Here is a 72,089-nt window from a genome sequence, read left to right as displayed (position 1 = left end):
ACCGGAGCAATTGTCCACTGATTTTCGTATCTGATCAGGCCACCTGGGCTACTAGAAAGTTGATTTTCAGTTAGTTCGGTTCGAGTAGATGATTTTCCGTTTAGGCCTCGTCTTAATCCGAGTTACGTTTTAGGATTTATGGCCCTCCGAGAGTCACTACACCCTATTAACGATGTGCTGAAATTTCTGACCTACTCTCACTTAAACCATCGCCACGGTCAAACGAAGATGAGTTGGGTTCTGAAAATTGGTCAGATGTTAGGGAACTCATATACGGAGCCATATCCACTGACTATGCGTCTTTTCGATTTACGTAGAGGTCGCAGAAGCTGACCGAAGTCAGCCTATTGTTTCGATCTCTATTCTTGTCGAACTTACTTAGCTTTTATGATGATGAATGATGATGATGATGACACTTAAACTTATTTTATGCACTATTAGAACTTATAAGGACAACCTACTGACCTAGTAACCTTTGATTTAGGTTGACGACCTTTCGGACCGACTTACTACTTGCATACTTTCATTATCGACTTTACCGCTCTTATCACTGTGAGTTATAGCATCCCTTTTTACTTTAACTATTTTGGGACTGAGAATACATGCGCTTTTTAGGTTTTACATACTAGGCACGAGTACTTAAACTTTATATGTGTGTGGGTTATACAACGGCATAAACATTCCCCTTAGCACGGTAACGTTTAGTCATTGATTTTTGAACCGGTGAACGCGAATTTTAGATATGGATCCATAGGGTTTGACATCCCCACTCGGGCTAGTCGCGCTAGCATTTAACGGGTGTTTAATACTTCATGAACATACGCACTCTCCAAGTGTACTTTCAGGGGGTTATAAACGTTAAGTCTAGTTACCGGGTGCCCACGGTTATACATATACTTTTCATACTGTTTTGTTACACTGAAATCTCGTGGCCTACCTTACGATACTGTTACAACTTAAACTATAGCTCACCAAAATTCGTGTTGACTTTTAAGCGTGTATTTCTCAGGTGCCTAGAGGTTTCTTGCTTCACTGTTAGATTTGCTGTCTTGCTGTTAAGGACCTGCTGTATTAGTTATCCGCTGCATTACTAGAGATGTCTCAATCATGAAACTTTTATTTTGCATTCGCAACTTATGTTATTTGAATAATGGCTTTGTAATGACCTCAATGTCACGTTATCTTTTGTAAAATGCTATCTTTTTATGAATGCAAACTGGTTTTCAAACAGCATATAGTGTTTGACCGTGTGAAGATCCTGTTGTTGACGAATCATACACGATGGTTTTGTACGGGGCGTCACATTTCATGGCAATCAAAACATTAAATGTTCACATTTAAATCTATCAAACCCTAACCAACATCATCAAAACCACTAATCGAGTTTATGAAGTTTTCTAAAGCAACCTACACATCAAATTGAAGCTAGTGATGTTAGGAACACATTTAATACATGCATTTATAACATTTAACAACATTCAAGCAACAAAATCACCAAATCAAACACACCAAAGTTCATGTTCATGCTAGTTACTAAAATAACAATTTCGAACATATTGATGTGTGCGAGGTGTACTAGGAAATAGTTATATTTTTACTAGGAAATACTATTAAATACGATACAATTTTACACAAGTGATTTATTTATTTATAGAGTGGATATACCGAAACCTTGCTACAACACTTATAGGCAGTGTACCTAATCGTACAGTAGTGTAGTTTTTAGTAATTCCGGTTCGTTCCACATGGATCTTTAAACAAGCTTAACGCTATATTTTTAACTTATATTTGTAAAAATACAAAAATATATATAAGTAGTATTACTATTATAAAAAGGGGGTTTTTACCATTTAATGACCGGTTTGTCGATTTTAAAACTTTAGTCGCAGTTAAAACTTAATGCAAAATATTAAAAATAAATATAACTTAATTTAAAGCGTAAAGTAAATTACGATAATGAAATTGCGATAAATAAAAGTGCGATAAAATTAAATTGCGATAATTAAAGAGTACGATAATTAAAATTGCAATTAAATAAAATGACAATAAATAAAAGTGCGATAATTAAAAGTGCAGTTAAATATGAAATATAAAGAATTATGCTTATTTAAACTTCCGTAATCATGATGTTCAACGTGTTGTTTTTAGTTTATTCCCATGGGTTAATTGTCCTTTGTCCTGGATTATTCGATATGTTCATACGAATTTGTCCATAATAGTCCATCAGTCATAATCATAAAGTGCAAAAGTCTTCATCAAATTATTCTTATTCCCGAAGTCAAATATTCCAACTAATTGGAGATTCGAATTGTTACAAGGTCTTAATACTTTGTTTAATGAATACACCAGGTTATCGACTGCGTGTAAACCAAGGTTTTACTACTTTGTTAACAATTACACCAATTACCCTTGAATGTAATCCACCCCTGTTTCAACAAGTCTATTAACTATTAATCCAGTTCCGTGTCCGGTAAAATGAATAATTATTGGTATTTATAGATATCCCACCCACCGTACCCAATCAAGCGTATGTGGTTATATATAAATACGTCAAATTATAAGTCTATATATTAAATTAACGAGGTATCATTTAGTTAATATAAAGCCCATTAATAGCCTATAGTCTAATTTCTACAAGTGTCGTTCTTTTGTCCAAACCCCAATCATGGTACAAGGCCCAATTACCCAATTTTAATATTTAGTCTAACATCACGATTACTTCGGCTTAAATAAGCATAATAATAACTTAGCTACGAGACATTAATGAAAATAATTTAAACATAACTTACAGTGATTTATTAATAGCGTAGTGTTACACGGACAGAATTTCGACTTACACCCTTACAACATTCGCTAACATACCCTTATTATTAGAATTAAAATTAAAATTAAAATTAAAATTAAAATTATAATATATATATATATATATTTATATATATATATATATATATATATATATATATATATATATATATATATATATATATATCTTTACGTATGATGAAAAGAAAAAGAAGTGTAAAATATCGATCGAATGCGTTGCCTTTTATAGGCCCCATTTCAGTTTTGGTGTGCTCCACGATCTCGAAGGGTTTCTCCTTCACATCTCCGCGATCGCGGAGTAGTGGATTACAGCTCATCCAAGTTTGGCTCCTAGCTTGCCGACGGATTTTTTAATAAATAAATATAATATATATATAATTTTAAGAATTATTTATATATTATATTATATTTATATGCATAGTTAACTTGTAATTTTCGCTCCGTTGCGTCGTGCATTGAAAGTTGACTTAGGTCCCGGTTTCGGATTTTCGAACGTCCTTGCGTACAATTTAATATCTTGTACTTTTCGTTTTGTAACTTGTACTTTTGTCATTTCTAGACGCTTCTCATCAATAAATTGAACCTCTTGGATCGTACTTTGTACTTTTGAGCTTTTTGGTCGTTTGCGTCTTTAAATCGTCGAATCTGCCTTTTGTCTTCACCTTTTAATATTTAAACGAATATCACTTGTAAATAGAACAATTGCAACTAAAAGCTTGTCTTTCTTGAGGAATAATGCTATGAATTATGTGTTCGTTTTTAGCATTATCAAATATTCCCACACTTGAGCGTTGCTTGTCCTCAAGCAATATAGTCTTGAAATAAAAATACTAGAATCACTTCTTTATTCTTCACACTTTGTACATCAGTGATTTCTATACGGCGGTATGAACAATGATAGTAACGTTGTGGTTTACAGTCCCACATGACTATGAAAATTTAGATCCTTAAGTAAATTGGATCTTTATGAAAACATTTGATCTTTTTGAAAATTCAATCTAGCTTTTACCCTAGATAAGTTTTTCGAATAACACTTCACCGGTGTTTGTAAATTATTTTTGTGGGTTTGGTGGGTTTCAGATTTGAAAATTTTAGCTCAAAATTTGCGATTTTGTGTCACCCACTTGCTAACCTTGTATTGGGAAAGCAACACGTCCAGTATACTTGCTCTGTATATTATCTTTCGGTAAACTACCGTCCGGTTGTAAAGGAAAGCGTTGAACAAGCAACTGTTAAGGCAATGTCCCATGACATGCTTTTAATTATGGTCTATAACGTGTCGGATGCAATTACTATCCTTTGTAGGAGCAATAGTAAAGCTCACCCTATAGTTTTTCGGTCTGGCACAAGGTCCTGTCTTCGACCATACTATGCAACCACCGTTCTTACGGTTGACACCCGATTTGGTTCAGGTGACCTAATGAATTCCAGGTGAATTCTCAGGATTTTACGTTCAATGGTAATGAACGCATTGAAAATGAGTTTTCAGAAAACAAATCGGTTTTATTTTTGATCAAAATATTTTCTCGTTTGTAAGACCCTATTTCTGTTTCTGACATTTTAGTTACTCGGGACGCCGTCCAAACCTTCGGGACGCCGTCCAGCAAAGAAGGACGGGACGCCGTCCAAGAATTGGGACGCCGTCCCATGTGTCTGTCGGGCCAGCTGTGAGATTTCAAGATTTTTAGAGGGGTATGTTGGTCTTTTCACATGGAGATCGGTTTTAAGCCACAAATGGGCAAAGGTTGAGCTCATTCAACCCTATCTTCACCAACAAAACACTCTCAACCATTTTTAGTGAGAGAGCAAGGGTTTTAGAGAGAGAGAGGTTGATTTGGAGAAGAAGGAGTCGGATTCTCGCTGAAGCTCGGGTTCTAAAGTTGTTCATCTCGCTCCTAGCTACGTTGTGGTGGTATTGGTAAGCTCAAACTCCGAATTTCATTGTTTAGATTTGATATTCAATTTAGGGTTTTGAGCTAGTTTGTTGTAAAATCCTTTTAGATGATGAAATGGGTTTATAGTGACTTGTTATTCTTGTCACTTGGCGGGTTTTGGGTCGGTTGACGATTTGGCCTTGATTAGGCTTTGATTTGGAGTTTAATCACTTGGATTAGTGATTATGGAAGTGATGGAACCCTTTTTGGGTGAGTTTGGTTAACTAATTTTGAAATGGGTCAAAATTAGGGTTTTGGTGTCAAAATGGGTATGACACGTGTTTATCACTTGTGTTCGGGTTTAATTGGTGTGTTAGGACCATTTTCACTCGTGTTAGTGATTATTGGTTAGTTTTGGGCGTGGTTTGTACTTGGAAGTGCATTTGGGTCGAAATTGCACTAAGTGTCATATGGGTTGGTTTGTAAGTTAACCCTAATCATGTTATTGTATTTGTGATAATGGAATAGGTACTTTCCATTAGCGCGTTGCGGATTATTCGGAAGCATTCATCAAGACGACGAGGTGAGTGTTAATATCCTATGTGCATATGTATGTGTAGGATGGGTGCGGGTCGGGGTGAAGTGTTTCTTGGTTATAGAGCTCACTTCACATATAGGTGGATTTGATGGACTTGTGTATAGGTCCAATTGGCACGGTTGTGCATTTTGGTTGGCCACCTTTGGCGGGGTACACAATATGTGTGTACATTATCACACGCGGTATGATGTGGATTATATAACCCCAATGGCGAAGGGTTAATATTGTGATGCGGACTTAGATATAACCCCAATGGCGAAGGGTAGTATTGTGAGTGGAATAATTATACGTATGTGTATATGGCGTATTTATTTATGAATGTTATGGTATGAACCATCGAGCCGGCAGTGCCATAATGTGTGTGTGTGATAGGATATGAACCACGAGCCGGTAGCATCGAGTGTGAACCACGAGCCGGTAGCACTATAAAATAATTGATGTGAACCACGTGCCGGTAGCATCGAGTGTGAACCACGTGCCTGTAGCACTATAAAATAATTGATGTGAACCACGTGCCGGTAGCATCGAGTGTGAACCATGTGCCGGTAGCACTATAAAATAATTGATGTGAACCACGAGCCGGTAGCACTATAAAAGAGTATGACTCAATTGCGTATGGTGTGAACCACGAGCCGGTAGCACCATAGCGTTATGGTTAACCTTGGGAGTTTTACGCGTTGTTATATATATATTGTATACGTATAATGTTGTATTGACGTGATGTAGCTAACCTTCTGGTTGTAGCTTATTGGCATTGTTCACAACGTTGTTTGTGAACTTACTATATTGTTGGTGTTGTTAGCTTGTGCTTAGTGAACGTACGGTATGCTAGGTTTAGCTTGCCTTATACTTGGATGCTTCGGTATGCGCTATTTAATTATTATTGTGGCGTGTCCATTTTATACATATATATGTATGTAGTATATTTTCACTCACTAAGCGTTAGCTTACCCTCTCGTTGTTTACATTTTTATAGATTGCATGGATGCGGTGGCTCGGGTAAGCGCGGGGACTAGTGGACTTGCGTAGTTGCTTTAGAAGACTTGCTTTTGGATTTGTTTAGGATTGGGTAGCGTGTCCCCAATCCCATGCTCGGTCTATGTTTTGTATAAACTAATGGGTCGAAATAGTCACTTGTGGTATTTTGGGTCGATGTGGGCCCGGTGTCGTAAAACTCGGTTTTTATTATCAAAAACTCTTAGTTTAACCTATTGTAATATATTGTGAAAGTGTGTTGGTTTAAAAGTGTCGGGAAGCGGGTTTTCACCCGTGTGTAAAACGTAAAACTGATCAGAATCTGGCAGCACATCTGGATGCCGTCCCAGATGGCTGGACGCCGTCCTGGTTTTTACAACTGGACGCCGTCCAGATTACTGGACGCCGTCCAGATCAACTGGCTCTCAAAAAAAATTTTTATGGCACTTTTACGGATGGTTAACGGGTTGGGTTGTTACATCGTTCAAGCTTGAGTTTAGATATCATCGAATTCCATGAGTTTGTAATTCTCAATCTTTAAGGTCAATCTCAAGGATTGAGTAATATCGGGCTTAAAAGCTGATTTTTGATCTTTAAGGATATTATCCTTTCTGGGGATCTCATTTATTAGTCTTATCAAGCTAATTTGCACGGCGCCCTCCCCATTTTACGAGACAGATCCTCTCATGGTTAGGATAAGTCTGACCACCTGGCAACCCTGTTTGATACTGAGGTCCATAGATTTCCTGCTGATTTTAGAGATGACTTTTCTAGATTTTTCGTCAACCTACAGCTGGTCTGGACGACAACTTCATGACCTAAATCAAGAAGCGCGTGTCTTTTTCGGAAGCCTTTACTTCCTTTTAATGATGGAATTGATTCATCGTGTAGATCCATCTTTCTTTCAAATATATTACAATTTACCGGGTAAAACAGTTAATTTTGTCCAAAACAAAAGTATCTTCAATTATTTGTACAAAAATATGTGATATATGTTTTAAATAACTTGGTAAATTTTCTCACACTTGGCTTTTATTTTCTTTTATTTTCCTTTTTATTGTCCTCTATTCCATTTTAAATGAATTCTAACATTTTGGGTTGTTTCTCAATTTATGTCCTTTCCGAGGTAACAATAATTTCGGTGTTAACACCTAGTTTTATCGTTCATAAATATGTATAAACATGATTTTGAATTCATTTATTTGAAAATTTTGAAAACATTTACTAGAATTGGGTAGTCAGTATATAAGACTAAGGCTGTTCTTTATTATCAGAGAGCACTAGATTCTAATACAACTACTGTGTTACTAGTATTTTTAATGGTAACCAAGTGTATAAGTCAAAAACAAAAATTTTAAAAATTCGAAAGAATTTAACCCCTTCCCACACTTAAGATCTTGCAATGCCCTCATTTGCAAGAAATCAGTAACAATTTAAATTATTGAGGGTGATTAGCGTAGAAAAATAATTAAATTTTACCAAAGTTTCCAAATATATTGGCGTTTGTTTGTTGAATGATAAATGGTGCACATCATTTGTTCATTCCGTTTATTGTTTCATCACATTTATTTTGCATCTTGTCGTCAAAATTAGTAGCTTTTGCTGAACTTAATGCCAGTCTTTGAAAATGCATTGTTTTACCCTGTTGTGTACATAAGATAAACTGCAAACATATATACATATTTTTGAAGTTTGGTATATTACCCCACATTCAAAAATTATTAAAATATAATAATAAAAGTTAGAAAATTATAAAAACTAATACAATACCAACATAAGTATTAAATATAGCAACATTACAAATAAATAAGATAAATAAGGCTAAGTAAACTAGGGTTGATTCTGAAACCAGTAGGGGTTCCATGGTTCATTGTATCTATCTTGATATGCTTGAAATGGGTCATAGGTAGGAAAAGGTGGTCTCGTGTCCTCGGTCCACGGAGGAAAATGGACTGGCTCAGTAGGAATGTAGGTCCTACCTTGGGAGGCTAGATAGGCTTTGATATATTCTTGATGATATTGCCAAGCCTGATACTCTTGTTGCATAGCCCGTTGGTATTTAGTTTGGGACATTATTCTTTGTATATCGGTCATTTGGTTTCCTCCTCCCACATTACCTTGTTGTTGACCTCTTTCTACCTGTGGATGATTCCCTTGATATGGAAGTGCAACAATATTTCTTTTCAACAAAACCTTTGCACCAGCATATACCCGCATATCAATCCGATCACGAGGAATGGGTACTTGTACTAACTCCCTTCCCCGAGTAATATCCACACCGAGGTACTCGGCAATTAAAGTCACAAAAATACCACCTCCTATAATACTATTGTTTCGCATTCCCTTTATCATATCCGACAAATAATAGCCCACACAATAAGGAATATTTACAAAGCTCTGTGGGTCTCTAATACACATCAGATAAAATAAATCATCTTCAGTCACTTTATCTTTATTTCTACCCCTTTGTATAATAGAGTTGGAAATGAATCTATGGATTACCCTAAGCTCAACTCTATGTATATCAGTATAAGAATAATGACCTAGACGAAAACGATTATGGCTAGTCATTATACTCCACAATTCATTCTTATCAAAATCATAATCAACCCTTCTACCATTACTTATCAACTATCTACAATCATTAGTTAATAATTCTTCAGCCGTATAAATACACAAAGCTTCAGCCATATCTAATAAAGACATACGGCGCATCACACCTCCTAATAGAAATCTAATAAAACTTCTATCCGTTAAACTAGTTACTTCATCATTTAGTTCAATAGTACTTACTAACTCAACGCACCATTCCTTATACACATGTCTACGTATAGTGAATAGATTAATCCAATCATTGAAAGTAGAATTACCATACCTTTGTGTAAGTAATTCTCTTATTGGCTCGGCCAATCCTACTGTTTCTAATGGTGCCCAATCTATCACCCTGGACACTTCAACATCTTTGGGATAAAGAATGCTCAAGTTCCTCTGATATTTTGGATAGTCTATCCAAAATCTGTCAAATCGTAATTTAGGGTGTAGATTTGCTTCAACTGATCGCGACAATGAAATTAAAGGAAGCGGTTGATTCTGTTTGTATTGCTCACTGAGATCTTGATCCTCGTCACTTTCATTATAAGTATTCAAATTTTATGGCGCGGATGAAGATTCACCTCGTTCATTCTGCTAAACACATTAAACAAAAAGGAATTGTGCATCCAAAAATGCATTGGTATTAGCAAAATAACAATTAAAAATAACTAACATGACATGTTTAATCCATATTAAACTCATGCTCATTTTCATATTTTTAACAATTCTACACTTTTTCAAATAAGCATATATGAAAATGTTTACCAAGTTTATAAGCATTCTACTCAAATAACTTGTCAAAATAATCATTACTAGCAATTAAACAAGTTTCAAATGGCTTTTATATCAAATTAATCAAGTTCATGAATTTTAGACTTAAAAAGTCCACTTTAATTCTCAAAAATCATGTTTAGGATCAAAGTATTGATCATTTAGCTACCTAAACATGTTACACTACTTAATTTAGCAATAATTCATGATAAAAATCGGCCATAACCTGTTTATATCAAAAAGTCCCAAATTGCTCAAGAACATAAAAAAAAATTCCAATTTAAGAGTGTTAGGGGTGTAGAAATTACCATTCTTCTTGAAAGGGATCTAGGTAGGAATCTCCACATCAATTTTTAGCAACAAATTTGATGAAAAACGGTGCAAAATGGCGATTTTGGGGTGCTTTTTTCGTGGATTTTTCGCAGAATATGTGTGGTGTGTGTGTGAAGAAACTGGTCTGTCGACCAGTTTATCCTTTCTGGATTTCTGTTACTCCGCGATCTCGAAGGGGGATAGCCTCCTGGCTCCGCGATCTCGAAGTTCCCTTTTTTTTATAAAAAAAATCTTATACTAATAAAACATATAATTAATTAAAAATTAAAATTTTGTTTCTTTTTAGGATGAGGGCATTTCGGATCGTCGTCCTAGTCCGTCCCTCAACAAAATTTTAAAATTTGTCAATTCAAAGCTCAGTTTTAAAAACAAAGATTTTTGGGTTTTTTTAATATTTTTGGCATACTTTAATTCAACAAGATTAAAAATAATGATAATAAAAATTCTCGTCCCTCCCTTGGGTAGAGCAATTTCGGTTCAACGACCTAGTCTTCAACTCACGACGAATTTTTAGAAATCAATTTTTAACTTAGCCAAATAAAGTAAATTTTTGTTTTTAAATTCACACCAAACTTAAATTTAAAATGCATAAAATTAAAAATTCATATTATTAAAATTTTAAAAAAAAATTCACACCAAATTTAAATTATAATTTTGTTTTTATGCATACAAACCTATAAAAAATATTAATTTTTTCAAATATTTACAAACTTAAATCTATTAATTTTAAAAGTTTTACAATATTAATTTAATATTTATATATTAAATTTAAAAACATAGTAAAATTAAAAATAAAAAATCTTTTTGGATACGCCCCTCTTTTCGATAAAGTAATTTCGGCTATATTACCTAGTTTTACTTCTGACAAATTTTTGAAATATTTTGGGTTGATTGATTAAAGATATTTATACCTTAAGAATAAACGGTAAATTTCGCAGTGATGTAATAAATTTTTGTATGATATCAATAATTTCGGTCGCAAAACCTAATTTTATTGAATACCAATTTAATACTTTATAGTGAACAATTTAGCGTTTAATATCAAAAGGTTAAAAGCAATAAAATAAAAATAAAAACTGTACATACTTACCTGTGAAATGGAATTCTCAGTGACCTATTTTAGCCCACTCATAAGATAGTCGGACTAATTGGTTTTCCATAGCTACATAGGCATAACCTCGAGCATTCAACGTTTTTTCTTCGAAACATATGAACGGTCCATCTCTGCATAAAGTAACGAATTCGGTATTGGAATATATCTGATTCGTCGAACATTTTCCTTCGTGTGACCATTTTCCGCATTTGTGACATCTTTCAAGGTGTCGAGCTCTTCTTTTCGCTGCGGATTTTGATTTTCCTTTACCAAAATGTAACTTATTATTTTCGTTCCTGGATTCTTTTCTTACTCCGTCCAATTTACCTCTGATTAATGATACCAATTCACTTGGAAGGGTGTCATTATTACGTTTAGTGATCAAAGCGTGTAGCATTAGACCATGGTTTAATTCACAGGAAGTCTTCATCTCGTAAAACCTAAAAAAATAAAAATTCAGAATGGGGGGAGAAGACTAGTTCTTTAGGGTCTGCTAGGGAAAGACCATTCGGATTCCATTCTCGAGAACTACACGAAAACAGAAAATCTAACTCTAACAGAAATACATATTACCCTACCAAGATTCGAACCTCCCCACACTTAGTTGAAATTGTGATTAACGTTATTTTCAATTGGATCATCAATAACTTGAATATCTTTGACTTTTACTTCAATCCATTTATTAATTTTCTCCGTAACTTTCACAAATTCAACTAACATCGCCTTTTCTTTTGGTGATAAATTAGATATTAATCGGTTACATAACTTAAAGTTTCCCTTAATCTTAACATCGTGAATCCGTTTATAAAGTTTCTTCGTTGAACTGTTAAAAACGGGTTCATCTAATTTCTTATCATCAACGGGGTTCTTTGTGATCGGATCATCATTAAGTGTTTCTTCATCTTCCCCACACTTATGCGTTTTTATTGGTTTAACAGTTTTGGTTGGTGGAGATCTAAACTTTCGGTTCACAAAGGTGATTGATGTATCACCATCCCTAAGTGTCATTCTACCTTCTCTTACATCAATGAATGCCTCGGTTGTTGCTAAAAATGGGCGACCTAAAATTAGAGGAATATCAAGGTTTTCCTCCATATTAATCACTATGAAGTTTGCAACAAATGTCAAACTTCCCACGTTAACAAGTAAATTATTTGCTATTCTAACCGGGTGTTTAATGGTTAGGTCAAATGATTGAACACCTATTTTGGTTGGTTTTAATTTACCCATACCTAATCTTTTGTATAAGGAAAGAGGCATAATATTTGCACTTGCTCCTAAATCCGCGAGTCCATTATATACAGCACCATCATTAAGCAAGCAAGAAATGATAAATTCACCCGGGTCTCCTGCTTTAGTAAGTCGAGTTGGTTTGTAAACCTTTTTCGGGTGTTCTTTTCTTGGTTCTTTCACTTCTATTTGAACTTCTTGTTCACATTTTTCTTCGTTTCTTGGAATGGGAGGTTTGTATAAGAATTCTTCTTCATCACTCAAATTTGAATCCTCCCTATTTTCCAATTTTGATTTTTCATATGTTGTTGATAACATATTTATGTTTTCATTTTGAAGGTTTTCTTGGGTGGTGAAATTATGATTGACTTCATTGTCAACTTCCATCGAACCATGTATGTAATGTTTAACTCTGTGACCATTAACTTTAAATTCAATCCCATTTGAATTTATTAACTCTATTGTTCCGTATGGGAAAACTCTTTTGACTATGAATGGTCCAGACCATCTTGATTTCAATTTTCCAGGAAATAGCTTGAATCGTGAATTGAAAAGAAGAACTCTGTCTCCTTCTTTAAATTCTTTTGAACTTCTGATTCTTTTATCATGCCATTTCTTCGTTCTTTCTTTATAGATTAACGAATTTTCGTATGCCTCAAGTCTTAATTCTTCTAATTCAGTTAGTTGACTTAATCGTAGACGTCCGGCTTCATGTAAATCAAGATTACATGTCTTCAAAGCCCAAAATGCTTTGTGTTCAATTTCTACTGGAAGATGACATGCTTTTCCGTAAACGAGTTTAAAAGGTGTTGTTCCAATTGGAGTTTTGTAGGCTGTTCTAAAAGCCCAGAGTGCATCCTCCAATTTCATGGACCATTCCTTCAGATTTGATCCTACGGTTTTCTCTAGAATACGTTTTAAAGCTCGGTTGGTATTTTCAACTTGTCCACTTGTTTGTGGATGATAAGCGGTGGAGATTTTATGAGTTACTCCATATCTTTTAAGAACTTTCTCAAGTTGATTGTTACAAAAATGAGTACCCCGATCACTTATTAAAGCTTTCGGTGTTCCAAACCTAGCAAAAAGACGTTTTAAAAAGTTGACTACAACTCGTGCATCGTTAGTCGGGAGAGCTTGTGCTTCCGCCCATTTAGATACATAATCAATGGCAACGAGAATATAGAGATTATTATGAGATTTTGGAAATGGACCCATAAAGTCAATACCCCAAATGTCAAATACTTCACACATACTTGAATGACATTTTGTGGCATTTCATCACGTTGACTTATTTTTCCGGCCCTTTGACAAGCATCACAAGATTTGAAAAGAAGGTGTGCGTCTTTGAAAATTGTAGGCCAATAGAATCCAGTATCGTAAACTTTTCTTGCTGTTAGTTGAGGCCCATAATGCCCTCCTGTTGGTCCTGTGTGACAATGGTTTAAGATTTGACTAGCTTCATCTCCGAATACACATCGACGTATTATTCCATCGGGACAACTTTTAAACAAATGTGGATCTTCCCAGAAATAGTGTTTTATATCACTAAAGAATTTCTTTCGGTTTTGGTACGACAATCCTTTTTCAAGGATTCCACATACTAAATAGTTTGCATAGTTTGCAAACCATGGAATTTTATTATAATCTATCTTCAATAGATATTCATCAGAAAAGTTGTCTTGTATGGCCGATTCATTTAGAACTTCTAATTCAGGATTTTCAAGACGAGAAAGATGATCATCGGCGAGATTTTCTGCTCCCTTTTTGTCTCGGATTTCAATATCGAACTCTTGTAAGAGTAAGATCCAACGGATTAATCTTGGTTTGGCATCTTGTTTCGAAAATAGGTATCTAAGAGCAGAATGGTCGGTATAGACCACCGTTTTAGCTAGAACGAGATATGAACGAAATTTGTCAAAAGCAAAGACAATAGCAAGGAGTTCTTTTTCAGTAGTTGTGTAATTTGTTTGTGCTCCTTGTAACGTCTTACTAGCATAATAAATAGGTTGAAATCGTTTTTCAATCCTTTGTCCTAAAACTGCTCCCATTGCAAAATCACTTGCATCGCACATTAGTTCAAACGGTAGATTCCAATTTGGAGTTATCATGATCGGCGCATTAGTGAGTTTCTCTTTAAGAATATTAAAAGATTTGATGCATTCATCCGAAAAGATGAATGGAGCATCCTTTTCTAGGAGTTTATTCATAGGAGTGGCAATTTTAGAAAAATCTTTTATGAAACGTCGGTAAAAACCGACATGCCCTAGAAAACTCCTAACTCCTCTAACATTGGTGGGATGTGGAAGTTTAGCAATTACATCTACTTTAGCTCTATCCACTTCAATTCCTTCCTTTGAAATTTTATGACCAAGAACGATGCCTTATTTAACCATGAAATGACATTTCTCCCAATTAAGTACTAGATTTGATTGTTCGCATCTAATAAGCATTCGTTCAAGATTAACTAGACATGATTCAAATGTATCACCGAAGACTGAAAAGTCATCCATGAAAACTTCCATGCATTCTTCTATGATGTCGTGAAAAATCGCCATCATGCACCTTTGAAAGGTTGCAGGGGCGTTGCAAAGTCCAAATGGCATGTGTGTGTAAGTAAAAGTACCATAAGGGCACGTAAATGTGGTTTTCTCTTGGTCCTCGGGTGCTATTGGAATTTGAAAATATCCGGAAAAACCATCAAGAAAACAATAGTAACTATTTCCGGCTAATCTTTCCAACATTTGATCAATGAAAGGTAAGGGAAAGTGATCTTTTCTGGTGGCGTCATTTAATTTTCTATAATCAATACAAACACGTCATCCTGTTACAGTCCTAGTAGGAATAAGCTCATTTTTCTCATTTGTGATGACAGTCATGCCACCCTTCTTAGGTACGCATTGAACTGGGCTTACCCATGGACTATCAAAAATTGGATAAATTAAACCTGCATCTAGCAGTTTAATAATTTCTTTCTTAACAACATCTTGCATATTAGGATTTAGTCTTCATTGGCGTTGCACATACATTTTATGACCTTTTTCCATAAGGATTTTATGTGTGTAATACGAAGGGCTTATTCCTTTAATATCATGAATTTTCCATGCAATAACTGGTTTATGAGCTTTTAGCACAGAAATGAGTTGAGATTTTTCATTTTCAGTAAGAGAAGATGATATTATTACAGGTAATTCAGATTCACCATGTAAATAAGCATATTCCAAATGGTTTGGAAGTGGCTTTAACTCTAATGTCGGTGGTTCTTCTATCGATGATTTATATCGATATCTGTCTTCTTCTTTTAGCATTTGAATTTCTTCTGTTGTTGGTTCATATCCATTAGCCATAAGTGTAGCTAACATTTCAGTTTCATCAATTGGTTCAGTTCCTTCTCCTAAAGAACATTCTCCTATTCCTTGTAATTCTGGAAATTCTTCTAACAATTCTGCATGTGATTCTATAGTTTGAATATAATAACATGTATCATCTGCAGATTGTGGTTGTTGCATGACTCTATCCACAGAAAAGGTAACACTCTCGTCCTCTATACTTCGGGTCAGTTTCTTACCAAAAACGTCTATTACTGCTTTAGCCGTGTTTAAGAATGGTCTTCCTAATATGAGAGGAACTCGAGAATCTTCTTCCATGTCTAGAATAACAAAATCTACTGGAAATACTAAAGTACCAACTTTAACTAGCATGTTCTCCATTATCTCTCTAGGATATTTTACTGATCGATCGGCTAGTTGTATGCTTATTCGTGTTGGTTTCAATTCTCCAAGGTCTAGTTTAGCGTATAATGAATATGGCATTAAATTTATACTAGCACCTAAGTCTACCAATGCTTCTATTGAACTAAGACTACCCAGAAAACATGGAATTGTGAAACTTTCTGGATCTGATAATTTTTCTGGTATCTTATTCAACAGCACTGCAGAACAATTAGTATTCATAGTAACAGCCGAGAGTTCTTTCATTTTCTTTCTATTAGTGATTAGATCTTTCAAGAATTTAGCATATCTAGGCATTCCTGAAATCACATCAATGAAAGGAAGATTAACATTTATCTATTTAAACATATCCAAGAATTTGGATTGCTCGGCTTCAAGTCTCTCTTTTCTCATTTTACTCGGGTAAGGAAGTGGTGGTTGGTATGGTTTAACATAAGGTTTAGCTTTAACTGTGTTATCTTCATTAACCTTTTCAACTACCGGTTCTGTTTCCTTTTCTTGCTCAGGTTGTGGTTCTTGTGGAGTAGGAATATCATCATCAGAAATTACAGGTATTTCAGGTGGTTTAAGTGTAATACCACTTCTTGTGGTAATGGCTTTAGCTGTTTCATTCTGGGGGTTAGCATTTGTATCACTAGGTAGACTTCCCGGTTTTCTTTCACCTATCAACCTTGCTAGGTTACTTACTTCTTGTTCCAGATTTTGAATAGAAGCTTGTTGATTTCTAAATGCTTGAGCATTTTGTTCATTGGTTTGTTTATGAGATGTGAAAAATTGAGTTTGAGATTCAACTAGCTTTGACATCATGTCTTCTAAATTTGGCTTTTTATCATCAGTTTATGGTGGTTTGTTTTGAAAAATAGGTCTTTGTTGATTGTAAGTATTATTGGATACTTGTTGATTGCTTGGACCTTGTTGGTTGTTGTATAGAACATTTCGGTTATAATTCTGATTTTGATTGTAGATCGGTCTTGGCGGTTGATAATTATTCTGATAATTATTTCCAGGCCTTTGGTTTATGTATGAAACATTCTCTCTTTGTTCCATTGTTAGTTCAATACTAAGACAATCTTTTGTTAAATGTGGTCCTCCACACTGCTCACAACTAATTCGTATTGAGTGAATATCTTTAGTCATCTTTTCCATTCGTCTTTCGACAGCATCTATCTTTGCGGACATGGAATCTAAGTCATGGCTAGAATCGGCTCTAGCTGCTTTAGATGATCTAATGATATCTTTTTCTTGGTGCCACTCATGTGAGTGGGAAGCAGTGTTATCAGTAATTTTATAAGCATCAGTTGCTGTTTTCTTCATAATGGAACCACCAGCTGCTATATTGATGTCTTTCCTTGTAGTGATGTCGCATCCTTGGTAGAATATTTGTACTATTTGACAAGTGTCTAAACCATGTTGCGGACATCCTCTTAATAACTTTCCAAATCTTGTCCATGCTTCATATAGAGTTTCATTTGGCTTTTGTGTGAACGTAACAATTTCTACTTGAAGTCTTACGGCTTTAGATGCCGGAAAGAATTGTTTAAGAAATTTTTCAACTAAAACGTCCCATGTATCAATCGCCCCTTCAGGTAACGATTCCAACCAATCTTTGGCTTCTCCCTTTAAATTCCAGGGAAATAACATGAGATATATCTGTTCATCTTCCACTTCTCTCATTTTAAATAGAGTGCAGATCCTATTAAAGGTACGAAGATGTTCATTTGGATCTTCCTTCGGTGCACCACTAAATTGGCATTGATTAGTTACCATGTGTAGGATTTGTCCTTTGATTTCATAATCTGGCGCATTAATGTCAGGTTGAGTAATTGCGTGACCTTGGCCAGTGCGTTTAGCTCTCATTCGGTCTTCCATACTTAGAGGTTCCAGATTTTCCATGATTGAATTTGTTGAATCTGAATCACTATAGGATTCTGATTTAATGGTTGGTTCCTCAATAATCTCTGTTTGAATGATTGGTGGTTCCGGAGGAAAGATTAATGGTTCAGGATCTCGAAATCGTCCCTGAATATTCTCCGAATTCTCAATTGTGAGGTCGGGTTCAAAAAATGGATTATCGGAAATTTGAATTGGAGTACTTGGTCGACTGGATGACGATTCTAAAGAAAAATCAACGGCGACAATATTTGCTAGATGTCTTGATCGAGTTACAGGTGGTGAATGTACAAAAGGTGGTGATCGTTTTGCTCGGTGCATTCACTGAATATCCTATTAGTTATAAAAATAAGAAAAATTATATAAGTTATCAAATTAATAGACTTTTCTGATTTTGCCCACGTTTCGAATAGCCAAAAGATGCAGCAGAGGGGCAGGATTCGTTTGGTCTCAATATAATTGAGTACTGTTTGGCTCCAATAACCCGGTCCACGTACAAATCCAACTATTACTACGAACCAGAAAATTTTGATGTCTATCAATTTAACCACTTAAAATAATTTTTCGTTTAAATTTAAGAAAATTTTAGAGAAGAAATAGAAAATTCTATGCCCTAAAACTAGAGCGTCGAGAAATAAGAAAGAAAAAGAGTGCGTCGAAAAACGTCGAAAAATAATAGGCGTCGAAAAATAAAAATAAGAAAGTAGCGCGTCGAAACTTAAAAAGTCTAAAAACTAAGAATTAAAAGTTGCGTCTAAAAATATTAAAGCTTAAAAGGAATACTATATTCAAAATGGTAAAAACTTAAAAAGGTACTAAATTTTATAAAACGGCTTCGCAAAATTCTAAAGCACCTAAATCTTAGTCTAAAGAAAAAGCACATAAGGGATTTTACGGCAAAGCCTAAGAATCTAGAAATAAAAATAACTATGGCAAAAACTATGACTTAAAATTAAATACGAGCGAAAAATACAAATATTACGCTAAAACAAATAAAAAGATACAAAATATAAAAATAAACTTAAAGTTGTAAAAAGTACAATTTTTTATAAAAATATTATTTTTATATTATTTATTTTATAAAAGTATTAATTTTATATATTATTAAAACTAATTAAACTAAAAATACAAATTAATAATAAAAACTAAAACTAATTAATTTAAAATTAAACCCTAATTAGGGTTTTAATAATAATAATAAATAATACTCCGTAATTAATGCAGAATTAGGGTTTGACCAGGCGTGTCAGGGTGTGCTACGCGATCTCGAAGCTCTCTGCCTTTTCTACTCCGAGATCGCGGAGATGAATATTACCGGATTAAGTATTGGGCTAAAAACAGTTCGGCCCACTTCGATATTTAAATAAAAATAGTGTTGGGCTTCGACGGGTTTCGGCCCAATTCTTAGTTTTAATTAATTTTTTTTTCTGTTTTTGATATTTATATAAAATATTTATATAAATTAAATAAAAACTTAATTTTAAAAAACTAAAATAGAAATAAAATTACTTTATAATTTTATATATTATATATTTTGAACAAACTTTTTAAAAATAAATATATTTTTTTATAGCGTTTCGCTTTGGCTTTCCCCGGCAGCGGCGCCAAAAATACTTGATGTGTGCTAGGTGTACTAGGAAATAGTTATATTTTTACTAGGAAATACTATTAAATACGATACAATTTTACACAAGTGATTTATTTATTTATAGAGTGGATATACCTAAACCTTGCTACAATACTTATAGGTAGTGTACCTAATCGTACAGTAGTGTAGTTTTTAGTAAGTCCGGTTCGTTCCACAGGGATCTTTAAACAAGCTTAACGCTATATTTTTAACTTATATTTGTAAAAATACAAAAAATATATATAAGTAGTATTATTATTATAAAAAGGGGGTTTTTACCGTTTAATGACCGGTTTGTCGATTTTAAAACTTTAGTCGCAGTTAAAACTTAATGTAAAATATTAAAAATAAATATAACTTAATTTAATGCGTAAAGTAAATTACGATAATGAAATTGCGATAACTAAAAGTGCGATAAAATAAAATTGCGATAATTAAAGAGTACGATAATTAAAAATGCAATTAAATAAAATGACAATAAATAAAAGTGCGATAATTAAAAGTGCAATTAAATATGAAATATAAAGAATTATGCTTATTTAAACTTCCGTAATCATGATGTTCAACGTGTTGTTTTTAGTTTATTCCCATGGGATAATTGTCCTTTGTCCTGGATTATTCGATATGTTCATACGGATTTGTCCATAATAGTCCATCAGTCATAATCATAAAGTGCAAAAGTCTTCGTCAAATTATTCTTATTCCCGAAGTCAAATATTCCAACTAATTGGGGATTCGAATTGTAACAAGGTCTTAATACTTTGTTTAATAAATACACCAGGTTATCGACTGCGTGTAAACCAAGGTTTTACTACTTTGCTAACAATTACACCAATTACTCTTGAATGTAATCCACCCCTGTTTCAACAAGTCTATTAACTATTAATCCAGTTCCGTGTCCGGTAAAATGAATAATTATTGGTATTTATAGATATCCCTCCCACCGTACCCAGTCAAGCGTATGTGGTTATATATAAATAAGTCAAATTATAAGTCTATATATTAAATTAACGAGGTATCATTTAGTTAATATAAAGCCCATTAATAGCCTATAGTCTAATTTCTACAAGTGTCGTTCTTTTGTCCAAACCCCAATTATGGTACAAGGCCCAATTACCCAATTTTAATATTTAGTCTAACATCACGATTACTTCGGCTTAAATAAGCATAATAATAACTTAGCTACGAGACATTAATGAAAATAATTTAAACATAACTTACAGTGATTTATTAATAGCGTAGTGTTACACGGACAGAATTTCGACTTACACCCTTACAACATTCGCTAACATACCCTTATTATTAGAATTAAAATTAAAATTAAAATTAAAATTATAATATATATATATATATATCTTTACGTATGATGAAAAGAAAAAGAAGTGTAAAATATCGATCGAATGCGTTGCCTTTTATAGGCCCCATTTCAGTTTTGGTGTGCTCCGCGATCTCGAAGGGTTTCTCCTTCACATCTCCGCGATCGCGGAGTAGTGGATTACAGCTCATCCAAGTTTGGCTCCTAGCTTGCCGACGAATTTTTTAATAAATAAATATAATATATATATAATTTTAAGAATTATTTATATATTATATTATATTTATATGCATAGTTGACTTGTAATTTTCGCTCCGTTGCGTCATGCATTGAAAGTTGACTTAGGTCCCGGTTTCGGATTTTTGAACGTCCTTGCGTACAATTTAATATCTTGTACTTTTCGTTTTGTAACTTGTACTTTTGTCATTTCTAGACGCTTCTCATCAATAAATTGAACCTCTTGAATCGTACTTTGTACTTTTGAGCTTTTTGGTCGTTTGCGTCTTTAAATCGTCGAATCTGCCTTTTGTCTTCACTTTTTAATATTTAAACGAATATCACTTGTAAATAGAACAATTGCAACTAAAAGCTTGTCTTTCATGAGGAATAATGAAATGAATTATGTGTTCATTTTTAGCATTATCACATATAAACCATATATTCATGTTAGACTTGAGCCACAGACACTAATTAACAACTTTATAAGTTAAAAACATCAAAAACACAAAATCTAGTGATTTTAGAAAGTTACCTAAATGTAATGAAATTGGTATGGAATCAAAGAGGAAGATGAGAGGATTCCGAATATGCAATTTGTTTGGATGGATGCTTGCTCGATTTGAAATGGATGATGATTCTTTGTGATGAAGTTTGAGAGAAATTGTGAAAGTAGTAAAAGAAAATGGAAATGAAAATGAAAAAGAAAGGAGGTGGGTGTTGACTAGTCAAAAGCTAGTCACATCTTTGCTCCCTTGGCGAAACTAGTCCCTCGAGTTCGGTTGCGGGTGCGTGAATTACCTAAACGAGATATTTTAAATACGCGTATTAACGAAGGATGTTATAATCATATAACGGACTTTAAATAAATAAACGGAAAAAGTAAACGAAAAAAGGCGGGATGTTACATTACCTACTCCTTAAAAGAAATTTCGTCCCGAAATTTAAGTAGGCGTAGTAGTCGTTGTTTCTTCCTCGAGATCTTGCGTTTCCGGAACCGGGAACAAGTGAGGATATTTCTTTTGCATTTGATCTTGCCTTTCTCAAGTAAACTCGGGTCCTCTTTTGGCATTCCAATGAACCATGACAATCGGGATTCGGCTTTGTTTCAACGTCTTGACGGAGGTGTCCACAATTTCAACTGGTTCTTCCACAAAATGACGTTTGTCATCAATAGTAAGTTCCTCGAGAGGGATGACGATATCGGGTTCGGCAAGACACTTTTTCAAGTTAGATACATGGAAGGTAGGATGAACGTAGCTCAATTGAGGTGGAAGATCTAAACGATAAGCAACGGTTCCAATACGCTCCAAGATTTCGAAAGGACCAATATACCGCGGATTTAGCTTCCCGCATTTCCCAAAATGGATTACACCTTCCAAGGTGCGACTTTTAACATTACTCGGTCACCGACTTGAAATTCGAGGTCGTTGCGTCGCTTGTCGGTATAGCTCTTTTGATGACTTCTGACCGTCCTAAGCCTATCTCGGATTTGAACGATTTTCTCGGTTGTTTCATGAATGAGTTCGGGTCCGGTGATTTGTGTGTCGCCTACTTCGGCCCAACAAAGAGGTGAACGACATTTTCGGCCATATAAAGCTTCGAATGGTGCGGCGTTAATACTCGCGTGATAACTATTATTGTAGGAGAATTCGGCGAGAGGCAAGTGCTTATCCCAAGCTTTTCCAAAGTCGACAACGCAAGCTCGTAGCATGTCTTCCAAGGTTTGAATTGTGCATTTGCTTTGTCCGTCGGTTTGCGGATGGTATGCGGTGCTCATGTCTAAACGTGTTCCCAACGCTTCTTATAAAGTATGCCAAAATCTAGAAACAAAACGGCCATCTCGGTCGGAGATAATCGATAAGGGTACACCGTGTCGGGCTACGATTTCTTTAATGTAAAGTTGTGCGAGTTTCTCCATGTTGTCAGTTTCCTTCATGGCTAGGAAATGCGTGGATTTGGTGAGACGGTCAACAATAACCCAAATAGTATCATATTCGCCAACCATCTTTGGTAGTTTGGTGATAAAATTCATCGTTATCCTTTCCCACTTCCATTGCGGGATTTCGGGTTGTTGAAGTAGTCTGGACGGTCTTTGATGTTCGGCTTTGACTTTGGAGCAAGTTAGGCACTTTCCAACATAAGTAGCAACGTCCTTTTTAATGTTCGGCCACCAATATTGTTCTTTAAGGTCATGGTACATCTTATTGGCACCGGGGTGAATCAAGTATCGTGACTTATGGGCTTCGTCTAAAATAAGGCTTCGTAGGTCCCCATATCTAGGCACCCAAATCCTTCCGGCGTAATATCGCAGTCCGGTTTCTTTAACTTCAAATCGAGAGGTGAGGACGTTCAAGTGTTCGAGAGAGATGTTTTCATCCTTGAGAGCCTCGTCTTGGGCTACACGAATTTGACTATTAAGGTTGGTGTGGATGGTGATGTTTAAAGCTCGGACACGAAGAGGCACCGCTCTTTCTTTTCGACTTAAGGCATCGACTACTACATTTGCCTTCCCGGGATGGTAACGAAGCTCACAATCATAATCGTTTAAAGTTTCAATCCACCGCCGTTGTCTCATGTTTAGTTGCTTTTGGTCGAAGATGTGTTGGAGGCTTTTGTGATCGGTGAAGATAGTACTCTTGGTTCCGTAAAGATAGTGTCTCCACATTTTAAGTGCGAAGACAACGGCTCCGAGTTCGAGATCATGTGTCGTGTAGTTTTGTTCATGAATTTTGAGTTGTCGAGAGGCATAAGCAATGACTTTCTTTTGCTGCATCAATACACACCTAAAACCATGTTTCGAGGCATCGCAGTATACAACAAAATCGTCATTGCCTTCGGGAAGTGACAAGATAGGAGCGGTGGTTAGCTTTGTTTTCAAGATTTGAAATGCGGATTCTTGTTCGGTGGCCCAAATGAATTTCTTTCCCTTGTGAGTTAACGCGGTTAGAGGACGAGCAACCAAAGAGAAATCCTTGATGAATCTACGATAGTATCCGGCGAGACCCAAAAATTGACGAATGTGAGTAGGAGTAGTAGGAGTCTCCCATTTACTAATGGCTTCGATTTTCGTTGGATCGACTTTAATACCTTGATCACTTACAACATGACCAAGAAATTGAACTTCCTTCAACCAAAATTCACACTTGGAGAATTTGACATATAGTCGTTCTTGTCTCAAGAGTTCGAGCACAAGTCGGAGATGTTGTCCGTGCTCTTCTTCGCTTTTAGAATAGACCAAGATGTCATCGATGAACACAATAACGAATTTATCGAGATACGGTTTACACACGCAGTTCATAAGATCCATGAACACCGCCAGTGCGTTAGTGAGACCAAATGGCATAACAAGAAATTCATAACTACCATAACGAGTTCGGAAAGCGGTTTTGGAGACATCTTCCCCCTTAACCCTTAATTGATGATAACCCGAACGAAGATCGATTTTCGAATATACACAAGACCCTTGTAGTTGATCAAAGAGGTCATCGATGTGAGGAAGAGGATATCGGTTCTTAACCGTCAATTTGTTTAGTTCACGATAATTAATGCACATTCGTAGGGATCCGTCTTTCTTTTTAACAAACAAAACCGGAGCGCCCCATGGTGAATGGCTAGGTTGGATAAAACCACGGTCAAGTAGTTCTTGGATTTGACTTTACAATTCTTGCATTTCGGATGGAGCAAGTCTATATGGTGTACGTGCTACGGGTGCGGCTCTCGGAATAAGATCGATTTGGAATTCAACCGGTCGATGAGGTGGAAGACCCAGCAATTCATCGGGAAATACATCGGAATAGTCACTAACAATTGGCACATCATCGATGTGCTTCTCATCAGACTCGACTTTCTTAACGTGAGCAAGGATCGCAAAACAACCCTTACGGAGTAGTTTTCTAACTTTAATGCACGAAACGAGGTTGAGTCCGGTGCAACTCTTATCGCCATAAACAATCAAGGGTTCACCATTCTCGATAGGAATTCGGATTGCGTTAAGATCACAAAGGATGTGAGATTTCGTTTTGGCTAGCCAATTCATACCGATTATTACATCGAAGCTTCCTAGTTCCATTGGTATCAAGTCAATTTCAAACTCATTACCCAAAATGTTTAACGTACACCCCCGGTAATATGTGTTGGCACTCAATAGTTTTTCGTTGGCCACTTCAATGGTATAAGTGGTATCTAGTGGAAGTGGTGGAGTGCTAAAAGAATGAGTCAAAGTCTTGGATACAAAACTCTTATCGGCACCCGAATCGAATAAACAAGTAACATAAGTGTTGTTGAGGAGAAACGTACCCGTGACTAATTCATTGTCATCTCGAGCTTCCTCGGTGTTGATGTTGAAAGCTCAACTGCGTGTGTTGGGGTTGGCTTTCTTCTTCGGACATGCATTTCTAAAATGACCCATTTGGCCACATTCATAACAAGTACCCGATTTTGGTGCATTAGGCACCTTTTGAGCGACGGGGGCGGCACTTCTACAATCATTAGCCACATGACCACCCCTTTGGCACCGGTGGCAAAATAGATTGCTACATTCACCATAGTGGTGTTTGTGGCATTTGTTGCAAAAGGGTTTATTTCCGCCATAATTTTTCTTGGCATCGGAGGTGAATGGCTTTTTGATGAAGTTGTTGTTGTAGTTGTTGCTTGATTGGGGGGCTTCCCATTTTCTTTTGTTGCCGCCCGATTTATCCTCGGCCTTAAGTGCCGGAACTACGATTTCGTCAACCGTTTCGATCAATTGGCGGGCCATGTTTAAGGCTTGTTGTAGGTTAGTGGGTTTGGATGACATCACTCCTTGTTTGATGCTCTTTGGAAGACCATCAATATAGAGTTCAACCCTTTGAGATTCGGGGTTCACAAGGTTGGGACACATCAAGGATAGTTCGGCAAATCGTTGATTGTAGGTCTTGAGATCGTTTCTGACCGCCTTTAAAGTTCTTAGCTCTTGTTCGAGCTTTCGGGTTTCTTCACGAGGGAAAAATTCGACGATCATCCTTTCCCTTAAATCGGCCCAAGAGAGGGCGTGAGCTTCATCGGTACCCACCGATTGTACATACGTGTTCCACCACGTGAGAACGATACCGGCAAAGGTGTGGATAGAATACTTGACCTTGTCTTGGTCCCGACAACCGCTTATGCTAAAAATGGCCTCCGTTTGTTCGAACCATCGAGTGAGAGTAACCGGTCCCCTGGTCCCATCAAAAGTATGAGGTTTGCACCCCATGAAAGCTTTATAGGAGCATCCTTCGCTTGAGTTACTGGCCCCTTGATTATTGTTGTTGTGGTTGTTTTTATTGTTGTTGTTGGAGGAGTGACCGGCCATGGCCGCATCCACGGCGGTGGCTATCATTCGTTGTAGAGCTTGTTCGGGAGTCTCATGGCGTGGCACATGACGAGGAGGCATTGTTCCTTCAAAACACAAGAATACCGTTGATTAGTATTTTCAATAATACTAATCATGATATGGAATAAAGATAGAGAAAAAATTTCCTTGACTCTCCTTAAATTCTTTATGCCATAATGTCGGAACGTTCATATGAGTCACCGTAATATAATCCCAGAAATTATATTACCCTAATTCATATGTGCATTCGACATTATTTCACTAAGTCAAGGTGGCGTTTCAATTAAATTAAACAACGTGAGATTAAGATAAAATAAGAGTATATATGAGTAGAAACATTCGAGTATAAATGCACAAGTAGTCAAGTAATTCCTACTTCAAGTCTCTATGCCGGTTGTAGTCTAGACTCACTAATGTACCCTATGACTCGGGGTTGACACCAATGAACTCTAAATCCCTACAACCAAGGCTCTGATACCATCTGTAGCGACACGACCAAATCATGTTTAACGGCACCGTCTACTTTGGTCCCGTTACGTGGTCGTAAGTCTTTCACAAGACGTTTGACCAAAATATGTCGCATTCATTTCATAAGTAAAAGGATGTTTCAAGTTTACAAAAGTAGTTCAATGACTAGTTACATTTCAATGTTTAACGTACAAATGAAACCTATGCGACACAGTTTAAAAAAAAAATAGTCAAAAGACGCTCCAACTATGCACGTATACTCGACATCCAAGCAAGTATCAAAAAGTAAGCAGAAGCATGTATCCTTAAGCATTCAAGGACCTGAGAAAACATATAGAAAACTGTCAACGAAAATGTTGGTGAAATCATAAGTGTTTTAGTAAACGTTGCATTTGAACCACAAGATTTAATATAAGATGATTATCAAAATCATTTGCATTCCCAAGTTGTTATTTGTTTCGCGGGCACCCAATTATCAAAATTAACTGTTTTGTACCCTGTTACGTAGTGTTAGAACATACACTATACTTGAAAATATATTTCATCCGCTAACGGTAGCGAACCGTCCGAATGAGGCTCGTCAAGCCCATGTGATCACATAATATAAGTTCTCGTTTACACCCTGCAAGTGTAACTAATGATAATTGAATTGAGGATTTTTGTTCAAACCCGTACGTGGAATGTTCGTTTTTGTACTTGTGTTCAAAGTATAAAAGTATGATACGTATATGTTTCTCATCCCATAGTTTAAAGCATAAAAGTTGTTTGAAAGATGAGACTATGATCTCACCTCGGGTGCATGAGTAATAAGTACTTCAACAAGTAACGTGTGCAAAGAACAATGCTAGTCTTGACCTAAACAAATAGGTCGTATCAATAACGGTAAACACGATAGGTCAAAGATGTTCAATTAGTCATATGGCTCGTTACGACTCGAATAGTATAGCATGTGAATCACGTTGTCAAGTTTCATGCAAGAATCAAGTATAAAGGCACGTTAGAACGATTGCATAAACGTTTGGTTAAGTTTGACTAAAAGTCAAAATTGGTCAAAGTCAAAGTCAACGAAAAAGTCAACACGTTCGGGTCGGGTCCCGAACTATTTTCCTAAGCTTAGAAATCATATATGAGCATGTTGGCCAAGTTTCGTGTTGATCGGGGGTGCGTAGCATACTTAGGATTAAGCAAAAATTGACATTTTTAGGCAGTCTGCCTCAGATGCGCCGCATCCAAGGCAGATGTGCCGCATCTGTGTCTGGTGCAGCAATTCTGGGGCAGTTTAACACTTAGACGATTTCAACTTCAAACGATCATAACTTTTGACTCGTTAACATTCAAAACACGTATCTTATATCGTTGGAAAGGTAATTTAAATAGAAATACAACTAAACACATTTCATCAATAAATTCCATCATTAACAACAACGAAAACCTCAATAAATGATCATTAAACGCTCAAAATCAAAGTTTCAAGTCCATAAAACGCATTTTAAGATTCAGGAATCCAATTTACACATATGATATGCCATTTTGAAGGTAATGAAACATACAATACAACTAAACACTAACTAATAACATTTCATGGCATTCAAAACATTAAATGTTCACATTTAAATCTATCAAACCCTAACCAACATCATCAAAACCACTAATCGAGTTTATGAAGTTTTCTAAAGCAACCTACACATCAAATTGAAGCTAGTGATGTTAGGAACACATTTAATACATGCATTTATAACATTTAACAAGATTTAAGCAACAAAATCACCAAATCAAACACACCAAAGTTCATGTTCATGCTAGTTACTAAAATAACAAGATCGAACATATAAACCATATATTCATGTTAGACTTGAGCCATAGACACTAATTAACAACTTTATAAGTTAAAAACATCAAGAACACAAAATCTAGTGACTTTAGAAAGTTACCCAAATGTAATGAAATCGGTATGAAATCGAAGAGGAATATGAGAGGATTCCGAATATGCAATTTGTTTGGATGGATGCTTGCTCGATTTGAAATGGATGATGATTCTTTGTGATGAAGTTTGAGAGAAATTGTGAAAGTAGTAAAAGAAAATGGAAATGAAAATGAAAAAGAAAGGAGGTGGGTGTTGACTAGTCAAAAGCTAGTCACATCTTTGCTCCCTTGGCGAAACTAGTCCCTCGAGTTCGGTTGCGGGTGCGTGAATTATCTAAACGAGATATTTTAAATACGCGTATTAACGAAGGATGTTATAATCATAAAACAGACTTTAAATAAATAAACGGAAAAAGTAAACGGAAAAAAGCGGGATGTTACAGTAATCAGTGGTGTTTTAAAAAAAAAATTCGAATGGGTATTGCAATCGGCTTAGTAACAGAAGAAGGTTATGTGGTGATTGAATGGGCTTTGGTTTAGTGGTTTAGCACGACAACATGAAACAAGAAACAAGAGTGGTTTGTGTTGACGGGTTGTTGTGGGTTTGAGTGGTTCACGATTGTGCTTTTCGACATAAACGAGAAGATGGTAAAAGATTAAGGGTGTTGGCCGAATGGCGAAAATGGGTGATCATCATAGGTGACGGTTGTTGATGATGGCGGTTTAAGGTGGATGAAGATGGTTTGAAGGTGTTAGTGGTTTCGTGGATTTGTTCATGAAGAAGAGAGGGTGGTGGATGATTGATCATATAAGTATGTATCTGTATTATATAGACATAGTTACTTTGTAATATTGATTGAGGTATAAGAGTTAGGCCAAAAACAGTAACATAAATATCTTAATTAAACTGTGCGAATAGTAACTAAAACACTTCTCGTGAGACTCATTTGTATATATGTTACCGACAGTTTTCACGAACTGTGTATCGTGCGAAATCAGTGGCGGATAAAAGTGTTCAGAAAAAATCCCATATTTTTAAATTAGCTATATTTATTTGTTTTGGTCATTATGGTATAAAATTCGATCATTAATTATTAAATAAAAATTACATTAATTAATCACTCCCAACCCTAAGTAAAATATAAAAAATTTTAAAATTCAACAAATAGTTCCTAAATACATTTTTAATAAGTCTATAATTTATAGAACTCATTTTCGGATCACCGTTTATTTTAAAATTATATATGTTTGAATTTAACTTGCTTAATATCAATCGGAACATCAACGAATATTACAATCGTTTAATATTTATTTTTAATATACTTTATTTATATTTATTGATATATTTTAAATAATTATTATTATAATATCCTATTTTTATTTTACTTAACATAATTAATTTTAATATTAACAACCTATAATACTTCAAATTATATTTCAAATTATTATTTATATATATATATATACACACATATCTACTTACAATTAATTGTTCGTGAATCGACGGGAATGGTCGAAGATCAATTGAATATATGAAACAGTTCAAAATTTTTGAGACTTAACATTACAAACTTTGCTTATCGTGTCAAAAATATGAAATCGTATCGAGAGTTTGATTTAAAATTAGCCGAAATTTTCCGGGTCGTCACAAAGGAAGGTCCAACAAACTGTATCGTAAGCTTTCTCGAAATCTATTTTGAGAACCATCAATTTTTGTTTCCGTTTCTTGTAACACTCTATTGTTTCATTTAAAATTAACGGATCATCTAGAATTTGTCTTCCCGCTATGAATGCCGTTTGTTCTTTGCTAACCACCTTATCTATGACTTTAGCCATACGATTAGCTAAAATTTTAGTGATGATCTTGTACTGAACCCCAATGAGTGAAATGGGTCGGTAATCTTTGAAGCATGTAGGAGATGAAACTTTAGGTATCAAGGTAATGAAAGCTGATAGAGAACCCATCGGCATCCGACAATCTTCAAAAGCTTTAGGGATTGAAGGGACTAACACCGGTTTTAACAGCTCCCAATAAGATTTAATAAAAGCGAATGAATACCCATCTGGTCCCGGTGCCTTATCACCACCACATTCCCACACCGATGAATGAATTTCCTCTTCTAAAACTGAGCATTCAAGAATGCTGTTGTCATCACTATTTAGCATATATATAGGTTGCATCTCAAGTGCATGAATAGTGTTATCAACTTTAGTAAACTTGGCCTTGAAAAAATTTAAGAAAGCATTCTTCACTGTTGGAGGATCCGTCACCCAATCCCCGTTCAACGAAATACCCTTAATCATTTGTTTGTTGCGACGGTGTTTAAGAATACCATGGAAAAACTTAGAGTTATCATCGCCTTCAACATCTCACTTTACTTTTTTCTTTTGTGCTATATCTTGATTCTCTATGGACTGAATTTGATCAATTTTTCTAGCCAAATCGCATCTTTCTTCTACATCAGTAGTCGATGCAACACCTGCATCTGTAGCCGCTTTCAATTTCATTTAATCTATTATTATAAAGGATCTTGTGATTAGCATTTGTTTCTCTTCTCGCTTTCACCTATTCTCTAATTTTACTTTTCATATATTTGCACCTCTGATGAAAAGAAGTTACCATATCTCCTTCACAGTCTGACCATGCCCCACGGACCACTACATCAAACTCGGGAATAGATAACAAAGAGTTGAAAAACTTAAACGGTAAAGGGCCATAATCATCCTTGTCGACATGTAATAGAAGTGGTAAGTGATCAGACCACCCGCGGTTTAAAGTTATCAGCTTTAAATATGCAAATATGTTTAACACGTTGGGTGTTACAAGTACTCGATCGATTCGGCTCATCTTGGTTGCCAATTTATTTAGCCATGTGAAACGTCTACCACCCAAAGATAGATCCTCCAACCCAAAGTCAGCAATGAAAGTATTGAAAACATGAGCTTCATTTAGGTTGAAAATGGAACCGAATCGTTCCGCTTATTCCCTTACTTCATTCATATCACCGAAAAAAACGTATTCCCCAGTATTCGCCTGAATGAAAGTGCGAATCCTTTCCCATAAAAGAATTTTGGCCGCCGAGGTTTGGGGACCGTAAATATTAACCATAAAAAAGTGGACGTCGAATTTACCCATTTTCCCTTAACAATCACGTAGTTATCATTGCACCAAATACTCTCTTTGATAAAAAACTTGGGTCCCAAATAGACACGATACCCCCGGATATACCTCTAGACAAACTACATGCGTAGTCAAAAGCAAAGTTACCCCACATAGACTTGATATGGAACAAATCTAATCGATGCATTTTTGATTCTTGAATGCCTAGAAAATGAATGTTGTGTGCGAAAAACATTTCCTTAATCCATACTCATTTCCTTCTTTTTTTACAACCCCTTATATTGTTAGATAATAATCTCATTGATTATTGATAAGAACCCCTATCTGATCTATCATGTAAGTGCAAAGCTCTTTAATCTTAGCTTCGTTAGCACCCGCTGCTTTAGCAGCCTTCGCCATATTGTCTATTTCATTGATAAAAACATTAAAATATCCGTCCGTACCTTTGGATTGAAAGGGGCTAGGGGCATCAGCGCTTACACGAGACGGAGGTTCAGTTGCTTCTTATTCATTAGATGACACATATTCATCACCCCCTTTAAAAGCATTCTGTTGCATACCTGCATCTGTGTCAACCTCTGCATCAAAATTCTCATCAAAATTTTGGTAACCAAAATCATATTCAGAAGGAATAGATGACTTATCAGAATTCGAATCATCTTCTTCATCCTCTGATTGTGTTTTTCATGAGCCTAGCTCATGAACATACACCTCGAACCAAACCCCATTGACAATAACATCAACCTGTTGGGATATGAATTTGTTATCTCTAGTAGCGACACAAACCCTTTCCAAATAGATTGCCCCTTTTTTGCTATTATCAAAGTACACAAACCTACCAAACATGTTAGAAACTTTCTTGAATGCACTTGCCTTCTAAGCACAAAAAGTCATACCCGATATTTGCAACCAGGTTAGTCGTTTATCAAGCACAAAATTCTTCGGCAATGGCTTAATGAAAGAACATACCGACTTGAATAGATCATTGATCTTGAAAGCCATGCACGCATCTACCGAAGTAAAGGTGCACCATAACCATAGACCTCCTACGTATTGTATCGAAACATATTCAAATCCTTCTTCCTTGAGTAGAATTTGAAAACTACCCAAAGTTCCGATATCCTTTGATTTTATGAGAAGCGTTTCCATATGATTGGAAATCTGTACTAGAATGTGTTCCTCCAATGTAACTTTCAAAGTAGGTTTATGCTCCATTGTTTAAGAATTACCCATGTTTTTAAACGGTGTTTGCATAAGATGATTCGTTTGGAACAGTTGAACTAGTGTGTTTTGGATGCGAATCCACCTTCTTTACCTCCTCTGATTTCGCTGAAAATTGAGGTTTTGGCTTTCGATCACCACGTTGAAAACTAGCAATTTTCGCAAACAGACGTTGATTATCCACACCAATGTTGGATAACACGTTAGCAAACTTCTCCACATTCAGCACATCAGCAAACTTTACGAATCCAAATCGCTGACCTTGTTTAGATCTTTTGTACGCCACATAAGAGTGTATCACATCACCATACGGATCACAAATCAATTGGGGGCCTTCATGATCCATCCTTTCCGAAAGATTCGATATGTAATATGTCGTCAAAACCCTATCGCTGTTTTTCTTAGGGTTTGGAATCGACTTAAACACATCGCTTTTTCCGTTCCTTACCTTACAATACCAACCAACTTCCTCCTTACGAAAATACGATCTCCCACCCATCCTTCCAGGATTGAAACTACTGAAAAAATCAAATCCGAAGTAATCGGAATCGCTGCTCAGAAGAGAGAGTTTTTTCAATTGAAAGATGTACGTATCCTAATATGGAAGTAGAACTAAAAGACCACAAAAGACGCTTTAAACATCTAAACCTCTTTTTATTTCTTGGATTCATTAATTTTATTTCATCCCTATAGTGAAAAAAATTAACTAATGTTATCTCTGTAAATTAAGTAGGTTAAAATTAAATTCACATTTAAATTACTGTAGTTTGTAAGATACAAGTGGCATCATTACTCATTTTTAAAAAACAAACTTCTAACTCAACAAACTTTTAACTCAAAACCCTATCATCCATCCTCGACAATCTTAAACTCGAAACTCCCACATACACCTTCGACACACCACAAAATAAATTTATCCCCCTATTTGGAGGGTCATACTTGGTAGAATCCCAGTAAGAGTAGAATTAGATAAACGAAAAATTGATCTCGACACCTTACTTTGCCCACTTTGCAACTCACATGTCGAATCCATAGAACATACTCTGTTCCATTGCCCTACATCGCATTCGATTTGGAACTCAATACTATTGTGGTGGAACCTTCCTGCAAACACAATTTCTAACATCCACGATATTACATTAACGGGCCTATCGTTCACCACATCGAGCCTTGGTAAGTTCATTTGGCAAGCAACAAAATGGGCCACAACTTACTTAATATGGAAACACCGGAACCTAAAAGTTTTTAGCAAAAAAGATTGGTGCACCGCCATAATACTCTCCGATATTCAAGCACAAACATTTTCGTGGATATCTAAAAGATCAAAGAAATCAACAATCGAATGACACCAATGGCTCATTAACCCCTCGTTTTACACATCCGCGAACCTTCAAAGAACGGGCATCGGCTAATTCGGTTCAAAGCTCCTATATGGCAACAATAGGTACACGCGTACATGGCCTTGATCCCCATTATTCACTTGCTTAAATGGGAAGTTGTAGTCAACTCTGTCATCGCATTTGCGGTACTGTCTGACCACCTCTCCCCAGCTCGAACTCGTTCAAGTGCCGTGGTAAAAAATGGCTCTTCGGTCATGTATACCGTGTACTTCCATTTTACACTCTCCATATTACATTATTATATCACAATGTATTGGTTATAGGACTTTGTAAATATTCCGATATATCAATAAAAAGTTTTACTTGCTTTTAAAAAAATAAAAAAAATAAAAAAATAAAATAAAAAACTCAACAATCCACTTTAGAATATTTGTTATAGTTTAATTACACTGACTTCATATCAAATCAAAATCAAAATAAATATTAAAAGAAGCATAGCGATTAATTAATTAATAATGAAATATAAATGCCAAATATACATAAACTACTAATACCTTGTTTTACTGGTAGGTCGTTGCACCATTCAATTGGTGGCTCAAATAAGGTCAAAGCTTAATTTGATTCCATATCCTACACTTTTATTACTCCTATCTAATATTTAATATTTGTTTGTTTCTTTATTATATTATTTTCATAATAAGAGAAAAATTTCAATGTTGAAAATATAAGAGATATTTAATATTGGTTTATTTTTTTTCCGGTAATGTAAGGGATAAATTAAGGAAGAGGTAATGTAGTTTTGTGGGTTTTTCGTAAGGTCACTCCCGATCGTAACTAAACTATTCATCCTCTTAACCTTCCACATCAGCGCCACATCAACACCAATATCTTATAACTAACTCATAATTAAACACTCCCTATCATGGCTAAAACAATAATCCTCTTAATATACAACGTACAAGCAATAAAGCATCAAGTCCAACAATAAAAAGCACTGGGATCCGCAATTCCTATAACTCTTCCGTTAAATCTATGGTGAAAGCGGTTAACTAACGCGGGTAACTAAGTGGTGCATATGGTTAGTTACGGATAATGAGCAGGTAATGGGCGGGTAACTAACCATAGGGGGTGGTCTAAGCATACCACACAAACCCGGATGTGTTTTAATATATAAGGAAATAAAGTAGTATTTTAGTAAAAAATTACTATTAGAAAAATAATACTCATTATCTAAACAAATGTTTTAGATTTATTAAATTTTCACTTAATAATAGCTTTATAAGTATATAATTTAATTAAAATTATTAATTATAACGTATAAATGAGCCAATAAATAAATAAATAGATAGATTAGTTATTTAAGAATTGATATTTCTTGCCCATTTTATATCATTTAACACTTCTGTTTTTTTAAACACCTTTCACTTCTCTCTTTACAACGACAAACACCCCGCAGTCTTTCTGTCTTTAAAACCATTTTCCGGTCACCGGAAACCACCACGCTATCAATTCCGGCACGGCGGTGATTCATATAAGCTTAATTCGCTATCAGATCCGCGAACAATTCGAGTTTTTCCCAGGTAATTTGTTTCCACTTTAAAATGAATCCGGATCCTTAGGTTTTCGCTGTCTTGTATGTATATATTATCATAATAACAATGTATGTAATATGTATAATCAAATTGAATTAGGGATTTCATTAATCAGTAGTAATGAATCTGGTTTATAGTTGTAGATCATTGAATATATTTGTTAAGAAGCATATTTGTATTTAGTAATCGAGTAACATTCATATATTTATATTTATATTATAATTTGATCTTGAATTTATGTTCTAGCTTTTGTGGATAATTGAAAAAACAGATCAAGCAGCTCAATTTAATAAAGTTCAAAAGATTCAATTTAAATTGCCTTAGATGTATTTTTATTCTTTTTGTTTAAAAATTAAAAGCACATTGTTCTTCATGGATCGAAAAGATTCAGTGTCCATGGTTAATTATTCTTTTTATCTCCTCTGATTTGATTTTTTGTTAAACACCAACAACAACAAAACTCAATACCACATAGATGGTGTATGGGGAGGTGAGATGTAGACAATCCTTCCCCTATCCGAGAATAAAGACAAGTCATTTCTCCACCCAGAGTGGAAACACTCTCAAAAGTAGAGAAAGTCATCCCCTCCCTATTCGACGGATAGAGAGATTGCTTCCGAGTGGACCTCCGGCCAATAAGTAGGAAAAAAAATTTAAAAAATAAATAAAATAGAGACGCCATGAAAAATGGTAAAATCAAATTTTCACGGGTTTTAAATCCTGCCTAAAATTTACTTTAGGCTCTAAGGGTCAGTCAAGTCGTCAATAAATCGACGCTTGTTGTCGACTCAATAACTAGAGCCGTAACTGAACGATAGCAAGTGGTCTAAGTACCATTAATATATCGTTTCAATAATATGTCTTTTTAACAAAAAATCAAATAGGGAGAGGGATGACTTTCTCTACTTTTGAGTCATCCCTTTCACTAAACACTCACTATCATACATTCCATTTAAAACTTAAAAAATAAATATAAATAACAAGTCCACCTCTCAAATATAAATATAAATTCAAAAATTCGATGTGGGGCCCACTTTTTTGTCCGTGAAAGCTGTTGCAGCATTGGCTGGCGGACCCTTTAACATTTTGCTGGTAATGGTTGTGAGAGGTTAACAATGTTAACAAGGGGTGGGCGGCGAGCCATAGCATGTGGCCTTACATGTCAATTGCCATGATAAATGTTCATAGAGACTAGAGCGCATAAATGGTACGTTTTTTATGCGAGTGCAGGTAGTTTAAGGTGGTTTGAATTTCAATTGAAGATATATGGTGTATCCAAATGAGAAGTACTGATGTTATTAGCAGTCGAAGGAGGAAGGTTTTTTTCTTCCTCAGCAACAGGGTATAGTAACGGACTGAACCTACTTCTTTTGGGTCATAAAAAGGAAGAGAAACCCATGAGAGTTACCCCGTGGAATCAGTACCAATTGGTGGACCAAGTACCCGACCCTAATCTTCAACTGGCTGCCAATAATAAGAATCGTTGTGCCTGCGGGTGTCCTTCTTTCACCTGCTTTGGTGGTGCTGCAACTGGACTCGAGAGCCCATCCGTGGGACCCACCCAAAACCAACAGAAGCAAGACGTTAAAACACCGTCTCAGTTAGTAGAAGTTGAAGAAAATTCTCTGGCTTCAGACTTGGTCAACGGTGATAGTAATAATAATAGTAATGGCATAAGCGTAAATGCTCTCAGAAGCAGCTTAAAGAGACGGGCTGCGAATGTTACGGTTTCGGTTGCTGTTAGTAATGGTGATGAGGTTGAGTCGGTATATCAAAGTGCTAGACGGAGCGTAAATTGGACAGATGTTACAGGGGGAGAACTTTGTGAGGTTCGGGAATTTGAGCCCAGGTATGATTCTAGATTGTAAACTTTTTTTTTTTTTTTTTTTTTTTTTTTTTTGGAAAGCTAAGAATTGTATTAATAAGAATTCTAGATTGTAAACTTGAAAATCAAACGTTTGTCTATGCTAAACTAGTGCACCAATGTTGTAGGTTTGGAAGATGCATCAAATGATATTAGTTACTTTATTTACATCAAAGTATCAAACCATATTTATGTCTCCTGCATTTACATAGAATTGATTCTTTCCTTTGTGTGTATTATTGCTTGCAAATATAAGTGCTAAAGTGGGTGTGGCAGGGGCAGTGTGGGTTGGGTAATGGGTTAATACTGACTTTGGATCAGATAGGTAATTATTTTGGTATGGGTTGTGGTGGATTGACCCGAGACTATTTTACTATTATAATGAATGTTCTGTGTTATATACTTATATGATCTGTTCTAGCCTTCTATGATGCTTTCAAGCATATCTGTATATGCATAGTGTAACCCTGGAATATTATAACAACAAAACCTCATTTCATATTTTCCGAGCCTTCCATATGTTTCTGCGTTAAGCTGCTCGCTTTTGCAATGGATTTTTTTAAGTAATAAAAGAGTGCTGCACAATCAATCATGATAGCAAGATATTACTACGATTAGCTAGAAAACATAATTTTTGTAATAGTTTCTGGCATTCTGCTATGGTGTCGTTAGGTACAAGAAATATAAAACTCTTTACAATTTATTAGGATTTTGTGTGTCTACATCGAAATGTTTATTTACTTAACTGATTGATAATGCCATATGTCTCTATATAGACTTGGACTCGCGACCTAAGCGTATGCCATTGCCACACTTAGATTACGTGGAGGTTATCGGAATCTTAAATTATACTCATACACCGTACTCTAGAGTCATTTTCTAACTCACATTTCGACCCTTTATTGCAGCGAACACAGCGATTCAGATGATGAGTTTGAAAATGGTAGCGGGAAGACGTGTTCTTGCAGGATAATGTAGTATTTTGAAGTTGTAGGTTTGCATCGATTGATGGATTGAAAACAGTTTTGGTATCATATCATCGTGTTGACACATTGTACAATCGGTCAGATTTGTTGTACCAAGTCAACGTTATGACATGATACTATTGAGTGAGTTCTATTTTGTTTCATCGCCACTGAATAGTCTGTTCATATTCCAGTTTTGGTCATGTTATTCTTAATTTGTTTTGTCGTAATTAACACTGTTCTATTGTCATTTTATTTAATTTTCTGGTTCTCTTGATTGTAGAATTTGTGTACCTTTTTTTTCTTTCTTTCTTTCATTTTTGATCCAATGACTGGTTTTCAAATTTCATTGCTATTAACAAATTTTGTTTGTTAACAGCATATTTTAGATCAATTTTGGTATGACGACTCTATGACCATATTATGTCGATGTCTACCAAACTCGATATTGGGTATAATATCAAAAACAACTCAATTATCAATGATTTAATTGATTAAAACGACTTTAAGATGTAATAGATCAATAAACGAGAGTGTTGGACTTGGAATCGAAATCGCGACTAGGGATGAGTTTAGGTTCGTAACCCTAGCAATGAACCCAATACCCATTATATAAGGTCTGCATGTGTAACCGTGCGGTTGTAGCATGCAACCATGCGGTTGCACTTGTATCCGTACGGATGCATCATGCATCCGTGCGGTTACACAGACAGTAAGTATTTCAACCATAATTGCATACAATCGATCGTAAATGCAATAATAAACATAAATATACCAAACGACCAATTGTCCATGTACTTACAATGTATGCATAAACACGAACACACGATCATGAACTAGGGACTTACGTTCATGCACTAACATATACTAAATATAGTATTATACAAATGGAAGCATCAACTCCGTTCTTGTGGGCTTTGAGGAGCGAGGAAAATTATTGGAATTCTATGAAAAAGTTTTGAGAGCCGAGGATGCATGATGTTTCATTAAGATATCAATCTCAGATCTTATTTTGTGTTACATACGTCCACCTACTATTTTGCTAGTCAACAATAATGTATGTTTTTTGAACTTGCGGGCATAGCCCAACGGTTCTCCGCATGTACTTTGTGTCATGGGATATGGAGAGGTCATGGGTTCGATCCTTAGGGATGACATGATTTTCTTTAAACCAATTGAACACCAATAATGGTGGTATATATTGACCCTATAGGGAGGTTTTACCGGATTCGTTCACGGACCCCTACCCGGAATCACTGCCCCAATGGATGTGTTCCCGGGTACCGTCGATCGGGTTCGGGTTTCCGCCCGAACGTGTGTGTTACGTGTAAATGATGAGGGTCGTCAGTGGCGGAACTTGAAAACTTTCGTTAGGGGGGCGAAAATCATACGTGTACAAAATACATATACAAAATAACAAAGGCTAAAAAGTTTAGTGAACCGTACAATATACGCATACAAATAACAAAGACTAAAAGCGTCAACTTAAATATGTACAAAGAAAGCTATTTTTAATACTTATACGGAGTATTAGTTTTCGTAGGAAATAAATCTAATAGAATATTATCAAGTATTGCAAAATATGATCAAATTGTATGTTTAAAAAAGAACCTTAAGTAGTTTTTATGGAATAAACTATAGGGTATATAGGTTAGAGTATATTATAATTTTTGTATTACTATTGATTAAAATTGAAATTGAAATTAATATTATAAAATAATAAAAATAACGATCAGTATAGACTCACACATAGTGGGCTTGGGATTTGGGAGATGAATTATATATGAAATTTACTAGAAAAGCTAGCTAGTATCAAGTTTCCAGTAGGGGCGACCACCCCCTTATGTAATAGAGAAATTCCGCCCCCGAGTGTCATTGAAAGAAATTATCTACTGATGCAAAAAAAATTGCCGTTCAAAAAAAATAATGTATGTTTTTTTAAAATATTATGTTAATGTTATATGTTATGGTGTACAGTTAAACTAGAACGGAAATAATATTATTTTGATGTTATTAGTACAGTTAAAGGAAATAATTCTTTTTATTTTTGTTACTATTCTGAAAAAACATTACAAATTTATGGTATTCATCATAACAATATATTAAAAATGTGTCGATCATGTCCATCATGTTTTGCACAAGACTGGCTATGAGTAAAAAACGTGCAAAATTATCAATTTATCTTAACTAAAAACTTTTAATACAAAATTCACAATCTTTAAATTAAAATATCACACAAAGGAATATACACTGTTGACTTGTTAGTTTCACACATGCTATCATTTTCCATTTTTATTTTTATTTTTAGTTACTCTAAAAGAAAGAAAAAAATATATTTCATATTTTTTTCAACAATAAAAAAATTAAAAGTGGCTAAAACTCTATTGATATAGTTCTTCAAGACTTGGCCACCTCTTATCCACACAACAATTCTTCAATCACAAATCAAAAAAATTATCTATACCTATTTTATCCACTTTCATGATGAAACCCCCAAATACAAAAACCTTTTGAAAATTAAAAATGTCAATAGCCACAATTCAATGCATCAGAATCACAAATTCATCATCGAAACCATCTAATTCTTCAATCACTGCATCTCAATTTCGTTTTTCTTCAACCAATCGAAGTCTTATCACCATAAGATGTACTCAATCTGATAATAGCCCTTTGCGAAGACCGTCAATTGCTACCCCACCGGTCAAACCTGCTCCGGCGAGCCCACCGTCATCGCCTGCTTCTCCTCAGCTTCCGGTGACGCCGCCGCCTCCAGCGGCGGCAGGTCAGAATGTAGTGACGTTGGAATTTCAGAGACAAAAAGCCAAGGAAATTCAGCAGTATTTTAAGCAGAAGAAAGTTGAAGAATCAAATCAAGGACCTTTCTTTGGATGGATTGCCAAAAATGAAATCTCTAATGGAAGGTTTATTGCTAATTGTGTTACTTTCTGTAATTTTGACTTTTGTGGTCAAAACTGGTAGTATTGGACCTCTACTGAATAAATTGTTGATCATGACAATAGTTATGCTGTTTAGAATCAAATAAATGTGTTAATTATGGATTTAAATGTGATTACTTTTATTGTTTTTCAGACTTGTACTTCTAAGCTAGTTATTGCCTTGAGAATTAGAATTAGATTGGAATATTAGAATTAGATTAGAATCAGAATTATATGAATACATAATTACGTGATCATAGTTTTATAATTATTAAATCTTATGATATGATTGTTGAACTAAAATGTACCAGTATGTGACTATGTGAGTCTAGTTACAGTTTACTGATTGGTAGTGGTACACTGGTACTCATTAGGTCCATATGATAACGTATTATTTTAGTATCAATTATGGATTGTATGTTTGACATGTGATAAACCGTCGCAATTAATTTCGTCGAACTATCATTGCAGCTATAGTTTGCAAGATTCATCTGATAACAGTCACATTTTTCTTCACAAAAATCATAACATGACCTATGAAGTTGTCTTATAACTTGAGAGGATCCTAATCTGTCACATTAAGTAGATGGGACCCATACTCGGATATAGAATTGATACTAATGTATATGATTGGTGGATTGTGTAGATGGGCGATGTTCGGCTTTGCAGTTGGGATGTTAACTGAGTATGCAACAGGATCAGACTTTGTCGATCAAGTAAAGATTCTCCTCTCCAATTTCGGGATTCTAGATCTGGATTGAACATGTTCTCTACCAAGTGAGGATTGTCGTCGTAAATTGCATTTATTATACATAATATTTTACGCTTGTAACACATGTAGTTATAACGAATATAAACAAGTTTTATCTGTTCTGTAATTCCATTAATCTCCTGCACATCCTCCCTACATCATTTAGCATGATCAAAGTAACTACGTATAAACTATTCAAATTGTTAAGATCTTGATGGTTGACTTTACCTTTTGACCATGGATTTTTTCATTTCCATTTAAAATTAATAAAACACAATTATGATTCTATTAGCTACATAACTTATGTAGTCAAACTCAAAACTGACCTCACCAATTCACCTGTTTGTAGTAATTGTTTGAAGTTCTATAGTAATTTATATTGTATATTTGTATTCTACCAATTTGTCTGTTACCTTTTAGCCCATAGCTATGAAACAAACAACCAAAATCTGGATCTTCAACTTATAAAGCGACCTTATATAAAAATACCTTCTCATCGCGGCACATCGAAAGAAATTGTATATTTTTAAACGTTAAATGTCATGTCAGACTGTTCTTCTTTCGACACGTGGAGTTAAGTAATCTTGAATTGTATTATAAAAATGGTATCTCAAGGCCGGCAACAAGCGGCAAATTTGTCAACTTTGATTTGAACTTGGTTAAAAAAGCCTGCATTTGTTCCATCTCCAAATAATTTGTTTTCTACAAAGAATTTATCTTGTCCATGTCACCTTTAACCCATAATCAAACAGTCTGTCAAACATCAATTACATAGTTTTCTCCTATATGGGTTGTGCACCTACAAAGCCATTGATGGATTTATCCGATCAAGGTCTTCACAAATTAAAAATGCAAAATGCCTATGTTAGAGGGTCAAGAAAGTCAACTTCCGGTGCCCGGAATTTGAGTGGCGGTTCATCCGGTAGTGGAACATTAACCAGCGGTAGTCAGAAGGAGAAGATGATGATGAGTGGTAGCAGCGGTGGTGGTGGTGGTGGTGCTAGTAGTAGTGGCGGTGGTCGTGGTGGCAGTGATGGTGGTGGCGTGATGCGGAGAAGTAGTGGGCCCCCAGTGAAGCCGGATGATCTTGATGAGTTGGTTGATGGATGGCCCAAATGGTTGACTGATAACATTCCGAAAGATGCTTTGGATGGTTTAGTTCCGAAGAGTGCCGACGCTTATGATAAGCTCGATAAGGTCATCATCCACTCGTGTTTTTATTAGAATTGTATGTATCCAAAATGATATAAATAATTTGACCAAAACTAAGAATCGAAGCGTTTTTTGTGTTATAGGTTGGGTCAGGGACATATAGCAATGTGTATAAGGCTCGAGATCGAAAAACCAAGAAAATTGTAGCTCTTAAGAAAGTCCGTTTCGACACATCTGAGCCTGAAAGCATTAAATTTATGGCACGAGAGATCATGATGTTGCGAAAGCTAGATCACCCGAATATCGTGAAGCTTGAAGGTTTAGCAACATCGCGAATGCAATATAGTTTATATCTAGTCTTTGAATATATGCAAACCGATCTATCTAGGATCATTTCTCGACCTGATGAAAGGCTAACCGAGCCCCAGGTTCAATATCTTGATCTCTTCTTTTTCGCAGTAATTTCAACTTTTTTGTAAGTGCTAGACAATGGAACCCTTTAAGAATTATTGTATCATTGACACCATATTTAGAGCGATACAAGTTAACCCTAGAAGACCTAACTGGCCCAAGCCCACATATTGGACTTGGGCCTAACCTATCATCTAACACTCTCCACCGGCCGAATTGGCAAAATCAAGAAAGTTCGAACAGGAAGGAAAAACGTTAACAAGCAAACAAAAGTAACTTGTTTGTTTTTCTTATTTTCAATGTCTAACAGTAACATGCATATTATGTTCAGGTGAAATTTTACATGAAACAATTGCTATTGGGGCTTCAACATTGTCATGAAAGAGGAATTTTGCATCGAGATATCAAGGGATCGAATTTACTGATCGATAGAGATGGGAATCTAAAGATTGCTGATTTGGGGCTTGCAAACTATTACAGTGCTAAAAAACCACTTCCGCTTACAAACCGTGTTGTAACGCTCTGGTATCGATCCCCTGAGCTGCTGCTCGGGGCAACGATGTACGGCCCAAGTATCGATCTTTGGAGTGCGGGCTGCCTTTTGGCTGAAATGTTTGCAGGAAGGCCGATTATGTCCGGAAGGACCGAGGTAAACTTTACAACTATGACACATCATCTTTTTTTTTTTGGAATTATTTTTAACGGCAAACACACACCCATTTTGTCCACGACGTGACTCAAACTCATAATCTCGAGGTTAATAAGACTTCTTGATACCGCTGGGCCAGAAACCCTTTGGTTCTTTTTCTAGATTTACCTAAGTTTCCGACTCGCTTTGCAAGTCGACTGATCTCAGGGCGACTGCTCGCTTTGCGAGCAACTCAGAGTCATCGCTAGTGAACATTTGTGGTCACGAGGAGAACTACGACACATCTTTGTTTCTTCCATAAAAAGTTTTTTAGAAGTAGAATCGTATCGATATAACTAACTTGAATAATGAGTTTGGATCATGATTTGGATTTAGGTTGAGCAGCTTCACAAGATTTTTAAGCTATGTGGGTCCCCACCGGATGATTATTGGAAGAAACTAAAGTTGTCGACAACGTTTAGACCGCCACATGCATACAAACCTAATCTTTTCGAATCTTTTAGAGAGTATCCCAGATCAGCATTAGGACTTTTAATGGTTCTTCTTAATCTAGATCCTTCTCATCGTGGTTCAGCTAGTACAGCGCTGCAACACGAGGTATGGATCATGAGCTATCTCAGTCGCTAAAACACTTTAATCTAATTAACAAACTTTTGTAGTGAATTTATAAACACATATATTTGTTTGATGATTGTAGTTCTTTCATACAAGCCCGTGGGCATGTGATATAAGTGGGTTACCCGTTATTCAAGTAGATGATGATGATGATTTGGCTCAAACAAACGAGACAAGGAAGTAAGTAATCGTATTTGGACATGTTTGGATCAATAACGCAATTTTTACTTATATTTTTTCGTTTTTGTTGTAGATATAGAAAATCGAGGGCGAGACAAAAGTCTAGAACACTAAAAGAGCAGCGTAGAAAAGACCAAGCAACTCATAATCCAAACATAGAATCTGCTTCTGTGAATGAGGTACGTTTTTGTTAGAATTGGTTAAAATGGACATGTTGGCGAAATAGTTAAAATGGGCGGGTTGTAACTAGTAATTCCTTAGTTGGGGTCGGGCTGACAATAGTTACAAACAATTATTGGTCAGTAATCCGTACCCATTAAGTTTCATCCATATACCATCAAAACTGATTTAAAGGGTTGTACATCACAACAATATAATGCATGTTTGATGGTGTATGGATAATTAAGTCTCATTGATACACCATCAAAACTGCTTTACGCAATATATTTGAAAACTTAAAACAATAATGGACTCGAATTTGGGAACTTGTGACTCGTTAGATCAGCTGACCCATTTGACATGTTCCCATTACGGCCCATTCGAGGTCAATCACAACCCAATTAGACCCATTTAAAAAGTAAACTGGTCGAAAATGCCACCTTAGGTTTTTGTGTCTCTTTCCACGTCAACCCCTGAGGCTACAAACGTTAATAATAATGCTTACATGGGTTTTCGTGCTTACAGGATATAGATAAGAAACCGGAAGCTAATAGGAAAAACGACGAGCTCGTGATGATCAAAACAAGCCCTTCTTCTAGTGTAGGGCCAAGCCCGACTCAGGAAATTTTAGCTCCGTTACCGTCACCCGTGAATATATACCAACGGTACCAAAGACAAATGAGCGAATCACATCCAAACGCAAAAATGAACATCAAGAACCGACCTCCATTACCCGGTTCAAAAAGAATATCGACCAAGTATGATGATCAGCATCCAACCCATGTCTCCAGATCATCATCGACAAGGGAGTATCGAAAAATGGATCAGAGAAAACTCGACTTACTTGACGATTAGATTGAAGTGTAATACCAACATAAACTGTATTTCTCTTTTCTTTCATTATTTATTTGTGATTTTAATTCGTTATTTTAATCTTCATACTACATTATACATTTGCTTTCATATATATATATATATATATATATATATATATATATATATATATATATATATATATATATATATATATATATATATATACACACTCCATTAAGTTCTAATTAATATGTTAATGCGAGTTTTATCGTTAATACATCACGCAAAACATGTTATTCGTCACGTACTCATTTGTAAAGTAATCATCTCACTTACTTCGATAAGTACACCGAGTCGAACAGATAGATTGATCAAAAATTTGAATCTCTTAGTACAAAACCAAACCAATTTCGGTTATATAAAAACAAAGAAAAATACAGTACAATTAAACATACTTGAGTTCACAAGTCTTCAATAGTTGATTTACACAAAGAATGAAGCAAGCAGTACCAGAATATCAATCTCAGAAAACACACCATTACACAAATGCATTAATCAACCGAAACCAAACCCTACCCGTAGTCATCGATGACTAAAATGACAGTTTTGCCCTCTCGAACATTTACATCACCCTCGTGAATTCAACTAACTAAAAGGCCCATTACCAAAAAACCAACATAAGGTTAACCTTCATCATTACCTCTGCTACGTATATCTGATTCAATATCGTCAATGTTGTGACGTTGAGATATCTTTAACAGATCTCCTCCAAAATCCATATCATCTTCTACCTTCGCACGTCGGTCCTCCGGGCCTGCATCAATCGTCGCAGATTCTCGAGCAGTCATTGGAGGTGGCCGTTGCACTTCTTGAACAGGATCGCGAAACTTATTTCTTGATGGCTTTATTGCTGTGCAGAAAACTTCAAAAAAGTTGTTTGTACAACCCCGATTATAAACGTTGTATCTGTTATCTGATCTGTAACGGAAGTTTTCATAGGTCGTCTGGAAAAAAAAGATGATCGTATCACTACTAACTAAGAGGCACAACATCTAAATTCTTCCAAACACACACACACACACACACACACACACACACACATATACTCAGAATTTCAAACTAGAACCAAAAAAAGTACATGAACTTTTGTGCGTGCGCGTGCGCATGCGAGAGTGTGTGTGTGCGCGCGCGTGTCGGTGAACGTTCTCGCAGGAGTGCTACCTTATATATAAATGTATTCAGATGAGAACGCTCTCATATTTAAAATTTGGTGAGAACACTTCTGTAACAATCATTTTTTAAAAATTCAAAAATTTTAACAAATGATGATAGTATCACTACTAATTAAGAGACACCACATAAATTCTTGAGAAAAAAAAATCTGGAAGTTTTACTAACCTGGTTTGAACCGATAAGATAAAGATGAAACCCGGTGAGACCACCAACGAACCAAAGTGAAATGAAACAATAAGCCATTAAAACAACTGCTGCAGGGGATTCTTTCATTGCCTTCCAAACCGTGTCCTCGTTATCTCTCATTAAAATCTTGATGTATAAAGCTGACATCGAAAACACGTAGATGCAAAGAAGTGTCGATGAAGATACAAACAGAAAAAAGAACCGATAATTCCGCTGCATCACAAAAATAGTTACAGTTAGATAACAAAAAAAAAAATAAAAAATAAAAAAAAAATTAAATAAAAAAAAAATAAAAATAAAAAAAATAATAAAAAAAAAACAAAATGTTACCAGTCCAATGCATTGTCCGACCCAGGGGCAGTGGTGATCGAAGCGCTCGACACAATTGTTACAAATGGAACAATGTGAACAACGAGGAGGACGATAAAGCATGCACGTGTCACAATATTTGACTCTAACTGAAATCCCGTTGACCATAACTTCTTTGGTTCGTGGAAATTGTAAAGACGGTGTTTGTCTTCCTCCGGATTCGTGTGTTGCTGACGTAAATTCTTCTTCGGGTGGATGTAAGTTACGGGGAACGATCCCGGGATCACGGGATGAAGTAAGTAAAAGCAGCACCATTACCTATCAAAATCAGCCAAATATCATCAAACAAAAATATTAAAGTTCATTTGAGTTGAAAAAAGGTTTAATTTTTTTCAAACTTAAGAGGACTAACGTAGATTGTGAAGATGATTGCTGCTACAGGAATGGCGTATCCTGCATTATATGACGGGAATTCGTGACGAAGATGTCGTCCGACAAATATACAGAAAACGATAACTGGAATAACGATCAAAGAAAAAGTGGCGAGTAGTGACTTGGCATCGGGACCAAATATTAATCTTCCTCCGAGAAAAAATTTCTGAAAAACAAAGTGACGATCGATTAGATAAATGCAAAAGGCTAAAAGGATAACTTAAGGGGTCGTGATAGTAGTCAATAACTAATGATAATTCACATATGTTGTAAAAATAATAATGAAATGGGTCGAAATTGCCACCTACGGTACAGATGTTGGGCAAAATAGAAGAATAGTTTACTTAAATTGTGAGTCGAGTCAGATGCTACAAGTACATGACTTCATAAGATAGAGGAAGTATTACTAATCAAGTACAGTATATATCTTGCTCATAAACATCTAACATGAATTTTATGAGATCTTCATACAACTAAACTTCCTTTTGGGATACAAAAAAATTCAAGTTTCAAACAACATTTTGATACAAACCAAATGCCCTTAGGTCCTACTTCTGACCTAAGCAAAAACAGAAAACGTCAACGAAGCATATTTTATTACTATGAAGATACTGTATTATATACTCATTTTCTTACTAACAAAAGAAATGATGATCATAACCAGGTTCTTTTTTAAGGTTACTCTATAGATAGAGATCTTGTACCCACCAAGTTAACTTGTCAATAAGTCATACAAAGTGTATTCAAATGCATAAAACCCTTCAAATTTTATGCAATAGTTGAGCTTCTAAACATCTAAAAACAGGTCACCCCAAGATGGATAAATGTTTATGACTTAGAGGTGAGCACAGCCTAACAGAGGCCCTTTCGACTCACACTCCAAAATTTACACATTTTGATCTGTCACGGGCCACGCAACCATTGTGACCTGACACTTTTGCTACCTTCAGGAGCCTAACATCTATCAAATAAGTATATGATAAAAGCAAATGATTATCACTATATCCAAAAAGCCAGGAAGAAGGGTTTACTCTCATTGCACTCAACGTACCATATAACATCTCATATCGAAAAGCCATGAACACAAAAGCGTACGCAATATGCAAGGGTTCAATCAGAAAACATGACCCAAATTTTATTACCAACAATTGCAATCACCAAATCTAGGCTTATCGACTACAATAATTTTTTTATATATTTTTTATACTATTCTATAGTAAGACCATTTACGTGCAAACTACGACTTCCACATACATCCACTCATTAGTGCAATAGCATAAGTCAGACTGGAATATGGAACCTTGATATACTTCAATTCTTAAAATTCTTGTTGCATCTCCATTAAGCTTTTCAAAACCCTAAATTCTCTTATTCTACATTCTGTATGTACTCGTATCTTTGTTCTGTATGTCTACTATGTGTGTATAACACAAACCCTAAATTGCAGAAAAATTTATTATAAATTTTACTGAAAGTTCACATTAAATAAGGGTTTCCTTATAACCCCATTCCAAAGAAGCATTATCACTAAACCTAAAACCAAATCATAGATACACAAAAAGAATCACATTCAAAGTGCATATAATTACATACAAATCCAACCCCACTAAAATCCAAAGCTGACCCAAATAATATAAAAAACAAAAACGAAGAAAAGTCAAAATTAAAGATTTAAAATCTTACATTTCTTCCTTTCCAAGCTTCATAAACCCTTTTCGCCATGTGAAATCAAAAACCCAACTAGGAAACACAATTTTGAAGGTAAAGATTCAAGCTTTTTGAACTTATAATACAGCTCATGATTTTTAAATCAAGACCCACAAATGAAATACTGTTAGGTTTAAACACTAGAAGGTTGTAAATTAGGGCTTTTTTTAGTGGTTTAGGATCTGAAAGATGGTAGTCTCTGTCGTGGAGGTGGTGATGGGTTTGAGTAGTGAAAAGATGAAGAAGAAGAAAAGGGCATGTTTTATGTTTTAAATTGAATGAAATGAAATGAAAGAATGTATTGGTAAATCAATCAATTTCAATGTTATTTTAGATACAAAATCCCTAACTCAATGATCCCATTATTTTAATACCATCATGTTTATGTTATTTATTTTATTGCTGTATTATAGTATTACTTTAGTATTGTATTTTGGAAATATTCGGAAATAATAATTTTTTAATGATTAATTAATAAAAAATAAATACTTTAATCAGATATATTTCTCTGTCTTTTGGAAGTTTTCATATATATAACTACTTTTCAATTAATAATTGATTAATAGAACTTAATAATTAATAATTAGGTGCATTTTAGACTATATTATAAATATAAATATAAATATAAATATAAATATAAATATAAATATAAATATAAATATAAATATAAATATAAATATAAATATAATATAATATGAATTTTCTATTAACTGAAACTTAGGACAGTCATTAAGATATATATAAATATTCAAATATGCATAAAGTAGCAGTAAATTGAGTTAGTGAGTGGTAGTTTATTTTCAGAGAAAATCGATAGATTTTTTAATGCAATAATAAATAATGCATGTTCTGTTATTTTATGACATCCTAAGTTGTAAATAAAAAAAATCCTAAATAGAGTATGATAAACATAAAAGAGAGTGTTATAATAATAATAATAATATAGATATGGATAGTCAATTTTGGTGTATACATATAGTCAATTTTAGTACACAAAGTATGTATTTTTATATTGAGATTTTAGGCTATAAATACTCATGAATGCAAGCATTAAATTTGCACCATTTCACACACTTACAAAGTGTTTCTTTCTTTCTCCATTATCATCTTTGTTCTTACACTTCATTATTAGTATTCTTAATCAAGAATCAAATCACTAAAGGTAGTTATAAGCCTACTGAATTATAACATCAAGAATCAAACCACTAAAGGTAGTTATAAGCCTACTGAATTATAACACGTTATCAGCACGATAATCTTAATACTAAATATGGTTGGCTCTGCCACCAAAATGATATATGGTCGATTATACCACCAGAATGATATAGGTCGGTTATACCACCTAAAAAAATATATGGTCGACACTGTCGCCAAATTTTCATTTATGTTTACTAATATTTATATTTTTGTTATATAACATTTATTTATGATTGCTTACACATGGTCGACACTGTCACCTACTTATCATTTATGTTATATTAAATTTATGTTTAATGTTTATATACTTATGAATATAAATTGACTCTAATTTATCATGATGTTTGTTTTAATTTTTGATAATAGAAAATGTCGAATCTGGAAAAGCTTAAATTTACTCCTTTAGAATCAACTGGAAACAACTACATGCCATGGGTTATAAAAGTAAAAATGCATCTTAAATCAATGGGCATTCTTGAAACCATAAATGAAAACAACACTTGTTCTGAAAAAGAACAAGCTACGGCATGTTGCTTTATTCATCAACATATTGATGAATGCTTACAAAATAATTATGTGACTGTAGAAGATCCCCATGTTTTATGGGAAGGTCTCAAAAGCAGATTCAATAATCAAAGAGAAATTTTACTTCCAGCTGCAATGGAACAATGGAGAACATTAAGGTTCCAAGACTTTAAGAAAGTAAATGAATACAGCTCAGCTCTGTATAATACATGTTCACAACTTAAATTCTGTGGACATGAAATTAGTGATGCAGACATGATGGAGAAAACTTTCTCCACAATGAATGCTGCAAACATCACAGTGCAAAGAAATTTGAGAATGCTAAAGTTCAAAACATATCCTGAACTTAATTCATATCTCTTAGTTGCAGAGCAAAATGATGAGCTATTAATGAAAAATCAGCAATCCCGTCCTACTGGTACACTTGCAATCCCTGAAGCAAATACTGCAAATAATTATAAACAGGGACAAGGACGCGGGCAAGGTCGTGGTTATAATAACCATCACCATCATCATGCCAAAAGCCATAACTATGGTAGAAACCATCCTTATGGTAATGGTAATGGGCGTGGACGTGGTCGTGGTCGTGGCCGTGGTGGTCAAAGAAATAGTAATCCACGAAAATATAAATATCAACCACAAAACAAGCCCATTAAACAAGATGTTGAAGAAAATTCTTCTAAAAATTCTGAAGAATCTTGCTACAGATGTGGTAGAATGGGCCACTGGGCTAATACTTGCCGAACATCTAAACATCTTGTTAAGATGTATCAGGATTCGCTGAAAGATAAAGAAAAGGAAGTAAACTTTGTGGATAACGTCGATCCAACAGTCACTGAGAAACCATCTGATTTATATGAAGATTTCTTGAATGTTTAAGTTGTGTGTCTTTCGAAAAATAAACGATTTAATATCGTCTGTCTTTGTCATTATGTTTGCTAAATGTTTCAGTACTATCTATTTGCGTTTAAAATATTGTGTAATATTAATGTACTCACTATTTATTTCTTATATATGAAGTTCAATATGAATTTTGCTGGAATACAACATCAATCAAGTGGTGGAGATCTCTGTATAGCAGACAGTGGAACTACACACACTATACTTAAATCCGAGAAATATTTTATTGATCTAAAACCAACGGAAGGAACTATACATACAATATCAGGACCTACTAACTTGATAAAAGGGATAGGAAAGGCAAATTTCATACTACCAAATGGTACAAAATTTTTAATAAATGATGCCTTATTTTCTCCCAAGTCAAGCGGAAATTTATTGAGTTTCTCCGACATATACCTTAACGGGTATGATTATCAGTCAGTGACAACAGAAAATGAGAAATATTTAAGTATCACTGACAAGAATCATGTGGTTGAAAAACTGCCAAGACTTAGTTCTGGATTACATTATACACATATAAATGTACCAGAAATACATATGGTAGTTAACGAAAAATATATTGATCCTGGTGTATTCAGTTTATGGCATAACAGATTAGGCCATCCAGGATCAACAATGATGAAAAGGATTATTGAATGTACTCATGGACATCCACTAAAGGATAGAAAAATCCATCATGATACAATGGTTCCATGTACATCTTGCTCTCTTGGAAAATTGATAACTAGACCCTCACCACTTAAGGTTGAGAAAGAATCACCAATGTTTCTTGAAAGAATTCAAGGTGATATATGTGGACCAATTCATCCACCATGTGGACCATTTAGATATTTCATGGTTCTAATAGACGCATCTAGCAGATGGTCTCATGTTTGTCTGTTATCAAGCCGTAATGTGGCATTTGCAAAATTTCTTGCCCAAATTATTAAATTGAGAGCTCATTTTCCTGATTACACCATTAAAAGGGTGAGACTTGATAATGCTGGTGAATTTACATCTCAAGCATTTAATGACTATTGCATGTCTATAGGAATTGTTGTTGAACATTCTGTTGCTCATGTGCATACACAAAATGGTTTAGCCGAGTCATTGATTAAACGTTTACAGTTAATCGCTAGACCATTGATAATGAGAACAAAACTCCCTGTATCTATATGGGGTCATGCAATTTTACATGCTGCTGCATTGATTCGCATCAGACCAAGTGCAAGTCATAAATATTCCCCCCTACAACTTGCTTTTGGTCAAGAGCCAAATATTTCCCATCTTAGAACATTTGGTTGTGCAGTGTATGTTCCAATTGCGACACCACAACGTACAAAAATGGGTCCTCAAAGGAGGTTGGGAATATATGTTGGATATGAAACATCTTCAATATTAAGGTATATTGAACCTATGACAGGTGACGTTTTTACAGCACGTTTTGCTGATTGTCATTTTAATGAAACATTGTTCCCTAGATTAGGGGGAGAAATGAAAAATAAAGAAAATGATGTTTCATGGTGTGAACCTCAATTAAAGTATCTTGATCCTCGCACAAAAGAATGCGAGACAGAAGTTCAAAAGATAATGCATATACAAGAACTTGCAAATCAATTGCCTGATGCATTTACAGATACAAAAACGGTGACAAAATCATATATACCAGCAGTAAATACTCCAGCTCGAATTGAAATTCCAAAAGCTGGCAATAACGTCACTCATGAATCTTTGCCACGTCAGAAACGTGGAAGACCAATTGGTTCAAAGGATAAAAATCCTCGAAAAAGAAAATCAGCTGATAATGAAGTAAAAGAAAGTGTTCAAGAAGAACCACAAATCAGTACTCCTACTGCAGAGGAGATTGATGATGTCAATACAGAAATTGCAATCAATTATGCATATTCAAAAATATTATGGAACCGAAATGAAATGAAAAATCTTGATGAGAAATTTTCATTTAATGTTGCGTATGACATCATGAATAATGATGATGATCCAGAACCAACATCTATGGTTGAATGTCAAAATAGACATGATTGGGCTCAATGGAAAGAAGCAATACGAGCTGAATTAGAATCACTCAATAAAAGAAAGGTTTTCGGATCCATCATTCTCACTCCTAAAGATGTGAAACCTGTAGGATACAGATGGATTTTTGTCCGAAAAAGAAATGAGAAAAATGAAGTTACAAGGTATAAAGCTAGACTTGTAGCTCAAGGTTTTTCTCAAAGACCAGGAATTGATTATGAAGAAACTTATTCCCCTGTTATGGATGCAATTACTTTTAGATACTTAATCAGCCTGGCAGTTTCTAAAAATTTAGAAATGCATCTCATGGATGTTGTGACTGCTTATCTATATGGATCACTTGATAGTGATATATATATGAAGATACCTGAAGGATTTAAGGTACCAGAAGCATCAAATGCAAAACCCAAAGAAATGTATTCGATTAAATTACAAAGATCTTTATATGGGTTAAAACAATCGGGACGTATGTGGTATAACCGATTAAGTGATTACTTGATAAGCAAAGGGTATACAAATAATCTTACTTGCCCTTGTGTTTTCATTAAGAAAACAACATCCGGATATGTGATCATAGCTGTTTATGTTGATGATCTTAACATCATAGGTACAAATAAAGAGATCCATGAAGCCATTCAACTTCTAAAGAAAGAATTTGAAATGAAAGATCTCGGAAAAACCAAGTATTGCCTTGGTTTACAAATTGAGCATATGCCTAATGGTTTACTTGTACATCAAACAACATATACTGAAAAGATTTGAAACGTTTCAATATGGACAAGGCAAAACCATTAAGTACTCCTATGGTTGTTAGATCACTCAATGTTGAAGCTGATCCATTTCGTCCATGTGAAGATCAAGAAGACATTCTTGGACCAGAAGTACCATATCTTAGTGCAATTGGAGCTCTTATGTATCTTACAAATTGTACAAGACCTGACATTTCTTTTGCAGTTAATTTGTTGGCAAGGTTCAGCTCTGCTCCTACCAAAAGACACTGGAATGGGATCAAACACATATTTCGATACCTTCGAGGAACTACTGATTTAGGATTATTTTATTCTAACGAATCAAAACAAGATTTGGTTGGTTATGCAGATGCAGGTTATTTATCTGATCCACATAAAGCTAAATCTCAAACTGGATATGTATTCCTAAATGGAGGTACTGCAATATCATGGCGTTCTCAAAAACAAACACTTGTTGCTACATCGTCAAATCATGCCGAAGTGATTGCATTACATGAAGCTACTCGGGAATGTTTTTGGTTGAGATCAATGACACAAATCATTACTGATTCTTGTGGACTAGAACGCGATAAAAGTCCAACAATTCTCTATGAAGATAATGCAGCTTGCATAGCACAGATGAAAGAAGGGTATATCAAAAGTGACCGAACCAAACACATACCTCCTAGATTCTTCTCATACACTCAAAATCTCATTAAGGACAACGAGATTGAAATGAGATATGTTCAATCCAGCAAAAACTCTGCTGATCTTTTCACGAAAGCACTTCCAACTGCTATTTTCAGAACACACGTTCATAACATTGGCATGAGACATGTTCAAAAGATGTAACAGCTGAAGCGATGTCTACTTGAGGGGGAGTCAACTCCATGCTGCACTCTTTTTCCCTTAGCTAAAGTTTTTTCCCACTGGGTTTTCTTTAGCAAGGTTTTTAACGAGGCAGTAATTTATAGTTGATCTTCAACAAAATAAAATTGCTATCCAAGGGGGAGTGTTATAATAATAATAATAATATAGATATGGATAGTCAATTTTGGTGTATACATATAGTCAATTTTAGTACACAAAGTATGTATTTTTATATTGAGATTTTAGGCTATAAATACTCATGAATGCAAGCATTAAATTTGCACCATTTCACACACTTACAAAGTGTTTCTTTCTTTCTTCATTATCATCTTTGTTCTTACACTTCATTATTAGTATTCTTAATCAAGAATCAAATCACTAAAGGTAGTTATAAGCCTACTGAATTATAACATCAAGAATCAAACCACTAAAGGTAGTTATAAGCCTACTGAATTATAACAGAGAGAACACATATTTGCAACTCAATGATTACAAAAACAAAACGATTTAGACAAAATGGAATAAAACATTCCTCTTTCTACACAATGACATCTCCAACAAAAGCTATTTTAAAGGTTTTTATAGTTGTGCACATTTATTAACAAATATTCTAGCGACCGTTAGTGGCTAAAGACGACTGCTTTTGTTGGTGGTGGCGGTTGGTGGTCACTGGCGACCGCCGGTTGTTGCTCGCGGTTGCTGGAGGCTGCTGTTGGATTGCTTGAGACTGGGGATTTGTATATGTTTTTAGAAAATTGGTGAAGATGACTTGTTTCTTTACGGCTCAGTTCTGCATTTGGATCTGTTCGGTTGCCGTGAGTTTGGTTCATTCATTCCATTTTTCCCGTCGTTGGGTCTTTTGTGGGCTTGATGTTGTTGCCGGCGTCGTTGACTTAGTTGACTTCGGTAAATAGACCACATGTTAGGTGTTCTTGGGTTGCCCGGTGATTGGTTCGAGTTTGCGGTTTCTGCTGGGTAAAGATACAGGGTCGGGTTTATGTGTATGTTGGTAGGTTTAGGCTTGGTGGTTTTGTCTTTATGTAACCTGTATTGTTTCTCCAATGTTCTCGCTTTGCTGTTAATGTAGTTGTTCATATTGTTTAGAACGAACAAAGCGAAAGTTTATGTGTGCTGGTCGTTTGTGACCACTCTTACTATTGTACCAATGAATCTTCGAATCTACTATATATATACATATTAATATTTTTGCTAAAAAAAATAAAGTTAAAGTTATATTAGAACTTTGTATTTTTTAATAGTTAAAAAGTTTTTAGAAAGCTTTTTGTTAGTAGAAGTATAGCTTCTGCTACTCTGCTAGAAGCATCGTCATCATCGATGCTCCAAATGGAACTTAAAAATAGCAACTTATTTTTAGCTTTTTCATGTTTGGGCCTAGTATGAGTAAAAGTGTACTTCGAGCCCATCTGTTTTTAATATTTGGATTCTGCAAAATATAGCTGGGCCATGATTAGTTTATGGTAGTTAATAAATAATGCCAACACGAGACAACCTTCTTCGATTTGGTGTAACCACACTCCAACTAACTGTGGCCCTTGCTACAAAAGGGTTCGTTGTCCAAGTTCTTTGGCACTTGGCGATGCACGTACTATTTAGAGAATCACTTATCGCGTTGTGTACAAGAGTATAAGGCAAGTCGTAGCATTGTCACTATGTACGATATAGCTCTTCCAATTCATGAGAGAAAGTGCTTTAGTAGTGATTTCTCTATTCCAGTACAAGACGCAAGGAGAAGCATGAGCGGAGCGGTCTAGTTAAATGTGCAATGCCCCGTAGAGTCGTAGAGAGATCTAGCTTACTGATCTAATACTTCCGGGTGCTTGTCGGTTTAGAATAACTTCACTTAGCTCACCATATTCTTAATTCTCACAAGAAACTAATTATAAATGTTGATATTTAAGAAAATTACAAGCTAACCTAATGTAGTTTATTTAACGCACGTGTCTTATTTTATAAGGGGTATATTAGCAAAGCCATTAAACCATCTTTAACAATGGCGGACGTGTTAACGTGTTGATGGGCAGTGATAGGGTGATTGACGGACGTGCTTATAACTGGTAAATAATGAGTGACGTGTTGAGTGGCGTGTTGGGGGTATGGGTATGGTATTTTTAATTTCTTTTTTTATTTTGTAATCTATGAATTTATTTTAATTTTTATTTTTGTTTAATTCGTTATATTATTATTTTGCAATTATAAAAACAAACTACATTAATAAAACACAATTAATTTAAGCAAACGATTATAATAATTTTAAAATTTCTAAAATAGAAAATATTAAAGTACCTATAATACAATTACTACTTATTAAAAATTTTAAAAACACAAAATTACAATTATTAATAGCTCCATTCAATCGATGCTTCTGATTCGGGACTACTTTCAGATTCGGAAGGGACCGGATTAATTGTCCACATGCTTAAATCCATAACATAAAACTGAATTCGATTATCGTTTTCCCTAACGTGTTTCTTAAGCTTCTTCCAAATGTTATTATCCAAGGCAACAATCATGTCTTCTGTTCGTCTAAATACAAAATTATCGAAAACGAGACATGTATTTCTTTTTTTAGTAATTTTTCAACTCTGAAAAATCAAATTCGTTAATGTAGAAGTCGTTAAATTCCATTTTCGTTCCGCCAACGTATGACTTCCAGTCGCTGGTTGGGTTACCTCCGAAATGAACGTCGAACGAAGCCTCATCATTGTGTATGTAGCAAAATGTATATGTATGCAGCAACATGTATATGCATGTCTATATAAAATAGCAGATGAAACAATGTGTTTATATATATATATATATATATATATATATATATATATATATATATATATATATATATATATATATGTATCTGTGTGTGTGTGTGTGTGTATCTGAAATGCAACAGTCAAACATATACACCAATATATCAATGCCACGTACACCAACACCCCACAAATTGCTCCATGCCATCTTCCAGCACACCACCCCCGACCACCCACCAGCACGCCGTGTTAGCAGCGTGCTTCCGGCATATTGGTGGCACACAGGACTAACACGGGCACGTTAATGATGGTCTTGCGCGCCCTTTAATTAAACATGTAATTCAAACTCTTTGAATGAGAATGTAATAGGTATATTTATTCTTATTTTCATAATGCACTAACTTAGGTGCGGTTCGTGTGGGTATTCGATAGTAGATTAAGTTCGCAGTCTTCATTAACTTCGGTCGCATTTTAATACTACGGGTGTGATTGGCACACAGCTTCTTGGAGCTTATGGGAACTTATTAGAGCTTGAGTTTATGATTTTAATAAGCTCCAAGTCATAAGCTTTGTTTGCTAGACATAAAAAGTGGAGCTTATGAAAATTATAAGCTTTTAATAAATAAGCTACTTCTAGTAACTTATGAAAAAATGTAGAGCTTATGAACTAGAAAATTAGCTCCAGCTAGTTTACTAAACACTTATAAAAAATAATAAGCTCCATCTATCAGCTTAAAAATAAGCTCCAGCTCCAGCTCTAGGGTGTGTTTGGATGAAAGTAGCTGGAGCTGGAGCTTGTAGCTGGAGCTGGAGCTGGAGCTTATTTTTGAAGCTGGTAGTTGGAGCTTAATATATTTTATAAGTGTTTGGTAAAATAACTGGAGCATATTTTTCAGTTCATAAGCTCTACTTTTTTTCACAAGCTACTAAAAGTAGCTTATTTTTCCAGAGCTTATGATTTTCATAAGCTCTACTTTTTTTGTCTACCAAACGAAGCTTATGACTTGGAGCTTATTAAAATCATAAGTTCAAGCTCCTATAAGCTCTCATAAGCTCCAAGAAGCTACTCACCCAAACACACCATTAGCCCATAAGCTCCAACTTAAGCTCCAGCTCCAGCTCCAGTTCCAGCTAGTTTCATCCAAACACACCCTACCTGAAAATTCAAATCTTATAAATTCTTTTGGGCAGTAATTGGTATTGCTAAATACTTCAGGGTGTAAATTGATAGTTTTCTAATAATTTTACCAACATCGACCCACCAACCTTCACCATCATTTTCTTACAAGTACCAAAATATAATAGTGCGTACTACTTATTGATAAATTTTGATACTAAAAGAAGTTCCAATTTTGTTCCTTTTTTTTTTGTTCCTTCTTTTTTTTCAGTTTTAGAAAAACATCATGCATTTCTTCTTTCACAATAATCTACACAACCCACCTTTTTTCCTAGTAAGGCATTAGCATTTAACCTAAACACTTGTAGATATAAATTAACTAGTTGATTACTAGTTATGTGTTGCTAAAAATGTCCTCACTTTTATTGCGTACGGTTACATTCTGCGGTGTCAAAACACAAGCAAGGTCGTCATTTCAAATTTATAGGCATTGTGCAATAATTAAAAGTGAGTCGTTTATATACGAAAGTTTATTATATAAAATAGTAAGTTTAATATTTCTAAAAAAACGTCACAAGTACAAGCTATATTAGATATTTTCTTATTAAATTATAAATCCTTAATAAATAAATGAAGCTATCTATCTAATTTTGAGTTATATTTTTTGAGCCTTTTTATATGGGTGATGATTCGTACACCACCAACTTTTAGCCATACACCACTAGTTGTGCTTTAAAGCACTGTACTGTACAACTGCTTGATGCACGTTTAGTGGTGTATGGCTAAAAATGGTGGTGTACGAATCAGCTCCCTTTTTATATACTCGACCATATGCAATTGCACATATTGCACGCTCTAATATCCGGCCTTGTGCGCTCACAAGTCATCATAGGTGTGTTAGTGTTTAGTAATGATGTGACATTGAAGAGAAAGCAAAATAGATGTTCATTAGAGCACTAGGAGTGGTAACACTTGTATTTCTCGGGAGAAATTGTTTAGGAAAATGTGAAGAATTAACATAATTTCCTGAAGAGTACATTCTTAGATTAAAATAATATTATTTTTAAGTATAATATTCTATCTCATTTTTAATAATAAGAAAAGTGAGTAAGAAGCGCGTCTCACGAGTGACATTGTTCGGAGACATCACTTGTGACATCGTCGTAGAGACTTTTCATGAGCAGTGGCGAAAGATAGGCATACGCGGGAGGAATGCCCGCCCCACCCGGATATATAAAAAAAGTTACACTAATTTTTTTTAACTAAAATGTAAGATTTTTCAGTGATTACTCCTATGTTACTTGTTTCGCTCTATATGAGTTCGAGTTCAAGTTCCGACACTGCGCATGAGATACACTATTTTATAGCGTTTGTGGAATTGGGACACCGTTAATGACGGCGTTCTCTTAGTGCTTTTAAAGTCTAATTATATAAGTGAAATGGATAATGTGTGCATAAAATTATAAACCTTTACATGATGTTCAACACCTTAATGAATAAAATTATCAATGTAGCAATAGTTCAGTGGTATTCGGCACCTTTGAAGATGGGACCCGTCATGCAAAAGCTTGAACCTAAATACAGTATGACGCAGGTTCAATCCTCATTCGCGGAAAGAATTTACAACTTTTGTAGTAGTGAGATGATGATTGCTCCTGTCACATATTTGAGGATTCGGTGAAGGTAATTTTTCGACATCTGACTCTTTCGAAATAAATCTAATAAATTTTTAAGGGAAACAAAGTGTCAGGTGTCCTTGCCTAGATACACCTTTGAACTAATAAATCTCAACTTATTCCACATATCTACAACATACTATATTACACGTATGATCCTACTAAAACATAACATGAAAATTTGGATTCTATTCATGTTATTTTAGTATCTACATATAATAAATGAAGTTTATATTTCTCATTTTAAAATAATAAAAATAACATTCACAAAACAAAGTATACATCGTACATGTATATAACTATAAGTAGTGTGCCCAACACACATTAAAAGGATGAAGTGTTCTAGACCCAATGCATGCATGGGTGCACCCACACGTGTACTAATCACCCAACTCTTGTCTTCATCAGAGGCGGAGCTTAATTAGGGTAGGAGGGGGCCCTCGCCCCCCCCAAAAGTTTCGGTAAGTAATGGTATTTTGTAGCCTTTTAAGTTACGGACGTTTAACTTTTGAATCAACTAAATCGGAGTTCGTATGAAGAAGATACGACCAAAATAGTGAAGGTGCAAATTTTATTTTCATCAACAATCTACTTCATTCTTTCATATCTCTTGGGCATTTTTACTTGAAATCAAGTTTAAAACTAAAGGGTTTAAGAAGTTAACTTAGATGATGTACAATTAGGATCGATATTGTCACCTAAAATGTGTATGAAATATGCAATTTTGTTCACGAGAGTTAACGTTTTTCCTTACTAAAAAACATATCACATTAGATAAAATTTGGCCCCTCCAACCACAATGTTCAAGCTCCGCCACTGGTCTTCATCATATCTTTTGCCTTATCCACTACGAATTCCATTTCTTTTTGCAATTCAAGGTACTAAAAAGCCAATATTTCAATCTCTAGGGGCGTAAACGAAACTTTTTCAGCTATAAGAATACCGCTTCCTTTGCAAGTTTGAAGCATCCAAAACAGATCCCTAACCCCTAACATCAAGCAATGGCTAATAAAATTACGTTAATGCCCTTTCACACACTTGGAGTATTTGTGGGTGTGTTGATGCTAATGCATTTGCAGGGTTCAGAAGCACAGAAACAGCCATTGGTGAATGGGCTATCTTGGAATTTTTATGAAAATAGCTGTCCTAAATTGGAATCAATTATTAGAAAACAAATGGAGAAAGTGATCAAGAAGGATATTAGTCTTGCTGCTTCTCTTTTAAGAGTTCATTTTCATGATTGTTTTGTTCAGGTATGGACATATTATATTAATACAATGTTCAGTATATATTTAACCTTCATTTTGAATGTTTAATTAAATTAATACGATCCTTAATTAATTCAAACAAGCTTTTGGTTTAGTAGTAGACTAGTATCGTCTAAGTTTTAGTATTAGTGTCAGAATTCAGAGGTCTTTTTAAAAGTAGTCGTGTATCTTTTTAAAATTCTCCCGTTCACACATATGTATTGGGAGATGATTCTTACACATCACTTTTTAATCCATGTACACGTTTATCACATATAATCACAGTTATGTCCTTAGAAAGTTGAACTTATATTATTATTATATGTATAGTTAAGATTAAAATAAGTAATTATGTGTAAATGGATTAAAAAGTGGTGTGTAAGGATCATCTTTCATATATAATATAATGGTGCTATATATATATTATATATATATCTATATTATAAAAGTAATAATTAAAATATAAAAATAAAATACTCGTTTAGCTCACGAGTTTATTGGAGCTTGATCTAAAAAGCTCGTGCTAAAATGGAGACGGAGAGTGAGGCTAGTTTTTCGATAGGGAAAGAGACAGGGGAGTTGGCTGACTGCTAATCTCAACCACACCGTAAATGGATGCCCTGCCCGATCCATTTCAAATCCAGTCGGAGGTCTTCGAGCCTTGTTACGTACTAAAGTTCTAAAGCAAAGCGACCCCAATCCCTCCCTAGCTAAGGTCAAAGGTCTCCATGCCGGCTACCTTCTTACTGACAGCACAACTACGTGCTTGCACTCAATTAGCTGTAGCGCTGGCACGTCACTCGGCTCCTCGGCTAACTTCGGCTGCAAAGACTTTCTCCTTAGGCGCATGTCTCAGCAACACAAAACGAGGATTAAGCTCAACGATCATATTGAGCTCTGAGCGAGTTGAGTTCGAATATCTCACGCGTATCTTAGCTCATTGCACCGTTGATCATGTTTGAGGTGATCGGAATTTAAGCTTGAGAGAAGGTTTTCTAGATGCAAATTCAAGTTCACATTAAATTTATGGGTTATTGTCTACATTTAATGATAGATGAACGTTTCAGCCCGATGTTCTTTTTTTTTTTTTTTAAAGGCCAACAAATTTTATAAAAAACAACCATGACAACATCATACTTTGATGTAGTTAATTAGGCAAATGATGATAAACAATAACATGATAACAAAATAAATAAGTTTTAAGTTTAAATCTTACTGACATCATATTTTGATATAGTTAATTAGGCAAATGATGATAAACAATAACATGATAACTTAATAGAGTGCGTATATTTGAGTAAAAAATATTTTACTCTCTCAATAGCCTCAACTAAAAAAAAGTTATCCGTTTACCCCGGTATATATTATTTAGATCATCAATCATATATCACTTAATTTTATCGGTTATTATCAACATCATCAATTACATTTATGGTGATTTCAATGCATAGTCTAGACTTATATACGACTTTAATGAGTTTGACAGAAAACTAGTGGATGCCATATTTAATACGTGACTAACATTAGTAACAATTTATAACTTTAAATTACTTTGATATATTTTAAAGGCTGTAACTTTCATCTATGATATTTAACCATCCACTATATATATCATGTACACATATAGTAAAACGTATTTATTATGTGACTAATAGTCTAATAGTAATAAACAATATATAGTGTAAAATTAGGTTGATACTTATAATTAGTAATAACTTTGGTTTATCGGATGATTTAACCATTCAACATCTCATGAGCATATATAGTATACTGGTTGCAGAATATATAAAATTTTTAATAAACTTCAAACAGTAATGAAATAAATAAAGAGGTATGATGAGTCATACAAGCTTATAAAATTCAAAGCAAACGCATTTCCTTTTTATCTTTTCTTTTCCAAAAACAATAACTGACAGGAGAATATATACTATACGCGTCTGTTTTTTTAAAAGTGGTCTAATTAAATTGCTTAATTATCTGCCTTTATTCTAGAACGTTATTCTCTCTTTAGCTAAAGTTTGCATTTTTGTAAAGCCAAAGTCAATGTTTTAGTTTGAATGCTTTCATACCTTGATTCTTCACTAGATGGCTAGAATTTAGGCGTCATTTACATTTCTTTTTATCAATGTGGGTACCCGACCAGCTTTGTGAACCGATTGATATTTGGGCACCCACCCGTTTTGCGGGTTGCCCAGAGTCATCTGGGACTCTGGGAGAGTCGTTTGCACTTTTTTCTTGAATCTTGATTATATATTTTTATTAAACAGGGTTGTGATGGTTCGGTCTTATTGGATGGATCAGCAAGCGGACCGGTTGATAGTGAGAAAACGGCACCACCAAATCTAAGTTTGAGGGGTTTCGACGTCATTGAGGATCTTCGTAGTAGGGTTCACAAACAATGTGGTGCGGGTAGTGTCTCTTGTTCCGATATCACTTCCATAGTTGCCCGCGACTCTATTGTCTTGGTAAATCATATCCTTGCATACATACATTTAATTCTTTCTAATAAGAAATTTTGGTAGCTAACTTTTTTTTGTATATAATAGACCGGTGGTCCAGATTATAGCGTTCCTCTAGGCAGAAGAGACGGACTCTCTTTTGCCACAAGAAACGCTACACTTGCCAATCTTCCGTCACCATTTGTCCCAACGGGCACACTATTAACCAACCTTGCTGTCAAGAATTTTAATGCAACCGAAGCTGTAGCCCTATCTGGGGCCCACACTATCGGTGTGGCCCATTGCACGTCTTTTACAACGCGACTTTACCCCACACAAGATACAACTTTAGACCAAACCTTTGCTAAAAACCTCAAAGGCGTGTGTCCGACCGCTAATACCACCGCAACTACCACCTTGGACATTCGGTCTCCAAACGTTTTTGATAATAAGTACTTTGTGGATCTAATGAACAAACAAGGACTTTTAACGTCGGATCAAGATTTGTACACAGATAAAAGGACCCGGGACATTGTCAAGAGCTTTGCTGTTAATCAAACGTTGTTTTTTGAGAAGTTTGTAGATGTTATGGTGAAGATGGGACAAATGGATGTCTTGACCGGCACACAAGGTGAAGTTCGTAACAAATGCAACTTACGAAACTCAAACGACTTGCTTATATCCACTGTTGTCAATGATGACAACATGGACAATGTTGAGAGCCTTTAAGGATTTCATAAACGCTTTCTGGTTTTAAAGTAGCTATGTTGTTATTTATCGTTCAATCAATGTTTATTATTCCATATGATCGTATATGTATTTTGCGATGTGTTCTGTGTAATCGAGATGTGTTTGAAAACAACTCGACGTCATAACTAGCTATCGAACGAAAAAACTTGCATCTTTCAACGTCAATCCCTACTGTTATATATTTTGATATTTTTGTGTTTGTTTTTATCTGATTTTCAACCCTCTTGCCGCATTGTCCACCCAAACTCCCTTATCGCTTACTAGCTAACCTTGCATTTCTATGGTCGATTCAATCAAATACCAACCACAAAACCACCAAACATTTCATCTCTTGAATCCGATCTTGACCACACAATGATATCTACCTAACATCAAGTACACACTATGGGAAACCAAATTGTGCAGCCAAGAACACACAAAACAAGTATCAATGCCTTTAAGTTAGCGTATATACACAAAACAAGTTCCTAACGTTTCATACTACGAATTCGTGATCCAATTGTAGCAACTATACGATTTCAATGCTCAAATTATGTATGAATCTAACAATAACAACTGCAATAATTGAATCACTGTAATCGAATTGTCTCATCAAAAAACATATAATTACAATTCTCCAGAAAAGATTACTTATATATTCATATATGTTGAGGAAATGTAAATTAATATTTATTATACCAAATAATCATGAGATAAAAATTGAGTCAATCATACAGCAAGTGAAATATCACCAATCTCAAGTTGAGCAGCAATTTCTTCCAACTGTTTCTTCACACTCATATCGATCAATTTCGATCCACCATTACCGTACCTGATTGTAAATCCAGCAACTAACGATTCATCAATCACCGTCTTCACTCTTACAAATTTCGCTCCTGTTAATTTCTGCACTTGTTTCGCAATTTGAGATAAATGTTGTTCTTCAAGTTTCACAACAGATGATACAATAGCTAATTCAGTATTCGTTAACTTATTATACACAACTTCAAATTCCTTCACGATCTCCCTAATCAGATCTATCCGTTTACTTTCAATTAATATGTTGAGGAAATTGCAGACGTGTTTTTGAAGTTTACCTGATGACGTAATATCATCGATTAACGCACGTTTAGCTTCGAGTGTTACGATAGGGCTAGCGAAGTAATCGAAGTAAGCTTTCTCGGAGAATAGTTTATCAATTACATCTAGATCCTTAACGGTAGCGTCTAGGGTTCCGTTACCGACCGCTACTTCAGCTAGTGCAGAGGCGTAGCTTCCGGCGGCGGAATCTGTCATCCTAGCGCCGGAAGCACCGCCACCGGTGTTTCCGCTGCGAGACTTTCGGTTGAGTTTAATTGATAGCTTCTGGAGACGTAAGCCGCCGATAAACGATGATTTTATAGGCGTGGCAGAGGCTGGACGGAATGTTGATGGAGTACGGGATTGGAATGTGATTGGAGCCTGTTGAAGGGCGGCGGCGGTAGCGGTGGCGGCGGTTGCTGCCATTGGATTCCGGTGATGAATGATTGTATGTGTGAGTGAGGGTTTACGGATGAAATGAAACAAGTGATTGTTTTGTAAGGAGATGTTTTGAATGGAAATGGACGGTTGATTTGGGATGTGGACTGATCTGACGGTTGAAATGAGTTAAAAGAATCATGTGAACAAGAAGAGGATGGGGTCTTATCTGCAGGAGATAACAAGGGGTACACGTGGCGGGTTTGTATTAGTCGCAGAAATATTTGTCATTGTGAAAAGTAGGGGAATGCATCCCCTCGTTTTCTAGTTTCGAATTCTCAAGGAACGTTAAACTCATAAATATAAGTATTTTGCTAACGACAATTCTAAGAGTTGTTGTTAACACGAATAAAATTCTCGTACAATTCATTAACTTTTATTCTGAAAATGATATGTAACCGTCATGTACAATACTTTACTGCATACTAACGACAACCCTAAAGGCTGTCGTTAGCAAAATTCTAAATATAAAAGTTACGAGTATAAAAAAAAAGATTTATAAAATAAAATGACATGTCCTGTTAATTAATTCATTTATCAAACCAAAATTTTTATAATTCTCTCGATCGAGTTAAAGTTTCAAATATTTACTTATTACTACTTTACGTACATTTGACATCGAAACCTAAATAAGACTTTACGGTCCTAGATGTCATTAATCGTTAGTCGGCATTTTGATTGAATACCCTCTTTGATTACGTATCTATTTCATATAATTCAAAAACAACCCCTGCCCATTTTTTTTTCATTTTTCAGCCACTGGCTTTTTTACCGGTGGCCGGAGTTTACGATTCAATTTCCTTTCCCTTCTCTTTACTCTTTCTTTGCTTTGGTGAAGAGTTTTGTGACATGCCATATTTTCTAGCCACCACCATCGTTCTCAGAAGTCAAATACGGTGGTAGCATTTGTATTCTGAGGTCGTGGTTCATTCCGGTGATAGGTGGCTATTCCTAGCTCTTTTTGTTAATCACTTCTCCTCTCTGATCTCTGTTTCAGTTTTCCGACGTGGTCACCAAAAATCGTCCACCTTCATTGTCGCCACCCTTAGTCTTCTCTGTGTCCATTTTCAAGGCGAGGATGATGTTATGGTGTGTTTGTTGTCGTGTGTGATGTGTTTCTGTAGGGTGGTTTTGCTTGGCTTCGTTAACAAAGTTTTTAATTTAGTCGATGTGGTTTACAAGTTGTAGTTGTTTATAAGGAATTATATTGTTGAATCCCTAACAAAAGGTTTAAAGTAGAGAGATACAAAGCCACAAGGATGTCGTTGTTTAATAGCTTTGAAAGTGCAAGGTTCAACTTTTGAAGCATTAGGTACTAGTAAGCTTTGAAATAAAGTACATGTGGATATATCACTGCCACAAGGATGTCGTTGTTTGATAGCTTTGCAAGTGTAAGGTTGTTGGTAGCTTTGGTGACTTCGTTCCACATCTCGTTTTTAACGCATTAACCTTCCATTTTGGGTTTCACGTGTCCACCTTGTGCCGGATTACGCATCTCCATAGTTGTTTTGCAGCCGTTTAGATTTAGGTACCTTGTGTCGCTGCCCTTTTTGAATTTGGACGCCGCTTTCCGGTTCTAGATGTTCTTGATGTCGTGTTCCTCACTTCACTTCTCTTGTGGATTACTTTGGTGGGTTGCTTTCGTTAACGTCAGCTTCAATGGTTATATCTTAAGTTTAACCCCGGTTCGGTAAAGTTTTCTGCTTGTGTTAGAATTGTTATTGTGTCTGTGGTCTTAAGTAGGTGGAACTTGTTACGATTTGGGTAATTTCCCATTATAGGTTTAACTTACGGTTTGCGGTGGTAGACGTCGGTGGTTTTTCCCTGGTGTGGTTGGATTCACGGTTTTCCACGTTGTTTGGTCGGCAGTTTGATGATGTTTGGTGGTTCGGATCTGTCAGTTGGATGGTTGTTTCGGTTAACGTAAGTTACTTCTCTCGTTTGTTCTTATAGTTTCATGAGATTGTCACAGGTTACCATCATCAAATGCAAGTAAGCGTTTTACTTTCAGATGAAAGTCGGTGTTTATGATCGAGGAGGTTAGTTAATTTGTGTATATATCACATGTTGTGTTTGTCTATAGGGATGGCAATGGCCACCCGATCCGATGGATATCCACCCGATCCACCCACTTCGTGATGGATATGGATGAACCTAAATGGATATGGATGAACCTTAACGAATATGGATATGAATATGGATGAAAAGTTTCATCTATGGATATATCCATTACCACCCGAAATACATATACAAATATATAAATATAGATATATGCGTACATATTTACGATTACAAGTTTATTTACCGTTAAATTTACATTTTTCTTTCAACCCATAATGCAATAACTATAACATATTATAATAAAACACATATATCCAATAACATTCTTATGGTTAGATTTTAATTATGTCATGCCATATTTATTTTTGCTATACTACGTTTTTATTTTAATCAAATATTAGAAAATATTATAAGATTTTTTTAACATCCATTGGATATCCATTAACCCGCTAAATCCATTGGATATGGATATGGATATGGATGGATGTCCTGAAATAAATGGATATGGATATGGATATGGATATGGATATGGATGAACAAAAACTAAATAGATATGAATATGGATACGGATACGGCATCACCCGATCCATATCCGATCCATTGCCATCCCTATTTGTTTATATCATTTGTGCAATGGTTCTAACGTAATGTTCAATGGTTAATGATCAGTTGTAAATGTTTTGTATTAAATAGCTTGTAGAATTTTGTCAGACTAGTTAAAGTTTGAATCAAGTTGTACTTCAATTAGATCTTAATTTATTAGAATATAATTTTGTTTTTGGGAAATAAAAATATTGGAAGTGTATATAGTTTGAGCCATAGTTCCTTGTACAATAAAATTAAATGTAACTCATACCCCAACTATTTGAAGTTTTTAAAGTTAAGTGCATTTAATAATTTATGAAAAAATCGTGTATAAATTTAAATAAATTAGAAAGCATTAAACAAAATGAACTATCTAATGACATCCTTTAACAAAGTTTAAAGATTATATGTACGCATAATTAGTACTGTAGTAGATAAAGGTTGTGAATGAGGTAGTAAATTTAAGTTAGTTCCCGATTACCATAAAATTAATAAATCAATACATGTCTGAAAAAATTAACGACAATTTAAAGAGTTGTTATTAGTCATGTTAGAAAACCCAAAAACTTCAAGGTTTAGCGTCAAATTTTAAGCTATGAGCTAATAAAAGTTGGGCTACAATATCAAACAAAAATGCAGTACAAAGTACGATTATAACGTATTTAAACACGCTAAAATAATACCTTTATTAGTGCAGCGTGATGGCACCATAATTCACCCCATCACGCCACCATAGCGCCACTACGGGGCGTGATGGAATCAAAAAACCGCGGGCGTGATGGGAGCTTCACGAGAAGAAGGAGAAGCGTGATTGAGCTAGCAGCGAATCAGATCATGTCACCTAGTCGATCATTTGTGATTAATTGTCTGATTTAGATGGAGTAGAAGAATAATTTGGGGCCTTTTGATTTGGGGCTTTTTAATTAGGGTATTTGCATATGAATATGAACGAGAGATCTGTAGAAGAATACTGAAGATGATATATTTTACAAAATTACAATTGTTGTCCCTGAATTATGTATTATAAATTATTATTTATAGTTTGAACCTCAAAGTTTCATATCTTTTTAGTTAACATATTAAATCAAAAGTAGATGAGAAGTATACTAAGGAATATCTATTACGGAGTATCTTTATGTGTATTTAAATTATATTTTTATACTGTGAAAAATATGAAGGAAATAAAGAAAACTCAAATAAAATGAAAAAAAATTAAAAATATGAGATCAATTTAACCCATCACACAACCATCACGGCTACCACTACAAACTCCATCACGCCATCACATTATCACCTTTACCAAATCAGCACTATACCCTACAAAAACACCTC

General features: G+C 35.1%; 6 protein-coding genes and 1 non-coding gene across 7 annotated transcripts; 5 read left to right on the top strand and 2 right to left on the bottom strand.

Moving 5' to 3' along the window:
- The first annotated feature begins 17,419 nt into the window (after window positions 1–17,419).
- LOC139850916 (small nucleolar RNA R71) lies at window positions 17,420–17,526 on the top strand. The gene has a single exon (XR_011760290.1). It is a non-coding gene; the product is annotated as a small nucleolar RNA R71 (small nucleolar RNA).
- An 18,324-nt stretch (window positions 17,527–35,850) lies between these two features.
- On the top strand, window positions 35,851–39,114 carry LOC139850382 (uncharacterized). Its single transcript, XM_071839962.1, has 3 exons — window positions 35,851–36,011; window positions 37,254–37,872; window positions 38,796–39,114. The coding sequence occupies exons 2-3, from the start codon at window positions 37,316–37,318 to the stop codon at window positions 38,863–38,865; spliced, it is 627 nt and encodes a 208-aa protein (XP_071696063.1). The 5' UTR covers window positions 35,851–36,011; window positions 37,254–37,315; the 3' UTR covers window positions 38,866–39,114.
- A 2,155-nt stretch (window positions 39,115–41,269) lies between these two features.
- Window positions 41,270–42,666, top strand: LOC139848116 (light-harvesting complex-like protein OHP2, chloroplastic). Its single transcript, XM_071837848.1, has 2 exons — window positions 41,270–41,773; window positions 42,435–42,666. The coding sequence occupies exons 1-2, from the start codon at window positions 41,376–41,378 to the stop codon at window positions 42,547–42,549; spliced, it is 513 nt and encodes a 170-aa protein (XP_071693949.1). The 5' UTR covers window positions 41,270–41,375; the 3' UTR covers window positions 42,550–42,666.
- Window positions 42,667–42,819: 153 nt separating this feature from the next.
- LOC139848115 (probable serine/threonine-protein kinase At1g54610) lies at window positions 42,820–46,612 on the top strand. Its single transcript, XM_071837847.1, has 7 exons — window positions 42,820–43,736; window positions 43,835–44,119; window positions 44,434–44,751; window positions 45,127–45,348; window positions 45,449–45,546; window positions 45,620–45,725; window positions 46,231–46,612. The coding sequence occupies exons 1-7, from the start codon at window positions 43,326–43,328 to the stop codon at window positions 46,558–46,560; spliced, it is 1,770 nt and encodes a 589-aa protein (XP_071693948.1). The 5' UTR covers window positions 42,820–43,325; the 3' UTR covers window positions 46,561–46,612.
- Window positions 46,613–46,963: 351 nt separating this feature from the next.
- Window positions 46,964–50,726, bottom strand: LOC139846691 (protein S-acyltransferase 8-like). The gene is made up of 5 exons (XM_071836174.1): window positions 50,365–50,726; window positions 48,662–48,847; window positions 48,271–48,567; window positions 47,920–48,153; window positions 46,964–47,525 (listed from the first exon to the last, which is right to left on the bottom strand). Exons 1-5 carry the CDS (start codon window positions 50,401–50,403, stop codon window positions 47,205–47,207), a joined length of 1,077 nt encoding a protein of 358 aa, XP_071692275.1. The 5' UTR covers window positions 50,404–50,726; the 3' UTR covers window positions 46,964–47,204.
- A 12,435-nt stretch (window positions 50,727–63,161) lies between these two features.
- On the top strand, window positions 63,162–66,780 carry LOC139847325 (peroxidase 12-like). Its single transcript, XM_071836996.1, has 3 exons — window positions 63,162–63,432; window positions 65,694–65,891; window positions 65,973–66,780. Exons 1-3 carry the CDS (start codon window positions 63,181–63,183, stop codon window positions 66,591–66,593), a joined length of 1,071 nt encoding a protein of 356 aa, XP_071693097.1. The 5' UTR covers window positions 63,162–63,180; the 3' UTR covers window positions 66,594–66,780.
- A 390-nt stretch (window positions 66,781–67,170) lies between these two features.
- Window positions 67,171–68,173, bottom strand: LOC139846573 (ATP synthase delta chain, chloroplastic). The gene has a single exon (XM_071836050.1). It carries the CDS (start codon window positions 68,097–68,099, stop codon window positions 67,323–67,325), a length of 777 nt encoding a protein of 258 aa, XP_071692151.1. The 5' UTR covers window positions 68,100–68,173; the 3' UTR covers window positions 67,171–67,322.
- Between the last annotated feature and the right edge of the window lie 3,916 nt (window positions 68,174–72,089).

This window comes from Rutidosis leptorrhynchoides, chromosome 5, assembly GCF_046630445.1.
Source record: "Rutidosis leptorrhynchoides isolate AG116_Rl617_1_P2 chromosome 5, CSIRO_AGI_Rlap_v1, whole genome shotgun sequence".
In the NCBI taxonomy this organism is placed as follows: Eukaryota; Viridiplantae; Streptophyta; class Magnoliopsida; order Asterales; family Asteraceae; genus Rutidosis; species Rutidosis leptorrhynchoides.
This window is presented reverse-complemented; position numbering and strand designations above follow the sequence as displayed.

Bases quoted from the DNA above. Each gene is read 5' to 3' on its own strand.
- LOC139847325 (XM_071836996.1), top strand. From the start codon at position 63,181: ATGGCTAATAAAATTACGTTAATGCCCTTTCACACACTTGGAGTATTT. The intron at 63,433-65,693 runs GTATGGACATAT...TTTATTAAACAG, and splicing joins TTCATGATTGTTTTGTTCAG to GGTTGTGATGGTTCGGTCTT. The intron at 65,892-65,972 runs GTAAATCATATC...TGTATATAATAG, and splicing joins CCCGCGACTCTATTGTCTTG to ACCGGTGGTCCAGATTATAG.
- LOC139846573 (XM_071836050.1), bottom strand. From the start codon at position 68,099: ATGGCAGCAACCGCCGCCACCGCTACCGCCGCCGCCCTTCAACAGGCT.
- LOC139850382 (XM_071839962.1), top strand. From the start codon at position 37,316: ATGTTATTAGCAGTCGAAGGAGGAAGGTTTTTTTCTTCCTCAGCAACA. The intron at 37,873-38,795 runs GTATGATTCTAG...CCTTTATTGCAG, and splicing joins GTTCGGGAATTTGAGCCCAG to CGAACACAGCGATTCAGATG.
- LOC139848115 (XM_071837847.1), top strand. From the start codon at position 43,326: ATGGGTTGTGCACCTACAAAGCCATTGATGGATTTATCCGATCAAGGT. The intron at 43,737-43,834 runs GTCATCATCCAC...TTTGTGTTATAG, and splicing joins CTTATGATAAGCTCGATAAG to GTTGGGTCAGGGACATATAG. The intron at 44,752-45,126 runs GTAAACTTTACA...ATTTGGATTTAG, and splicing joins TTATGTCCGGAAGGACCGAG to GTTGAGCAGCTTCACAAGAT.
- LOC139848116 (XM_071837848.1), top strand. From the start codon at position 41,376: ATGTCAATAGCCACAATTCAATGCATCAGAATCACAAATTCATCATCG. The intron at 41,774-42,434 runs GTTTATTGCTAA...TGGATTGTGTAG, and splicing joins AATGAAATCTCTAATGGAAG to ATGGGCGATGTTCGGCTTTG.
- LOC139846691 (XM_071836174.1), bottom strand. From the start codon at position 50,403: ATGGCGAAAAGGGTTTATGAAGCTTGGAAAGGAAGAAAT. The intron at 48,568-48,661 runs GTTAGTCCTCTT...TGATTTTGATAG, and splicing joins CAATCATCTTCACAATCTAC to GTAATGGTGCTGCTTTTACT. The intron at 48,154-48,270 runs GTAACATTTTGT...TTTGTGATGCAG, and splicing joins TCGGACAATGCATTGGACTG to CGGAATTATCGGTTCTTTTT.